The 67,295-nt window shown below is 43.6% G+C and overlaps 2 protein-coding genes across 2 annotated transcripts; one reads left to right on the top strand and one right to left on the bottom strand.

Moving 5' to 3' along the window:
• The first annotated feature begins 4,801 nt into the window (after positions 1–4,801).
• lurap1 (leucine rich adaptor protein 1) lies at positions 4,802–20,951 on the top strand. The gene is made up of 2 exons (XM_033965205.2): positions 4,802–5,075; positions 18,448–20,951. The coding sequence occupies exons 1-2, from the start codon at positions 4,857–4,859 to the stop codon at positions 19,213–19,215; spliced, it is 987 nt and encodes a 328-aa protein (XP_033821096.1). The 5' UTR covers positions 4,802–4,856; the 3' UTR covers positions 19,216–20,951.
• A 12,794-nt stretch (positions 20,952–33,745) lies between these two features.
• On the bottom strand, positions 33,746–66,146 carry lepr (leptin receptor). Its single transcript, XM_055221026.1, has 21 exons — positions 65,947–66,146; positions 62,495–62,544; positions 61,417–61,469; positions 60,009–60,209; positions 58,007–58,184; positions 57,432–57,601; positions 55,053–55,201; positions 53,886–54,027; positions 46,940–47,100; positions 45,995–46,094; positions 45,490–45,589; positions 44,603–44,805; positions 43,458–43,609; positions 41,938–42,091; positions 41,642–41,724; positions 41,075–41,288; positions 39,747–39,938; positions 39,267–39,350; positions 38,278–38,371; positions 37,902–37,977; positions 33,746–36,877 (listed from the first exon to the last, which is right to left on the bottom strand). Coding segments are annotated over exons 2-21 (3,276 nt in total). The 5' UTR covers positions 62,497–62,544; positions 65,947–66,146; the 3' UTR covers positions 33,746–36,109.
• Between the last annotated feature and the right edge of the window lie 1,149 nt (positions 66,147–67,295).

Below are 67,295 nucleotides of genomic sequence, written 5' to 3'. Positions count from 1 at the left end.
TATTGACCAAATACTTATTTTCCACCATAATTTGCAAACAAATGCTTTAAAAATCATACAATGTGATTTCCTGGATTCTTTCCCCCCAATCTGTCTCTCATTGTTGAAGTGAACCTATGATGGAAACCAGGCGTCTTTCATCTTTTTAAGTGGGAGAACTTGCACAATTGGTGGCTGAATAAATACTTTTTTGCCCCACTGTACATATGGGTGCTTTGTGAAAGGTCATGGTGCACCTGTATGCTGTGTCAGCTGTTTGAATGTTACCCCCACAGTTTATGTTATGTTTTGGGTCTTTTTACTCAAAAATTTTACATTTTAAAATTAAAAGAAAAAATGGCATAGCTAACTTCACTGGCTCAAAATGGCATTTTTCCATGAAGCAGCTTTTTCTTCTTCTCCTGTTTTTCTTCTGTCCTTCGCCTGGTCTTCTCCTGTTCGTCTTCTTCTCCTGTTCTTCTTCTCCTGTCCCTCTCCCACACATGTATTCTCTGTTGCGACGTGGGTGTGCTGAAAGCCTCTTAAAGCCTCTTGTTCTGTTACTCTTGTGAATGTCTTGTATATAATGCAGACTGAATGAAGTGAATAAGATGGAGAACTCTCACCCCACTTAAGTGTGGAGTGACAGGAGCACAGGGGGATTATGGGCCCTCATCAGACAAAAGGTCAAAGGTTACATGGACACATAGGGACACTCTTTCAAACCCTATTACATAATCTTCTTCTGGTATTTTAAAGGACATTGTGAATTGAGTGGGTGTGAATTACACAGAGGCTTCAAACTAATACAAGAATACAGTAAAAACGATTCACCCAATAATTTTTAGATTTATGTTTATATCATATAAATATGATACTGCTACTACTACTACACCAAAAACCTGCACATTAAAGCTGTCCTCCATTTGAAGTGCACGTGGGCCTTTAGCGAGACCTTCTGTCTCATTGGTGTTTCTCTTTTATGTTTTTCGTGGATGTCATTAGTTTTTCATGTATGTGTTTCTCGTAGATGTTTCTCATCATTTTTTCTTGACGCCATCTCTCATCAGCATTTCTTGTCAGTGTTTCTTGTCAATGTTTCTCATCGCCGTTTCTCATCAATGTTGCCCTTAGGTGTTTCTCGTTGGTTTTGCTTGTAGATGTTTCTTGTTGGTGTTTCTCAATGTTTTTTCTTGTCGCCATTTCTTGTCAGCATTTTTCGTCAGTGTTTTTTGTTGGTGTTTCTTATTGGCTTTTCTTGTAGATGTTTCTCGTCTGTGTTTCTAGTCTGTTTTTCTTATCCCTGTTTCTCATCAGTGTTTCTTATTGCCGTTTCTTGTCAACGTTTCTTGTCGCCATTTCTCTTCATTGTTGCTCATAGGTGTTTCTCGTTGTTTTTTCTCGTAGATGTTTCACATTGGTGTTTCTTGTTTCTTTTTTCTCATTTTTTTTTTGTTGCCGTTTCTTGTCAGCATTTCTCATCAGTGTTTTTTGTCAGTGTTTCTTGTTGGCTTTTCTTGTAGATGTTTCTCATCTGTTTTTCTTGTCGCCATTTCTCGTCGGCATTTCTCGTCAGTGTTTCTCGTTGTTGTTTCTCATCGGTGTTTCTCGTCTGTGTTTCTCATCTGTGTTTCTCGTCTGTGTTTCTCGTCTGTGTTTCTCGTCTGTGTTTCTCGTCTGTGTTTCTCGTCTGTGTTTCTCGTCTGTGTTTCTCGTTGGTGTTTCTTGTTGGTGTTTCTTGTTGGTGTTTCCTCTTGGTGTTTCCTGTCTTACTCTCTTTTATCTGACAGTCAGATAAAAGAGATAAAAGAGGTCAGATTACAGTGTGGAGTTGACCAGCTCATTTACATCTAGTCCTTCTACTTAAACACAACACAAATAAATGAAATAAATGCATATTAATCTTTGTAAATATGTGTATAATTGAATGAACTGTCTGTTAGAGAGGATATATGTTTTAGCAGCAGACCTGTCCTAACTCCTCTGTACTGTTTAGGGTTAGGGTTACAGCGCCCCCTGGTTTGACTGGAGGTTAGGGTGAAGGTTAGAGTTATGGCACCCCCTGGAGGTATAGGCGGGGACAGTGTCATGTACAAGTGTCAGGACACATTTCACTAATGAGATTCTTCAAACATTTAACCCAAGAACGAACTCTGGAAAATCCATCAGCTACAGACAAATGGATCTGAACAGTAATCCCACTGTTTTTAAATTAAATGTATTAAATGTGTAATTAAAAGTACTTAATATGGCTCAATAATCCAAATCTGAAAGTTGCTATGATGACCTTGGTGATGGAGGTCGTTCTGTTCCCACACCAGTTTCCTGAATGAGCATGTGTGTAATGAGAGGAGACACCAGCAGAAAGATAGACTTTTACACTCCTCCCTCTCATAGGCGGAGGAGTGTAAAAGGAGAGCGCTCTGAAATGTGCAGATACAGGTTTTTATTGACTTAATGTGAATAAAACTCTTTTGTCTTTTATCAATGTTGTACTGGAGTTCTTAAAGTATGTTACTGTAGTAGTTGTTGTAATGGCAATCGCTCTCTCGTCATTCAAGTTTTATTTCAGTGAGTCATGCTTGAGTAACCCTTTGATAAATCCTTATTCTTCTGTATTTGAGTTTTGACCTCTGACCTCAGTCTACAGCCCTGTATAAAGTAACATCTCCTTAGACATATTCAATATATTCCGATGTTAATTTTTGTTTATGTCCACAGGCAATTAGAAGAATACTTTAAAAATGTATTTAGTTACAGAATACTGAATACTCAGCTTAAAATATGATGTGTAAAATATTTTGCCACATAGTGCAATCAGAGTACTGTGTTATGAATACTTACAATACCATGACATTGCATCACATTTAAATTGTAAAGATGCAACATAGGATTAAAAACAGCTTCTTGCTTGTTTCACTGTTTGCCCTGTGTTTCCTGAAAATCTCACCTGATTTACCACAAAAGCTGAGTTTTAAATTTTTTGCTCAGATTTTGTGCAGTTTGAAACCTAAAAGTACTGTAGTGTATTCCTTTAATTTTATAAAAGTAACTGCACTCTGAATACCTGTGTTTTCACACACTGTTGCTGGTAGCTTGGCCCATTCCTCCAAGCAGATCTCCTCAAGAGCAGTATTGTTTTGGGGCTGTCGCTGGGCTGAAAGACCCAGCTACGTTTCATCTTAAATGCCCTTGCTGATGGAAGGAGGTTTTCACTGGAAATCTCACTATACATGGCCCCATTCAGTCTTTCCTTTACACGGATCAGTCGTCCTGGTCCCTTTGCAGAAAATAGCCCCAAAGCATGATGTTTCCACCCCCATGCTTCACAGTAGGTGTGGTGTTCTTTGGATGCAACTCAGCTTCGTTACTTTGGTCCCAGCTCTCTGCAGGTCATTCACTAGGTCCCCCATTGTGGTTCTGGGACTTTTGCTCACCGTTCTTGTGATCATGACCACACAGGATGAGATCTTGCGTGGAGCCCCAGATCAAGGGAGATTATCAGTGCTATTGTATGTCTTCCATTTTCAAATAATTGCTCCAACAGTTTATATCTTCACACCATGTTGCTTACATATTGCAGACTCAGTCTTCCCAGCCTGATGCAGGTCTTCAATTTTTGTTTCTGGTGTCCTTTGGCAGCTCTTTGTTCTTAGCCATAGTGGTGTCTTTTATACTGACAACGTGTTCAAACAGGTGCCATTAATACAGGCAATGAGTGGAGGACAGAGGAGCTTCTCAAAGAAGAAGTTACAGACCAGAAATCTTGCTTGTTTGTAGATGGCCAAATACTTATTTTACTGAGGAATTTACCAGTTAATTCATAAAAGAATTCTACAATGTGATTTCGTGGATATATATATATATATATATATATATATATATATATATATATATATATATATATATATATATATATATATATATATATATATATATATATATATATATATATATATATATATGATACATATATAGGGCCTATACATAGAACCCATGTATATTACCCATATATAGTATCCATATACAATCCATATATAATATCCATATATAGGACCGATACAAATCTGGTTGTAAATTATCTGCTTATCTGCTTTATCTTCAAATCAAAGAAATACAAATGAGCCGATTATGTCTCAGCAGCGCCTCCTGTCACAGCCGCAGATCGTAGACTATGGATCATAGTTTTACTTTTTAAAACGGCCTGTTCCTCTGTGATGGAGTTTTATGACACAAGCCCGTCGCATTTCACATTAGAGACTCTATTGTTTTATTTTGACATTTCCTTATTCCCCCTTTCGTAGCTTTATTGTGAAAGGACCCGGGTCTATCTCGGTGTGTTTTATGTGAGCGCGTGGACTTTACGCATTGGTCCCACTCTGCGGCTGTCATCATGCAGGTGGAATCTGCGCAATGTGACGGCTGCTGTTAGAAGACCCTGAGCTCGCACGGGACGAGCCCAGCAGACCCGGGACTGTCTGGACCCACCCGGAACTGTCTGGACATCTCTCTTTACATTCATGTGTCTGGACTTATGTAGAAACCGTCTTTTGGTGGATTGCTCTTCTGTTCACGTGATGAGCTGTAGTTTTGTCCCGCGTTTACAGGATTCACGCAGATTTAACGCGGTTTTCTGGTGATAATGGTTTAAAGGGATGTTTGTCCTGTGTTTCGTGTCGGTACGCTCTGCTGATGCTGTCAGATTGTTTATCTCTTGGCGCAGTCCACCTCAGCTGGAGTCGCAGAGGATGTACTCCGCACGCGCCTGTAGGAAGTGACTGTGACATCAACAACATCAGCAACATTTATCCAGAGACGTGAGGACATAACTTGTGTCTGTTTTTACGCATGAGACTCTGACACAGACTCTGATTGAGATGGAGGAGCACAGCACAGTCAGTGAGAACGCCCCGGACCTCAGAGACATCGAGGTGAAACTCGGATTGAAAACCCCTGAGGGGCTGCTCCGGGGGATGAGAGAAGAGGCCGCGTGTCTCCGCGGAGACGCGAAAAAGACGCCCGTTACGCACGAGCCGAACGTGGACACGGACATGCGGAGTTTGGACGAGAAGATCCGGAAACTCAGGACAGAGATGGTGAGAGCGGAGCGTGTGTGTGTGTGTGTGTGTGGGGAGAGACAGACAGACAGAGAGAGAGACAGACTCTGTAGATGTGCGTTATACTGATACAGCAAAGAGCCTGTGGTTATTAAGCCATAAGTGTCAGAGCCATAATGAGACACAATCACCATCCTCCTCTGCAGATGCTTTTAGAGAGCTGAAAATGAAAATAGACTTTTTAAAACATCCCGTTTTATACCTTCTTATATCTTAATTTAGTTAGTGAACATTTGCTTGATTATTATTTCTTTAAATTTATACTAAATTAACAGATGATCAGAGTTAGTTATTTCACAGATGGTATTTGGCTCACACCATTCAGTCCTTTTTGCATTAAAACTGCCCCCTGTATAATTATGTTTTATTTTGAAAATAACTAAAGCCTTTAACAGTACAGAAGCTGTAACTATAGCAACAGTTCTAAAATAAAAGCAGTAATAAGACACCGGCTTGAATCAGCTCTATTTTTCACACAGTGTAAATATTCAAACCTTAAGTCTGAGCGTTATGTCATTGATGGAGGTGTAACAGTGATATGTATATATGTATACATATGTGTATATATATGTATACATATATGTATGTATGTGTATATATGTTTACATATGTGTATGTACATGCATATATGTATACATATATGTATGTGTGTGTATATATTTATACATATATGTATGGATGTATACTGACAGCAGAGGGAGGTCTGACGGCCTCATTGAGCATTTGCTGACAGACAGAGATGATGGTTTGTCCCAGAGCATCCCCCGTAGAGACTCTGCTGGAGCCGTTTCCTGTGTGGAAATACTTAATGCATAGTCTGCACTAAGGCCACACGTGCATTTGAAAATAACAGTGATCACACAAACAGCTGCTCTACACGTGATGCCTCCTCATTAAAGCAGATGTTTAAATGCTTCTGTGCATAAATATTCCTAATTCCTGTGTTTGTAGATGTGAAAGACCCTGTGCCGTTCATCTGCAGTAGTTGTTCTGTTTACTTGGTCATGAGCGTTGTACATAAATCCTGGAGCCTTATTATTGTGAGGTGAAAGTATCAGACTCAGCCATAGCTTCATCCAGTCCATGTGCTGGTCAAGCATCTATTGATGGTGCAGATTGACAGCTACGTTTCCATTTGCCTTTTCCTTTATTAGTCCCACAGTGGGGAAATTCCAATCTTGCACCGCACAGTTAAAGAACAGAAGGAAAATGGTACATGCAATAAAACAAGATAATAGATAAATAGCTTAAAATTATTTAAAAAATAGACTTAAAAAATAAACTAAAAATAGACTCTAATGTAACATCTCCGTAACGTGACTTGAGTATTGCACATAGGTATGGATGAATGACACATGTTCAGTATTAACAGTGTTCATTGTACAGTCTGACAGCAGCAGGAAAGACCTGTGAAACCTCTCCTTCACACAGCGAGGGTGAGTCAGTCTGTCACTGAAGCTGCTCTCCAGGACAGACAGAGCGTCCTGCAGGGGGTGAGACTCATGGCCCAGCATAGGAAAGACCTTAGTTCACTGAGGGGGCAGTAGAGTGGCGTCTGTGGAAGTCCACCACCATCTCTTTGGTCTTCCCTGCATTAATGATGAAGTCTGCCCCAGGACAGCTGTGGCTAAAGTGACTTAAAAACACTTATTATGAGTGAAATTGTAAAACAACTTTGTGCTGAACTATTATCACTTCAATCACATTTATACTCAAATCTAATGGAGCTGGAATATTAGGGTCCATGATTTCGGACAGTGGCCTCTGGTTGACTGGTCTGATGGTGTAGTATTATCTCTAGCCTGAACCATAGAGACGGGTCCTGGAGCATTCTGTAACTCTCCTTCATGCTCTCACCATCAGCTGTCGGCATAGCAACCGCGTCACCAGGGTTGCTAGGATATGAGCCACGCAAACAGTACATCCCTGTCTCCCACGGATGAATACGTTCGCTGTGTGGCAGATTTAGTTAATCAATACATGTCAGATTTCCTCCTACACTCGGGGCGTTAGCACGAGCGCCTCTGAAGTACAGCAAACTCAACAGTGAAACAATGCAACAAACTGCTGTGTTTTATAACAGAGTAAGGTCAGTACAATAAAAAACATCCAAAATGAAAGAAAGATGTTTTTATTTTGTTGTTTATATTTTATGGCTAAAAGTTTCACACTGTGGCTTTAATACAAACTAAATTAATTTTCTAAAATAAACCAGTGGAACCAGGCAAATTCTCATCTAAGTCGCCTCGCCTCACCTGAGGCGGGTGGTCCAGCAGAACTGAGGCCTGTGTCGTGTTTAGTTTAAATGGGTCAAAGTTGTGTCTTACGACCTTTGACCTTCAGCTTCCAGTAGATTTACATTTTATGCAAACCGATCTGACGAGTCTGTAGAGCACTGCTGGCATTTCAGCTGAAAGAAACCATACCAATGACAGAGGACTGGTTGAGTGAGGCAGTGAAGAGGAGAAGGACATGCTGAGGTGGTTGGTGGTTTTGCTGCTGTGTTGAAGTCGGAAGCAGAGGAGGATTGCAGAATGCAGAAAGAGTGCATTTATAGTGTGTGTGAATACATGGAGATGTAATGTGACAGGATTTTGTATGTTGCCAAAGGACACAACAACAGTATGAAGTGAGTGTGGAGATTCAACCATCAGCAGAACTACAGCTGCCCTGCATTTTTCTCTCAAATGTTTGTATCTTGACTTTTAAGTTTTAAAGGTGCACTGTGTAACTTCTCTGGCAGCCGCCTACGTGCTTATCTTCATAGAGATATTATTACTTTGCATAGAATGTTCCGCAGTGTTCTACAGTATAGCAGCTCCATGTGTGGTCTGGTATCTCCAGCAGGTGACACCACCAGGCCAAGTTACTGGTCAGATCTTTGGAGAGGCAAGCCCACTCACAATACAACGCATGTTTTCCAAGTTTTTTTTAACAATAAAACCTGTAATATAATGAAAATGACAGGTTTAATACACAGACTGTAATAGAAGTGGACCGAGTGACTGAGTTACTATTGTGTCTGATTTACAGGCACAATAGTGAAATAAAAAAAACAGGATCACATAGAGCTGGTTAATGCGAACATTTAAAAAACCAAAATGACGAGTCTGACAGCAGCAGTTACAGAGAGAGGGGACACAGTTTTTACATAAAAAGTAAATTGGAGCCAGAGTTGACCATGCTGACCTCCTGTTTGGAACGTGGAGGCTAGCAGGTTAGCTATGTCCATTTATATCTACAGCAGGGGTCACCAACATTTTTTAAACTGAGAGCTACTTCATGGGTAGTGAGTCATATGAAGGGCGACCAGTTTGATACGCTCTTCTGAAATAACAAATTTGCTCAGTTTGCCTTTAGTTATACATTATTAATAATGATTAATGATAACACTGGTCAACACCAAATTTATTGTTTAAGTTTTTTTTAGCTGATTTAGGATAATTTTGATGTGCTGAATCCAAAAATCACATACACTTACAATTTTTTTTTTTTTTTACCCAGTGTAATCATCTATGTGAAGACACTGATCACGTTCATCAATATTCAGCACTTTAACTTTATTAATTTTAGCAATTGTTAAATTTTCAGATGACACTTACATCACTACATCTCATAGGAAAATGTCCTATTTTCACCAGCCACTGACAAACCTTTTTAACAAAACATGTTGCACCACATTTCAAAAAGTTATCAATTATGTAATGTTAAAGAAAAATCAGCTTACATATTTCTAAATAAATCTCGTTTGCTTTTTGTGACTTTTTCGTTGGTCTCGTGAAAAAAGACTGTTGCTTACGCAAACCTGCTTTTAGTTGCCCATAGTGTACTTCCTGGTGGGTAGTTAGCATGGAGCTTTTGTGACACATAGTGAAGTGTCCCTCCACATTGTGCCACTTTGCCGTCGCCACAGTTGCCCCACACAGTCTTTTACAGTTGCAAAACTACATTCAGCGTGCATCTTCACAGCGCTCGCTAGCTGAGCACTGGTTTTGTCACGCATGCACAATATTTACCTTTGAACTGAGTAGGTCAGAGTTCACCTTAACTTATCTAAACTTCATATATAATGAACATATTTTTAAGATATTGTCATTTTAAAATATATATAAATGCAAGGGAAATTAAAAAATAGTAGCTATCGTAACGGCAGGTGCAGGAGCGGACCAAGGAATGCAGACTCTGTAGTGTTATGTAGAATCAGGAACGAGTGGTTAAAAGGTCTTGTAGGCTTTTAATGCTGAACATAACACTTAGCACTCACATTGCGCTGTTACCTTATTCTAGCCATGCTACAGGAAGATGTAGATACATTCTATATTCGGCGATTCACAGTTGTAATATTAATACACATAAAATAGTGCCATTACATTACATCACCCTTTCTTTGTCTTTTAAGACTTAGTAGTAGGTTAGTACATATACAGTGCTTCAGTATGCATAAGTGCAAAATTTATGCCATAACTTGCTCTGAACCATGGAGACTAACACAAAATGCATTTACCTTAGTGCAACTTCTTTCGATAAACATCATATAGGCTCAACTGCAAACACTTGGAACAATAGTCTAGCAGCATATTTTACATAACATAGTCTGCATATTTGCTAGGTGGTTTTACAACTCTACCACTGGAAGTTTTATGGACTGGAGTCCCAAGTGAACTATACTTCTTTGGATCAGATAGATCAGTTGTTGGATCCAGTGATGAAGGAGATGAGTGTGGCTCTCCATCACTATCGACCGGTTGTTGTCCCTCTTTCGCAGGTGTGGCTGGGATACCAAAGATGGGTTTTAGATGACGGCGGTTCCTCCTCAGTACTCCTCCCTCTGTTTGAACCAAGTATGATCTCAGTGAATCACACTGCTGCAGGACAGTAGCTGGTTTCATCCATCCTTTTTCACCGTCCAGTTTCACTGCAACACCGAGCCCTGGTTGAAGTTCTGGTCATGGTTTGGTACCATGCCTGTTGTTGTAGGTGCTTTTGTAGTTCTCTTTCATTCTCACATCAGTCTGTCTTACAAGCTGAAAGTCAGGCTTGGAGCTTTGTTTCCAAGGTCGGGATTGTCGTTCTGATCTGTCTGCCTAACATGAGTTGAGCTGGGCTCACTCCAGTGACTTGTATGGGAGTCGACCTATAGATCATGAGCGCCAAAAAGGGATCAGACTGTCTCAAAATGCGTTTAGCTGTCTGTACAGCTCTCTCGGCCTCACCATTAGCCTGTGGGTAGTGAGGGCTAGTTGTAATATGCTTTATATCATAGTCCTTGACAAACTGTAGAAAGGTTCTCCCTGAAAACTGGGGACCATTGTCAGTAACAAGTTCATTTGGACATCCCCATCTCGCACAGATGTTTTTGAGGTTTGCAATCGTGGTTGTTTTTCAGGTGGGCCAGTTCTATGTAGCGGGAAAAATAGTCAACAACCACTAAGTAGTTCTGCTTGTTTAGTTCACAAATGTCCGCTGCTACTCTTTCCCATGGACAACTAGGTAGCACTGTAGTGAGTAAAGGTTCTCTTTTCTGGCTAGGTTTGGATTCTTGGCAATGCACACAAGTATTGACCATCTGCCTGATCTCGGTGCTTAGTCCTGGCCACCACACACTACACTTTGCTCTTTCTCTGCACTTCACGATACCTTGATGTCCGTCATGAATGCGCTGCAAAATCTCTGGCCTTAACTGTTGTGGCACAACTATTCTGTCATTGTACAACACCAAGCCGTTTGACACTGTGAGGGAATGTCTGTTAGTGTAGTAAGGTTTTACCTTTGGTGGAACTTTAGCTATATACTGGGGCCAACCTGCCTGGATGAAGTTCTGTATAGTTTGAAGTTCTGCATCTAGTAGGGTCATTTGTTTGACCAAATCCAACTTTGTTGAAGAAATGGGCCATACGGTCTGCATCTCGTTTTCATGTGCCTCTATTTCCTCTAACAGTTCAGCTATTTCATGTGTTACAGCTGCTTGGGGATGACGTGAAAGAGTATCTGCAACCACTAGTTCTTTGCCAGGTACATACACAGCTGTGGGGTTGTACCTCATCATTCTCAACAACAGTCTTTGACACCTTAGTGGCACAGAATCAAGATCTTTGCTGTTTATTAGTGGTATCAATGGCTTGTGATCACTCTGAAGAATAAAGGAGTCTAAATCATAAAGGTATCTGCTGAATTTCTCGCATGCCCAGACTGCCGCAAGACACTCCTTTTCGATTTGAGCGTAACGTCGCTCTGCCTCGGTGAGTGTTCTGGAACAAAAACTCACTGGTTTCAACTGTCCATTGTGATCTTGGAGCAACACACCACCTAACCCATTACTGCTAGCGTCTGCACTGACGACAGTTGGCTTAGTTATATCAAAGAATGTTAGTACAGGAGAATTTGTGACAAGCTCTTTCACTCTGCTGAACGCATTTTCTTGAGCGGCATCCCAAGTCCACGTCACCTCATATTTGAGTAGGTCATTAAGTGGTTTATTGACTTCAGAAAGGTTTGGTAGGTATCTGCCTAGATAGTGAATCATTCCAAGGACCCGCCTCAACTCCGAAACATTCTTTGGTGTCTCGAAGTCAGTGACTTCTTTCACTTTTGCTTTGTCCGGTCTGATGCCATAATCATCAATACAATGTCCAAGGTAGTTGAGTTGGTGTTGCTGCAAAAGGCATTTTTCATGGTTAAGCTTTAGCCCCGCATCTTTAAGAGTTTTTAGAGTCTTTTGTAACCTCACCTCATGTTTCTCGGGTGTGTTTGAGTAGACTAAAATGTCATCCATGTAGACTGCTACTCCATCATGCCCTTTCAAAAGTTCTGTCATCTCTCGTTGAAAGATTTCTGGAGCGCTGGTGATCCCGAATGGTAATCTGTTAAAGTAGTACCTACCAAAGGGGGTTATAAAGGTAGTCAACTTTGCGCTGTCTGGATCAAGTGGTATTTGCCAGAAACCACTTGCAGCATCTAGCAGGGAAAACACTTTGGAACCTGCTAGTTTTGGCAAAATGTCATCAACAGTGGGTAAGACATATTTCTCTCTTTTTACTGCTTTGTTGAGCATTTTGAGGTCTACACAGATTCTTAGTTGTTCTTTGTTCGTCTTTGGTACAGGAACCATTGGTGCACACCACTCCGTAGGTTCCGATATAGGCTGAATCACCCCACAGTCCACCATATGATCCAACTCCCTTTTCACTTTAGGCAGCATGGGCACCGACACTCTCCTAGCGGTTGTCACACTGTAGGGAACTGCATTTTGATAGGCTTTATTTTCAATTTGCCAACATCACTGGGACAAGAGTCATTGTTTCGTGCAGAAGCTTTTATCTCTTCCATGCGCTTTATCAGGCCCATAGCAACTGCGACATTGCGACTTAATAGGTGGCTGCTTTGTGGACCCCTGATCACGTTAACTTTGAATCTGAATGTTTTCTCGTTTCTCATTGTTGTGGCTATGAAATAACCTAAACAGTTCAAACTGCCTCCAGGACTTTCCTACTTGTTTGTTAGCTTTCTCAGTTTTGGCTTGTAAGCAAGTTCGTTAAATGTCTTTTACTGGTATAACACTTGTGTCTGCCCCTGAGTCAATCTTCAAAATTACCTATGTACCTTGGATTGGCAACTTTACAGTCCATGCCTTTGTGGAATCTTCTATCTCTGTGATTCCTCCCAGGAAGTAATTTGGACTGCTCTCATTTGTTTGTTTGGGTGCAGTAACCTCATTGACCACACTGGAGCGACAAACTACTGCAAAGTGTCTGAGTTTCATACAACTTCTACATTCTGCACTGCGTGCTGGGCACTTGTCGTTCTTTTGATGCATACAGCCACATCTTGTACATCTGGGCCCTTTGCTCTCATGTAGATGTGATTTTGTTTTTATGTGCTGTGCTTTACTCACATGGCTCTCACTTTGCCTTTGTTTGTCTCTGTATGACTGGCGTTTGGATACTTAGATGCACATAGATACACATACACATACACATAGATGCGCACTAGCATTAACGCCTTGTTCGCTAACGTGTTGTTTCACTTGCTCCGACTGCCTCACGAGTTCCACTGTTTGTTGAGGGTTAAGTCAGGCATCATTTGTAGCTTCTCAGACAGTTCTTTATCTTGGATTCCTATGACCAATCTGTCGCAGATGTTTTCCTCTTTTACCTCACCAAATGCACAGGTGTTTGCCAACTCGTGTAGTGTTCGGATGTATTCCTCCGCCGTTTCTCCAGTTCTTTGAATGCGTTGATGAAAACGAGCTCTTTCGTGAATTGTGTTTACTTTAGGGACAAAATAGTTGTCTAGTTTCTCTAAGACGATCTCATATTCATCCTCATCTTCCCCTTCCTCAAAGGTGAATGTCTTGTACACTTGTTCCGCTTCCTTTCCGAGCGAGTACAGCAGTGTACAGACCTGGACATCTCCGTCCTCAAGGTTGAGCTTCGTTGCTGTTCAGTAGCGCTGAAATCGCTGCCGCCACTCTGACCAATACTCCGGCCGCGAAAAATCAAAAGTTTCTGGAGGTGGGAATTTCGCCATCTTCCGACGTCTTCTGACACCATGTAGTGTTATGTAGAATCAGGAACGAGTGGTTAAAAGGTCTTGTAGGCTTTTAGTGCTGAACATAACACTTAGCACTCACATTGCGCTGTTACCTTATTCTAGCCATGCTACAGGAAGATGTAGATCCATTCTATATCCGGCGATTCACAGTTGTAGTATTAATACACATAAAATAGTGCCATTACATTACAGACTCGGGGCAATTTTACAGTGTTTATTTACAGTTTGTGAAATAACAAGAGTCAATAGTTCAAACACACGGGAGGCAAACCAGGTGGGCGTAGTGGTGAGCAGGAACAGGGAAAACCAGGAACGGGCGAGAACAGGATCGGGCACGGGACCAGAGCAAGCCAAGTGGGGGTAGTCCAGAGCGGACACAGAGACAACCAGGGCTGGAGCAAGACAGGACCGGAGACGAGACCAGGGAGGGCCGAGCAGGAGTAATTCAGAGAGTGGGAACCAGGGCAGGAGACGGGAAGTAAGCCGGAGACCAAGACAGGGCAGGAGACAAAGACAAGGGATGGACTGTACCGGAGCTGGAGCGCAGGGTCAGGAGCAGGAACGAGCGAGAGAGCAGGAATCTGGGAAGCAGCAAAATCCGGTAAGACACGAGTAGGCAGGCAACAAGATACAAACTTGAACAGGAACATTCACGTTTACACGCGGGCGGTCTGGCTCCGAGTGCCTTCTGCCGAGCCCTCATATACTCGACAGCAGATGGTGATGACTGCGCTAATGCGCTCCAGGTGCGCACGGGAGGAGTAGGAACTCCTCCCAGCTCCAGATTCAGACAGGTAGGGGAGGGGGAGAGCACACAGGGAGACAGAAAATGCAGGCATCATGACAGTAGCATAATAAAATTCAATTTTAGATTAAGCTCATTAGTGAGTTATACTATTATTGCGGGTGCCTCATGTAGTCCTTGAGTCAAACTAACCTGTCTCACGAACCAGCTCACGTTCCCCATTAGTGGGTGAACAATCCAACACTTGGTAAATTCTGCTTCACAATGATAGGAAGAGCCGACATCGAAGGATCATCGAAGGGCACCGTGTTGTAACCCCTGATTTACAGTCTGATGGTTTGATACCACACTGGACAAATTCAAGTCAAAGGTCTTAAAATGTTCGTCTTAACCCACTGTACATGATCCTGGGGTTTTTATTTCACTATTGTGTCTGTAAATCAACATATGAACATTAATGAAAGACAAATCAGGTGATTTCTTTCCCCGAGGTCACTCCTGCTAGCATTAGCAGCAGGGTTGATTGACAGTATTGCTAAGCGCACGCTCCCTGCTAAACCAGCGGTGTAGGCAGAAAGGGGTATTACTTTCAACAACCTTGCCCCTGATTGGCTCTTTGGTTGCTATGATACTCGTGGTTGGAATTCCAAATGTGGAACTCTGCTCCAAATTCACCCCTATAACTGCTCCAGCCTCGATGAGCTTCATTTGGAGCCGAACACTGTGGTGACGTCACACTCAGTCACTTCTTTATACTTCTTCTGTAGTTTAAATTCAAAATTATTATTATTTGTGTAAATGAGCTGACTGGTGTCAGCATGACTTGGATCCAGATATTACATACGTTGAAAGCCACACTGTGAAACATTTCAAGGTTCATGTAGACAGGTTTGTGTGTGTGTGTGTGTGTGTGTGTGTGTGTGTGTGTGGGGGTGTGTGTGTGTGTGTGTGTGTGTGTGTGTGTGTACTAGTCTGTGTGTCTTATATTTGTGAAAGATGCAGCTCAACATCATTATAAACAGATTCAGGAAAGGGTCATTTCTGTCAATGGGACTTTTTTTTAATATCGATACCTGTGAAAAATGAGAATCTAGTTTCGCTATTAGTTTTAGTATTGATTAGTTTCAGATTTTTGATACTTTGGACAGCTCTTGACTTTGGACATCCCTTGACACAATTGATTAGAGGTGAATTGGTAGATCTAACAAGCTCAGACAGAAAGTTAAGATTGAGCAGTTATAGTTTAAATACTCTGTGTCTTAGAGTACTCTGTACTTTGTATGTCTTAGAGTATTATGTACTCTGTAATAATTGCTGTATAGATGCCATCTAATTCTAATAGGTCACTGTCCTGCCCAAGGGAACACTGACAATAATAAGTCTCAAAGTGAAAATTGAACCACCAGTCCTAAGTTTTAAAGTTTTAAGTGCATGTAAACCATAGACTGCATATATAAATGGACATAGCTAACCGACTAGCCACACTGTGGGCTGCTGTGGGCCTGCACTGATGTTTACATCAGGCAGTAGGACAGTCATCACTATCTCCACATCCACAGTTGTTCTAAAGTGTGTCAGGTTAAATGCATTAGTTCTATATTCATTTGGTTCATTCTTCAGTTCTGATCTAATTTAAGGCAATTGAAATCTCATTGGCTTTGTTTGTGCAGTGGTTTTAAACGAGATTGAGGCTGGTTTGATTTGGCACAATGCTGTTCCGATGGCTTTTCCAGACTCCTGTGGCTTCACCCTGAGCACAAACATAAAATCCACCTCCGTTCTGAAATAAAATGTGATGGATGAGATTTCAGACAAATGTGAAGTTGGATGCTTCATTGGGGACTGTGGTCTGAGACTCTGATCTAACACCCTGATCTAACACTCTAGTCTAACACTGATTTAGTGCGGGGTTAGCACTAAAATCTAACCCCCACACTAACCCCACATTATCCCACAGTAAAGCCCACACTAACCCCACACTAAACCCACACTAAACCCCACACTAACCCCACACTAACACCACACTAAATTCCATTGCTTTATGGTTTGAAGGAGTTTCGCTGAATCAATCAATAATTCCATCTCACTTATTGAAAGTGACCTGGAGGTCAGAGGTCACCAGGACTTCATCAAAAAGAGGAGATGAACAAAGGTCAGAGGTCAATGGCTACAGAAGCTTAATGAACCCTGTAGTGCTGGTCGCTCATTTGAAAAATGCCAGATGTACAGTTTTTGTGTAATACTGTTTCTCAACTTTACCTGAATAATATAAAAAACAAAACAATATTAAAGTAATTAAATAATATCCACATTAATATTGAAATGATGTTTATGTAGTTAGACATTTTACAATCCATCAATATAAAGACAGTAAAGATGGACAGAGATTTTTTTTTTTCATGGACGATATCACTGTTTAGAATCCAAAGCAGCCACCGGGCATAAGCTTTGTCGATATTTTTGAAAATTTACGTAAACTATGTAATTTAAATTCATAGGTACGCTTCTGGCTCCAATTCACTTTCTGTGTAAAAACTGTGACTCCTCTCTCTGTAACTGCTGCTGTCAGACTCGTCATTTTGGTCTTAAATGTTCGTATTAACCCGCTCTACATGATACTGGGTTTTTATTTCACTATTGTGTCTGTAAATCAAGATGTGGACATTAATAACACCCAAAGGACAAAACCCCGAGCCATAAACAAAGTAATGGTTGGTGGTCTACTCCATTCAGTGTAGTGAAGAGTGCAGTGAGCTTTACACTGGAGAAACTAAACAGTCCAACACGTCATAAGAGAATGTTCAACACCGTTGAGAGAGCTCCTCTGGACCCCAGTCAGCTGTAAATGTTCATCTTAAAGATTCATCTTAAACCACTCCTTTGAAGATAGTGAGGTACAGATCTTAGCCAGGGAAAAATAAATGGTTTGAGAGGGGAGTTAAAGAAGCTATTTTTGTTAGGAAAGACAATCCTTCCTTAAACATGTGTGGGCCTTAGCCATAATCTCTCCCACATCTATAACTCCACCCCCAGACCCCCCAAAAATCAAGGAAAACCAAGGAAATGATAGTGCTAGCCAGGATGCTAATAGGTATAAAATCACTCATTGGGGGCTTGAATGACTATGCTAAGTAAGACTCAGGCAGAGTGCATCTTTAGGGTAGTGCAATAGATGTTTTTAGTTTCAGTGTAGTTAGCTCCACCTTTCAGACAGATATAAGGCAGTGTCCAGCAGTAATCTGAACAGAACTGAAGAAGCAACTTGGATGAGCAGCCAAATGTCTTCACTCCTCCCCTATTTGTCCAGTGACAGATTTTATTTTTCTTTTGCTTTGGATCAGACCTGGATGACTGAGGGATTATACAGTCCCACAGATAAAGAGCTGTCATTTCTTTATAGCTTCATTATAGCTTTATTTAACTGCACCAACAAAAACTATCAGCAAATACATATTAAAAGTGCACTCTGTAACTTTTTCATCTTGTCTCCATGGAGATGTTAATGCTTGGTAAGTGACCCCACAAGGCCAAGTTCCAGGTCAGATCTGTGGAACGGCAGCCCCGCTCTCTGAAGAGTAAATGTAATGCTGTATACTGTGGAACATTCCAGGCAAAACAATAACATCTCCATGGAGACAAGCAGGTAGTACCCAGAAAAGTTACATGGTGCATCTTTAAGCTTGTTCATGTTGCATAAATGATATAATTAAAGGAGCATTACCACATCCCTGGCTCTGTCTCTGTTCCTTTTGGACACAGGCCTTTGACAGTCTGTGCTCTATTATCACACCTCAGTTGTTTTGGTCTCTTCTTGTTCTGCTCTGGCAGCATCTCCTCGTCCAGCTTGGGTCACTGTGAAGTTTGTGAAGGAATAAAGGTGTTTGTGCTTCAAACAGCAGAGTGTTTAAATTTTACATTTTTGAACCAAAGTAAGTTCACAGTTAGCTTCGAGGTTTTAGACGCAGACAACCATGTGATGTATTAAAACTTCTGTTTGTTCGTTCAAAACTTTGACATGAATCTCTTCTTCTGTCATTTCTTATTCTCTGATTTCAGGCATACTTGCGCTCAGCAGATGTCAAGATTCTGCAGCAGCTGTTGGCAGTGCACGAGGGCATCGAGGCTGTGAAGTGGCTCCTGGAGGAGAGGAGCACGCTGACCAGCCGTTGCAGCAGTCTGACCAGCAGTCAGTACAGCCTGGGCGAGGGGCCGGATACCTCCTGGAGAGGTTCCTGGACCAGCCTCCAAGACCCCAATGACAAACTGGACAACATCTCCATCGGAAGCTATCTAGACACGCTCGCTGACGACATGGATGAATACTGCCCCTCCAGCTCTGATCAGTCCTTATTATGCTCGTCAACGCCGCAAGCTTCTGAGGTAACTGTGGCAGGAAGGACATTGCAGAAAAGTGGTCTGAAAGCTAGCGAAAATGGGAGTGGCGTTAGCGTAGCAACTCTAAAACCTACGGCTACAATCAGACCCAGAATGGACAGTCCCAAGCGTGTAAGCTCGCCCCCAGCCTGGCAGAGGAAGACCCCAGAATCTTCAGCCAAAAACAGCCCAGTAAAACTGCAATCGCAGCTCAACAAAGCTAACGGTGTGCTAGCGGACAAGAGCGGAACTGCTACTGCTAACACCGGAGCTACTGGTGTACATACGGGGAGTCCTCGGCACAGTAACCAAAGTCCGAACCACAAACCTTTCCCCAATGGAAAGATAGACACAGATGATTCCTGCAAACTCAACGGTAAAAACATCCATCTGGAGTATGATGCACACTGGCGCTGGGTCCAGTCCCAAGAAGACGTGACATTTTTGTGAAAAATTAAACAATAATCAGGGCTGAAGCCGACGAGACTTTAGGGTCAGAGACTAAAGCTGATGAGGCTTTGGCATCAGAGACTCCAGAGACAAACTGAACCTGCTGTTTGAAATATACAGAGAAATATATCAGTTTATGAATGAAAAGCCTTTTTGTGTCACTGCACTAACTCAAACATGATGTCACAAATAAAGCTGCACTACGCACTTTTCAGGTGGAGAGTTCACCACCTGCTTGTCCCCATGGAGATGTTATTGCATTGCCTGAAATGTTCCAGAATATGGCATTTAACCAACCCAAGCTAAGTTATGATATATTTGTTTGTTAATAAAAACACCAGTTATTGCAAAAAAATGTGAGGTACAGAAGTGTAATGCCGTACTGTGGAGCATTTTAGGAAATAATATCTTCATCAGACAAGCAGGTGGCACCCCTTTATCAGAGAAGTTACATACTGCACCTTTAAACCAGATGCACATGACCCTAACCCCTGACCCTAACCTAACCCATAGACTGTATATAAATGGACATAGCTAACCTGCTAGCCCGCGCGTTCCAAATACAAAGTGGTCATTGGCGCATGATCCATCGACTCTGGCTCCAATTCACTTTACATTGAAAAACTGTGTCCCCTCTCTGTTGCTGTCAGACTCATCATTTTGGTCTTAAAATGTTCGTATTAACCTGCTCTACATGATCCTGGGTTATTTCACTATTGTGTCTGTAAATCTAAATATGAACAGTAGTAAGAGACAAATCCGGCGCATTTTTTGACCTCCCCGAGGTCTAGCATTAGCAACAGGTTTGATTCAAAGCATTGCTAAGCTCCGCTCTCTGCTAAGCCAGCAGTGCGGATGCGAAGGGTCATTACCTTCATCAGCCTCGCTCCTGATTGGCTCTTTGGTTGCTATGATACTCTCAGTCAGAATCCCAAAGATGGAACTGGGGTCCACATTAGCTTCATTTGACTGGAGCCGAACTCTGGGTGACGTCACACTCACTTAGTCCACTTCTTTATACAGTTTGTGCCCTAACCCTGACCTTACCCCTGACCCCTAACGCTGATCCTAACCATGACCCCTAACCCTGACCCTAACCCTAATACTGAGCCTAACCCTGACCCAAACCTGCACAGTCTAATCTACAGAAATACTTTTAAAGGTCTATGTCACAGTTTTCTCAGGGTGCTGTAACATTCCCTGATATTTATTTACTTTGTTCCCAGAGGAGGAGAAGCAGATGGGATAGGTGACTTTTGACCTTTGTTTCTCTGTAGTGACATATATGCCCCTTATGCATGAGGTCACTATGCTCTATGTAAAAGCAAATGGAAAAATCATAAACATTGTCCTTCGTGATTGGATTAAGTCCCACAGTTAATTTTTACACAAATGGTGGCACAGCTTTTAGAAATATGCTTTCATAATCAACATTTTATTATCTAGAACAAAAAAATCTCAGTTTGAAAAATCCTACAACACAGATGTGTTGTCACCGGAGCAAGTCTAATCTGACGTATATTTGTATAAACATATTGAGATGTATCCAGACCAAGACCTGACGAATGCTGTAGATGAGAAATATTATCTCCACAGTTTCTTAAGCTGCAGTAGAACCAATAGAAGCAAATGCAACTCCAGCATTGAAGTGTGATGTGCCTCTGGTGCAGTGCCTTCAGGGGTCAGTCTGCAGTTTTGTATTTGCTCTATAGAAATAAATCTCCTCCACTGAGTTTAAATGAGCGAGTGTCATGTCGTTATAAATGAGAGAGAGTGTTTTATTATTACATGGAATGAAGAAGTGGCCAATCAGCTTCACCCACAGACATAAATAAATGGATGAAGCTAACCTGCTAGCAGCCGCGCTCCAAACAGGAAGTGATCATGGGGTGCACTTCCGGCTCCACGGACTAAAAACTGCGTCCCCTCTCTCTGTAATTGCTGCTGTCAGACTCATCATTTTGGTCTTAAATGTTCAAATTAACCTGCTTTACGTGATCCTGTTTTTTAATTTCACTATTGTGTCTGTAAATCAAGATATGAACATTAATGAAACAAATCAGGCACCTTCTTTCTTTCTAGATTTCTGTGGGCAGGAAGGGGCGTTACCTTCCACAGCATCGCTCTGGATTGGCTGTTTGGTTGCTATGATACTCATGGTCAGAATTTCAAATATGGAACTGGGCTCCAGATTGGCCGCTATAACTGCTCTTGATGAGCTTTTTTTGGAGCTGAACGCTGCGGTGACATCACACTTACTCACTTCTTTACACAGTCGGTGGCTTCAACCCAAAACCCGCTCGTTTGATAAAAGGGGAGGACTGTTTGGCCAAATTCAGACTATTTTATCATTAAATTCAAATCAACCCCTTTGACTCTGTGTGTTTGGATATCCAGAGTCTCATAAGGAAGGGCATCTAACATAAAGAGACAGATGAGTCGCTATGGAAGAACTTACATTTGTATGATTTTCAATATGTTTTTTATCACGTCCACCAGTCTCAAGGGCAGCTGTGTGTCTTAAATTTGCATGATCCTATGATCCTCGTGGACATAATGTAAATCAGGAGCTGCGTTTGGAACCTGCCCTCAAATCTAATCTCTTACTTTTCACGTAAATGTTGTAACTGATTTGGAGCTGCTGCCGCTCTGCTGTCCAAGTGTCTTTGTAACTGGCTGAGTATTTGAACCTTTGTAGCTTCTTCTAAATGGCAGATGGTCCTGTTCTGCGTATGCTCTGCCTGTGCCCCTCCCACACAGACCTGTTGTAATGATGAGCTCAACTTATTTTTGCCTATAAATGGCTCTAGTACCAGACCATACATGTGTTTTGTTTTATTGGCCAAACTATGCAAAGGACGTCTGTGTGTTTGCTCAAGGGTTTGATGACATAAGCAGAAGAAACAGCTCATGTCGTCTGGTTTGGTCGTCTGTTTGTGGAACCTCATTTAAAGGTGCTGTGCCAGATTCTTTCCATGTGTTTGAGCTAAATGTGTCTCACCCCACTACAGATGTATGCATAAGGTCTTCAGATCAAAATAAGCCAGTTGCGTACTGCATCTAATTAGAAAGCGTTTTATTGTCCAATAATCAGGAAGTCCATATTACCATGCTAGTTGTTTTTAGCTTTACCACCACAGCAAAACTCCGGTCTCTGAGAGTTGTGAAAAGTGCTTATAAACTCATCATGGTGCATCATTAGGATGGTCTGAAAGCATAAGGTCTGACACAGAGAGGAGTAACTTTGGACCACTGCAAACTGCTTAAAATTTACTTTCACGTTTTAAATTGGGCACAGCCCTAAATGGGTCAAAGGTCTCACTGTCTGCAAGAAGAAGCAATCCTTGTCCTAGCCTTTGATTATGTAAGCAGAAGAAACAGCTAATAATAATATCTCTACGGTGTAAATTGCACAGAGGTATCACCCCTCTGCGTGCGCACAGAGGTATCACTCGTCTGTGTGCGGCAGTCAGCACAGAGGTATCACTCCTCTGCGTGCGCACAGAGGTATCACTCCTCTGCGTGCGCACACAGGTATCACTCCTCTGCGTGCGCACAGAGGTATCACTCCTCTGCGTGTGCACAGAGGTATCACTCCTCTGCGTGTGCACAGAGGTATCACTCCTCTGCGTGCGCACACAGGTATCACTCCTCTGCGTGCGCACAGAGGTATCACTCCTCTGTGTGCTGCAGAGTCAGTCCTTTTGTTTTAGTTTGACTGGCTCCAGCTATGGACTTGGTATTTTAAATAAATCGTGGTTTATGATAATTAAAAATAGATATTTTTGTTGTAGACGACATTCAAGTTTCATCTCAAACTGTTCCTTTTGCATCAGGAACAATCAGCTCTCTATTGTGTAACAGTGTTCTTTAACTGGACACTGATCAGACACTGTAAGGATATGGGACAGTGATTCTGAAACGTTTCACAACAAGTAGCACCTAAGGAAACCTGCTTTCTGAGTACCTCTATGAGGTCTAAACTAAGCTAAACCATGGAACTGGACTAAGGGAGTTCTAAGAAGTTCTAAACAAGGTCTGAAAAATATGAATAATATTCAGTCCAAATTTAAGCAGAGAGTTGGCAGAGGAGCCACTGAACTTTGGAAAGAGCTTCAGCAGTTTGAGAAACACTGATATGGAACATTTTAACAGAAGGTTTAACACTCTTCTCCAGAGCTGCTAGTTCAGATCCACTACAGAAAACATCAGTCTGAACTGGAAATCATTCTGTGCTCAACCCTGTGTAATGATCTGTATAATAAACCTACAGTATATAAATGACTCACAGACGCCACATGAAGCTCCTCACACGTTCAGAGCAGATTTCAAAACATCTGGGGAAGTATTTAAGCCTTCTCCTCATCATGTGCGTTAAGAGAACACTCATATCGCAGTGAGACCGTCTGCTTTGCTAGTTTGTGGTTTTCTTTCCAAATGAGCTGAGCCCTGTGGAGGACAGGAGTGCACCAGTGTGGAAGGAGGGCTGTAGCTCCTATGGCACACTATAGCACAACATAGTGCATGTCCAGTTTGTGTGAACAGTTTATTTTTAGCTTTATTTTAAATGTCAGTGCTTTATGTGATGAACAGTTTTATATAAACAGGAGGAGTTCATCTGATTTCCCTGATCTCTCTGTTTTATACCGATGGATTTCAGTCTGGTCCCTCGTCCTCTGTTGCGTCTCAAGCACAGTCAAACAGGATCGTCCAATCAGATCTGTTTATTTCAGTGACAGGTGTGAAATGAAGGAGCTCATTGGTCGCCTGTGATTAAAAAATAAAATCACATTTCTCTCCCCTCATATTCACAGAGTTCATGCTTCGCTTTTTGATTCTGCAGAAATCCTCCATGTTTTTCAGCTCCTGTGATGTTTTGGGGTTTTTTGCCTTTATTTTTCCAATATGGGACCATGCCTGTTTCTGATGGGCTAATCCAAAAAGTGACCGGCTTTGAGCATGTGATGACCCCTGTCGTGAAGATCATAAATGACATCCACACCAAAGCGAAACAGCACAGGACGTTCAGGTGCTATTGGAGGAGCTGTCAGTTAAAGTATGACTTTAAACTCAGTGGAGGAGTTTTGCAACGTTTTTTGTCACTTTTGGGTGAAATCTACCCTCCTCCTCTGCCCCCTCCTCTCTGTTGCCCTTCTCCTTTCAGTTGCCCTCTTCCTCTGCCCCCTCCTTTCTGTTGCACCCTCCTCTCTGTTTCCCTCTGTCTCTGTTTTTGTTATTCTAAATACAGGCTCTGGTTGTTTGTCCCAGAGGCAGTGCAGAGATAAAGAGACAAAACAGAAATCTAAAGGAGCTTCCTCTCCCTCTGAGGATCTGCCCCAGGACCTACCCCAGGATCTGCCCCAGGACCTTCTCCAGGACCTGCCCCAAGATCTGCCCCAGGACCTACCCCAGGACCTGCCCCAGGACCTGCCCCAGTGCTCTCCTGGGGCAGTCCTCTCCCCCAGGAGAGTCTCAGGAGAGCACTGCCCCAGGAGAGCACTGGGGCAGGTCCCGGGGCAGTCCTCTCCCCAGTGCCTGTGTCCACTGGCGTATGAATGGGTGTTTGTGAGAGTGTTTCCTGTTCACCTCAGAGACCAAAAAGATACAATATAATGAGATGGACCTTGTGCTTAATCATATCGAGGGACCTGTTTCACTGCTCAAAAAGTGAATATGTGTAAACTACATGTTTCTAAAAACTTGCACGATGAGGCGGAGAAGACTGGACGGGTTTGGGACATCCACAGGAACAATCCCAGTTTGTCTGACTCTAGCCCTAAGGAACATGATAGTTTAGAATTTAGTGCTTTCAAAAGAGTGCATTATGTAACCTTTAGTCTGTATACTTCAGATCTGTGGAGAAAGGAGCCCCAGTGATTGACAGGTGGCATATTTCAGTTTTTGAATCTGCCGATGTAATGTGTCTCCTTTACCCCAATTGTTCATAACATTCGGGTCTTTGTGTTCTCATCTTTTGCTGTTCCCGTCACAGCCACAGCTCTACAGCTCTCTGCTCAAGTTGTATTGATTCTCAATGTAGACAGTGTGTTGTCTGCTAATGCTAACTCACTCTGCGCTAACGCACTCTGAGCTAATGGAAGCTGAGTGTGGCATGTGTCCGAGCCTGTGTCAGCAAAGTGTATGCTTTTACAGCTGACGGCAACAAGACCGGACAAGAACAAGACCAAGACAAGAACAAGACAAGAACAAGACCTGGATAAGAACAAGACCCAGACAATAACAAGCCTTCAGACAAGACCCAGACAAAACCCAGACAAAACCCAGACAAGACCCAGACAAGACCCAGACAAGACCCGGACAAGACCCAGACAAGACCCGGGCAAGACCCAGACAAGACCCGGGCAAGACCCAGACAAGACCGGGACAAGACTCCAACAAGAACAAGACCTTGACAAGAACAAGACCCACAAGACCCTGACAAGAACAAGACCCAGACAAGACTCAGGGGAGCACTGAGGCTGCGAGGTACAGCTCAGGTCTTACTACTTGTCCGAATGAGCCTGAGTTAAAACCTGCTCTGACAGTAATAAATGCAAAATGATCCTGGTGTTGACTGTTGTAAAAGCTGCACTTTGTGACAAAACCCTTCAGAATGGGTTAATGCATTTGACCCATCCTTCAGTGTCTCTGGGTTAAACCTTCATTTGACCCATCCTTCAGTGTCTCTGGGTTAAACCTGTCAGGAGCAGTGGACCCATTTGCAGATCTTGAGCTAGTTTTGTTCAGGACTATCTTAGCTGAGCTTCCAGAATTTGACCCATTATCAAACCTATAATCTTGGGGTGAGAGTACTGACCGCTGTGCCACCACGATACTGTGCATTTGATGAGTAAATAAAACAAGGAGTTCCAGATCACTGTTTAAATATCCACCCTCCACTTTCACAATTTAAAAGTCAGGTATAGTTCTTTGCATGGACACCGCAAACCTGTAGGACCAGCTCCTGCTTGGTGGAGTGATAATGGAGTGATAGATTTCAGAATCCAGTTCAAACAAAAGTGAGTTACTCCCACATCAGTATTCAGTGTAACACAGTCTCCCAAACTCTTCTCTCCATAAACAGTTTGTTCAGTTCCCAGACTGACAGGAATGCGCCTGATTCACATCCCCAGCGCTGGTAACTTCTGTGGGCTGTTTTTACTCCAGGCGTCCCACTCTAGACTGGACCTCCAGAGAAATAAACAAAGGGGCAGGACCAGGCCGTGATGTTCCCACAGAGTGACGTCATTCAGGGGTCACCGGGCGCCAGCCAGGCCTGGACACACACACAGTTTGAGAGTTACACGGGCTTGGGTGCTTTCCAGGATCAGAGGATATAAGGCAGGTTAATGTCAGCACATCTTTTAATTGTATTTATGTTGTTGAGCTCACACTCCCACACTCCCACACTGACACAGTCTCACACTCCCACACTGACACAGTCTCACACTGACACACTCCCACACTCCCACACTGACACAGTCTCACACTCCCACACTGACACAGTCTCACACTGACACACTCCCACACTCCCACACTGACACAGTCTCACACTGACACAGTCTCACACTGACAGTCTCACACTCCCACACTGACACAGTCTCACACTGACAGTCTCACACTCCCACACTGACACAGTCTCACACTGACACAGTCTCACACTGACAGTCTCACACTCCCACACTGACACAGTCTCATACTGACACACTCCCACACTGACACACTCCCAAACTGACACGCCCACACTGACACACTCTCACACTCCCACACTCTCACACTGACACACTCCCACACTGACACACTCTCACACTGACACACTCCCACACTTACACACTTGCACACTAATACACCCCAACACTGACACACGCTCCCACATTTGCACACTAATACACTCACACACTGATACACTCACACATTGATACACTCACACACTGATACACTCACACACTGATACACTCACACATTGATACACTCACACATTGATACACTCACACACTGATACACTCACACACTGATACACTCACACACTGATACACTCACACATTGATACACTCACACACTGATACACTCACACATTGATACACTCACACACTGATACACTCACACATTGATACACTCACACACTGATACACTCACACACTGATACACTCACACACTGATACACTCACACACTGATACACTCACACATTGATACACTCACACACTGATACACTCACACACTGATACACTCACACACTGATACACTCACACTGATACACTCACACACTGATACACTCACACACTGATACACTCACACACTGATACACTCACACGCTGATACACTCACACGCTGATACACTCACACCCTGATACACTCACACACTGATACACTCACACACTGATACACTCACACACTGATACACTCACACACTGATACACTCACACACTGATACACTCACACGCTGATACACTCACACGCTGATACACTCACACACTGATACACTCACACACTCATACACTCACACACTGATACACTCACACACTGATACACTCACACACTGAGCGCTCCCATTGAGCTCAGTGTAAAGCAGAGTGCATTCTTTCCACACTGATCGGTGCAGTGGTCTCCGGAGAACATTTCAGTTTCTTTAGTCATGGTTTAAAGGCGGCGTTGACACAGCTCATGTACTAGGCACGCTCAGACGCTCTGTGGTCATTTATATCTGCACCTTTGACTCTACTGCCCAGTTCTCCGGCTTCAGCTGCATTGACCTGTAAAACAGCAGTGAGAGATGACTCCAAACAGCCTGTGTTCACACTGAGTTTTCTGTAAATGTCATTTGCTCTGTCCTTGACAAATCAGAAAGAGTTTTATATTCACACAAACACAATCTGCTCCAGTTATTTTATCAACACTTTCTTTTTGTACTTTCCTGAAAACCTTTAACAGAGACTTAAAAGTCCTGTGATTTTTACTTTTAAAAACGTCAAAACAGAAGCAGTACATTTGAAATTGCGGTGGTTCAGTTACTCCTCATTGACCTTATCAAAGCATCCTATTTATTCACCATGATGAATTTATAAGCACATGACTCTGCGACCAGAGTGGAGTTTTGAGCTCTGTGACGGTAAAGCTAACAACTAGCATGGTAACGCACTCTTCCTAATTATCAGACAACAAAACACTTAAAAATTAGATGCAGAGAGCACACAGCGGACTTAATTTGACTTCAAGAGCTCTTTATAGAATAAAAATAAATAAATAAAATAATAGTAATAATAATAATAATAATAATAATAATAATAATAATAACAGTACTGGGACAGGACACATTGTGCTAAAAAACAAAACAAAAAAAATAGCTGTGTACTAACACATTTGGCATTTTAATATAAACGTGTTTATTATTTTTAGATATTCTACACTGAAGCTCGAAATGCTTCAGCTCTGTTTTAGTTCTTTTACAGATGCTGTGGGGATCCCAGATGAAAATGTATTTTTAAAAGAAAATATTTTTGTTTGTTTGTTTGTTCGTTTATTTGTTCGTTTGTTGGTTGGTTTGTTGGTTTGTTTGCTTGTATGATTCGCCTACAGAATTTACACATCTCATGAATCACATCTGAAATCCAAAAGTGCAGGTCTTATTCTCATGACAAAATGAATCCTTGAAGTGAACCTGGCCCTGACCCAACTGTGATCCAAACAGTGGAGGTCCAGTGAGGAGCACATTGTCTCTGGGCCTGGGGTGACCTGCCGCCTCAGGCCTCCACAGAACTCTGCCCCAATTACACCCAAATAGAGTTTCCAGTGAAAGATGCCCATTGAGTGCACCACTTTCACATCACTAACCAGGAACAAACGTGCATTCTAACACACAGACTCAGGGCATTTTAAGCACTCAACCAGAGACAACTGACGAGGGCAGAAGAGGGACATTTTTAACCCTCAAACATGTTCATAAAGGGGCTGTAGTTCATAGAAGACAAGGGGAAGCGAGACAAGTACAAGTACAAGTATTTAATGAGGTTTGAGCAGTGGAGAGAAGAAGACCGCGTTAAGCCCAAGTGACCTGGTTTGACTGGACTAAAGAGCATGAATGGACTCATCATAAAGAAGAATCTAGGACAAGTATGTGCTCAGTGTTTCACAGAGATGTGCTGCCCTAACAATAGATAAAATTATATACAAAATATGTTTTTTTATTCTTTTATTCACACAGAAAAATAATAATACTGAGCAGAACAGTAAAGAAAAAAGATTGAAATTTTAGGTTTTGTAAAATAACACAAATAGCCAGTAGAGGGCAGCAGATCCAGTGTTAAACCCAAGTATCTGTGAAAGTGGTTTATATTTGCACCTTTACAAAAGTCTGCAGTTCTTCAGGTGCATCCTGGGACAATTTACAGATTTTCATGTGTTTTTAATGGTTGGCTGCAGAGGTGGAGCTCGGAGAGGTGAGCCGAGGCCTTTGAGGACACAAATACGGTTAAACCATAAGCTACAGTGAATTAAAAGTGAACTCTGTGTCATGGCGCCATCTGGAGTTTATAATGTGTAAATGCACCAAAATAAGGCTGATATTAGAGAGCAAAACCCGCTCTACAGATCCAGGTTAAATGGACAGGGTCAGGACAGGGTCAGGACAGGGTCAGGACAGGGTCAGGACAGTATCTTCTGGAGACTTATCTCATTATGTTTGTTTAGTTAATGTGAGCTGAACATCATTGATTTGTTATATTTTCAATTTTTCATAATTTAACTGAGCCTTTGTTGAGCCTCAGGATGTAAACTTAGACATAGAGAAATAAAGTCATGTAAATAACGGGAGATTTCTCCAAATGACATCACAAACATCATTAAAGCCGCAAGCGGCGATGATGGCCCTCGCCCCCCGCGCGACCGCCCCCCCATGCGACCGCCCCCCCATGCGACCGCCCCCCCATGCGACCGATCCCCCATGCGACCGCCCCCACATGCGACCGACCCCCCAGGCGACCGCCCGGGGCCGGCCACTGCCCCCACGCACCATTTTCCCCGCCCGGCCACCCCATGGCCACAATCCGCCCCCCTTCACTCAGTTTCTATATAAATATGGGTGACCAACACATTACAATGGCTGTGCAAGGCATTAAACCGGCAACCGCGTACATAATACAGGTATGGTGTAATTTACTTTTTTGCCCCTTTTAATGCCCAAAATTATCTCCCCAAGTTTCATGCCAATCGGACAAAGTTGAGTATTTCACCAATACTGTAGGGGGCGCTATAGTGTTCATTTAGATAACAATTAATAGTGCATTTTATTAATACCCTGATATCACATTTGTGATGAGAATTTCAGCTGTCTAGAACAATGTATGTGCGTGTAAGACATTTTTTAATGATTTTTTTTTTTGTGTGTTTGCACCCCTGGTGGCCAAATGTGGAAAATGACTCATGGCCATAATGTAATTTTTTGTTTCTTCTGATGCCGTCGATTTATTCCCCGAATTTCGAAGGAATCCGATAATGTTGGTGTTTCCCCCCTATGGTAGGGGGCGCTATAGTGTTCATTTTTATTACAATTAATATTCCATTTTATTAATACCCTCATATTACACGTGTGATGTGAATTTGAGCTGTGTAGACCAATGCATGTGTGTGTCAGACATTTTTAAATGATTTTATTTGGAGTCTTTGCGCCCCTGGTGGCCAAGTGTGAAAAATGACCTATGCCCGTAATATTATTTTTTGGTCCACGTCATGCCCCCAATTTATTCCCCGAATTTCGTAGGAATCCGATAATGTTTGCGTTTCACCCCTATGGTAGGGGGCGCTATAGTGTTCATTTTTATTAAAATTAATATTGCATTCCATTCATGCCCCAATCTCGCATATGTGATGTGAATGTGAGCTCTGTAGGGCAATGCCTGTGGTCGTGAGAGGACATCGAAAAAACAGGAAACGAAGGCGTATTTCGGTGGCGGCGTACGGGCGAACCGTGTGGAATTTGGAGAAAACGTGGATAAGTTCTGAAAACCCATGTGTCTGGATGTGGCATGTGAAATCTGAGCTCATTTGGACCAAAAACCTGAGACTAGTAGCGTTTTGAAAATACGCAACGAAAAAGTTGGCGAATTTTTGATTCAATATAGCCGACTTCCTGTCCGTCCTAGGGCCGCACTATGATTGGCTTTTTTGCTTGTCTCCATGAGCTCTATCACTGGTGTGAATTTCGTCAAGCTAGGGCGAAAAATGCGTGTCGGCTCCCAATTCATTTTAAAATTTTGAATTTTCTAGGTGGCGCTGTCGAGCCGGTTTGCTTCGGACATTGTCGCGATGCCAATTTTATGAAATTTTTCACCGAGCCGGTCGATCCTATACCTATATGTGGGACTTTTCGTCGACGTTCAGGGGGTGAAAACTGCGATTGTTTTGGCGGAAAAACGAAGAACAATGTTAATATGCAGTGTGGGCCTGGGCTGTGTGGCCCTGACTCTATATGAGAGGGGTCTGTGGCTTTGCACCGGCAACGACGTACATAATACAGGTATGGTGTAATGGACTTTTTTGCCCCATTTAATGCCAACAATTATCTCCCCAAGTTTCATGCCAATCGGACAAAGTTGTGTATTTTACCAATACTGTAGGGGGCGCTATAGTGTTCATTTACATAACAATTAATAGTGCATTCTATTAATACCCTGATATCACATGTGTGATGAGAATTTCAGCTGTCTAGAACCATGTATGTGCGTGTAAGAAATTTTTTAATGATTTTTTTTTTAGTATTTGCGCCCCTGGTGGCCAACCGTGGAAAATGACTCATGGCCATAATGTAATTTTTTGTTTCTTCTGATGCCACTGATTTATTCCCCGAATTTCGTAGGAATCCGATAATGTTGGCGTTTCACCCCTATGGTAGGGGGCGCTATAGTGTTCATTTTGATTACAATTAATAATCCATTTTATTAATACCCCCATATCACACGGGTGATGTGAATTTGAGCTGTGTAGACCAATGCATGTGCGTGGCAGACATTTTTAAATGATTTTATTTGGAGTCTTTGCGCCTCTGGTGGCCAAGTGTGAAAAATGACCTATGCCCGTAATATTATTTTTTGGTCCACGTCATACCCCCAATTTATTTCCCGAATTTCGTAGGAATCCGATAATGTTTGCGTTTCACCCCTATGGTAGGGGGCGCTATAGTGTTCATTTTTATTAAAATTAATATTGCATTCCATTCATGCCCCAATCTCGCATATGTGATGTGAATGTGAGCTCTGTAGGGCAATGCCTGTGGTCGTGAGAGGACATCGAAAAAACAGGAAACGAAGGCGTATTTCGGTGGCGGCGTACGGGCGAACCGTGTGGAATTTGGAGAAAACGTGGATAAGTTATGAAAACCCATGTGTCTGGATGTGGCATGTGAAATCTGAGCTCATTTGGACCAAAAACCTGAGACTAGTAGCGTTTTGAAAACACGCAGCGAAAAAGTTGGCGAATTTTTGATTCAATATAGCTGACTTCCTGTCCGTCCTAGGGCCGCACTATGATTGGCTTTTTTGCTTGTCTCCATGAGCTCTATCACTGGTGTGAATTTCGTCAGGCTAGGGCGAAAAATGCGTGTCGGCTCCCAATTCATTTTAAAATTTTGAATTTTGTAGGTGGCGCTGTCGAGCCGGTGTGCTTCGGACATTGTCGCGATGCCAATTTTATGAAATTTTTCGCCGAGCCGGTCGATCCTATACCTATATGTGGGACTTTTCGTCGACGTTCAGGGGGTGAAAACTGCGATCCTTTTGGCGGAAAAATAAGAAGAAGAAGAAGAAACCCAGGAAGAACAATGCCCCTCGCCATCACTTCGTGAGTGGCGAGGGCCAATAAAATAAACAAGTTTCATCTTGTAAAAATAATCCTGGGACACTTAAGAGTCCTGTTCTCTTCTACATGAGAAGAAAACAGGACTCTGAAGTGTCCCAGGATCCTATCCTGTTTTTGATAACCACAAGAGGGCAGCACACCATACTATTCTCTTTGTGTAATTAGCTACAAGTTACAAGTCATCACCACAAGCAGATTCACAATAAATACTTTATTTTCAACATTAAAAATACAATCTCATTTTATAATAAACTTTGTATATTTTTGTCCTTTACATTCGTCCGTAGAGCCGTCTGCACTGTTTACACCAGAACACAAGTCAAAAAACACAACATGAAGTATTTCATAAATATTTTAACAGGACACTGAACATACAGCACAGATGACACATTCTCTGGGTCATGCAGATGAAGCTTGACCTACAAAAGCTACAAAAACATACAAACAAAGCTCAAGCATCCCTGTTTACCCACTGTGCAAATCGTCTGCAGCAGAGTCTTTCATAAAGACGTAAACAAAGGTAAAAAATACATTTAAAAACTCCTGATTCCGTCACTGGTCTAACAGCTCAACACTAGCACTTGCTCTATTGTAAATTTGAAACATTTCTCAGATCACATTCATGTTACAGCTGTAGAGCCTCGTCTATAGGTGCACAGGTGTACTACACCGTGCACAGGTGTACTACACCGTGCACAGGTGTACTACACCGTGCACAGGTGTACTACACCGTGCACAGGTGTACTACCTCGTGCACAGGTGTACTACACCGTGCACAGGTGTACTACACCGTGCACAGGTGTACTACACCGTGCACAGGTGTACTACACCGTGCACAGGTGTACTACACCGTGCACAGGTGTACTACCTCGTGTACAGGTGTACTACCTCATATACAGGTGTAAAGAAAATTGTAAAGCAACACTGAGGATCTTCCATGTTGGTGCTGCCCTTTTGAATTCACATCTGGATTTCACAGTTAAACAGGAAACTTCACAATAGAAATGTGACCCATCCAGCTTCACTTTAAACTATAGGCATTTTACAACCTGACGTAGATGCATGAACACAACTTTTAACCCTTAACCCTTAACCTTTAACGTTTAACCTTTAACCCCTAACCCCCTAACCTTTAACCCATAACCCTTAACATTTAACCCATAACCCCTGACCCTTGGCACACTCACATGAGCTTTGTTGCACATTGTACTTTAAGCAATACTGCGCAGTCATTTTGCAAAGAAAATCCCAGGAAAAACAGTAACATCTCCATGGAGATGAGTAGGCAATGCCACCAGGCGGTGCTACAGGTTTGCTCTATAGAAAGCATGTATTTAAAGCATTCTTTAGTCCAGTGGTTCTTAACCTTTTTGGAGGTATTGAACCCCACCACTTTCATATGCACATTCACTGAACCCTTCTTTATTGAAAAAATAAAATATGTTTTTTTTCAAACTCAAGACACCTGTATGTTTTACTGGTGCACAAAATGAACCGTGCATTAACATCACTGTGTTCAAAGAATAAAACCAATACAATGCATGAACTCACAACAAATTACATACATACCTTTTCACAAAGACATGACCTTTTTTAATACTACCACACTGAAATGATTTTAATTTTTAATCTTATGTATTCCAATAATGAACTTATTGTATTTATGCAATTTATTATTTTTAACATTTTAACACACACCCATCACCTAATTTCGGCAATGTGCTTCCGTGGTCCCTCAAAGATGTCCAATCAGAGCGCAGTTGTCGCCGGGATCCTCCCAGTCAATGCTGGGGCATCACTCTGGCCGTGTCTCATGCCATGTCTCAATTCAAGTGCCCTTAAATGCCCTTAAATGCCCTTAAATGCCCTTAAATGCGCCATTGTGCCATTAAATTAAGTCGGGCAGGTACTTCAATAGGCATATTGAAGGGTGCATTTGTTGAATTGGGACACAGCCAGCGTCTGTGTTTTGACCTCCGCCGAACCCCTGAGACTGACTCACCGAACCCCTAGGATTCGATCGAACCCAGGTTAAGAACCACTGCTTTAGTCATAACACTACTGAAACTCACAGAAGTTTAAAGCCATATTGGGGAACATTCCAGGCAAAGAAATAACATCTCCATGGAGACAAGCAGGTGGTGACTTTCAACCCATAAATTAAAACTTTTGTATCAAGTAATTTGAAAATCACTCAATGGAAAAAATGCCTCAAAATGAGCCATGTCCCTCATTTCAAACACAAAATAGAGCTGATGAAAGTGTCAGAACACGTCAGAACACGTCAGAACACGTCAGAACACGCCAGAACACGCCAGGACACGCCAGGACACGCCAGGACACGCCAGGACACAGCAGAACGCGTTGGAGCACGTCAGAGCACGTCGGGACACATCAGAGCAGGTTAGAACGTGTCAGACCATGGCAGGACACGTCGGAACATGTCAAGACACATCAGAGCATGTCAGAGCATGTCGGGACACGTAAGAAATACGTCAGAACACATGACACAGAGACACGTCGGAAAAAGTCAGAACACATCGAGACACGTCGGGACATGTCAGCGCACTTTGAGACATGTTGGGACACGTCGGGACACGTCAGAAGTCGTCATCAGAGGTATGGTTTTTCATTCACTTTTCATGGAAAATGTGCTTTGATAAAAGTTCAACTACACAATGTATTTTGATAGTACAAAGATCATTTGTACGCATTCAGAGGTCACTCAGAGGTCATATGTACGCAGTCAGAAGTCGCTCACAGGTCATATGGACGGAGTCAGAGGTCGCTCAGAGGTCATTTGCACGCGTTCAGAGGCCACTCTTACGCATTCAGAGATCTTTGAGAGGTCGTTCTGAGGTCGCTCGTATGTGTTCAGAGGTTCCTCGTATGTGTTCATAGGTCGTTCAGATGTTGTTCACATGAGTTTGGAGGATGCTCTTACACGTTCCGAGGTCGTTCAGAGGTCACTAGTATGCGTTCATAGGTCGTTCAGAGGTTGTTCAAAGGTCACTCTTACACGTTCACAGCTGGGGCTTATTTGTGATTTCAGGGAGCAGTCCTGAACTGTGGCAGATAGAGCGGAGAAAAGCCACCAGGGGCAGCAGAAAGCAGCTCAGTTTTCTCGTCCGAGTCATCTTCAACATTGAGCAAAGGCAAGGAACAGTTTTCTTTACTTAAAATTAGCCTTTTTAAGAGGTCATGTTTATGTCCCTCCTCCCTGCTGTCCTCACCGGTCAAAGTCAAATAGTACAAGTCTATTTCTTGTTTATTCTCGTCTTCTTGATCAGAAGATTTGGACATTTCCTCCACTGAGTTATAAGAGCCGGAATGGCGTTGGTCTACGTCCGAATCTCCGGTTTTACTGCTCTCCAGTTCCCACAATGCACCATGGGAAGAATCCGATATATCTGAATTATTAGCGGAGAAATTACCTTCATCACAAGAGCTGCACCCACCGCTATCTTGAAAATGCTGGTTTAGTTTAGGGTCAGACAGCACCACAGTCGCATAGGTGACTGAACAGGAGGCAGAGTCATTTTTAGTCGGGTCCAGTATTTGGGACAAAAGGAAAGTTGTCGTGTCTGGGTTTGAAACATCTGTATTATCCGCTGCAGCTTCAGTCAGGAGCTTCTCGTTGTCTTGGGAATCAAAATCACAAATGTAGAGGACGGGAGGGTCCAGTGGAGGCTGGACCAGCACTGGGGGGTCAGTCTTGTCCATAATGACCACAGTAGAGATGGTTTCACCGGCCAGAAGCAGTGGCCAGGCTGGGAGCACCTCTGGAGCTCTCAGGAGATGGTCAAAAGTGTCCATCTAGAACAATAACAGACGTTAGCTAGTTCTGACTCTGTTCCCTGATAAAGTCTATATGACCAGACTCTAAACTGACTCTTTTGTTCAGTTTAAAGTGTATGCGCTTTTCATGTGTTTATTTCTGACTCAGTTTAGTGGATTGTCCCTTTCATAAATATTTATCACCTCAGGTCAGTGGGGGGTTGGGGTCATTTATCACAGTTTTACCTCATGTCAGTGAGAGTTTGTGGAAAGTTCACACGACACATTTTCCTGTCAGTTTAAACCTTCATATAAATAAATACATGTTTTGTTCAAACTATAAATACTGTGTAATTTAGATGAGTTTCTCCTTTGTTTACATTACAGTTGTTTACATTACAGTTGTTTACACTACGGTTGCTTGGTAACAGTTATGGAATTACCTCTGCCTATGTCATATCTGTCGCCCACGATCAACCAGGAAATAAAACTATGAACTTCACACACATTTAAAAACTAGAAAAAAAATAGTTTGTGTTTGAAATAAGTTGAACAATCTGCAGTTTAAAGTTTAAAGGGACCATATGATTCTCATCACAAACAGGCCTGGATTGTGTTTTGTTTCATTCACACATGTTTAACACACAAACCTGCAGATTTAGGCTGAGTTCTTCTCTCAGACTGAAAACACTCTGTTCCACCTTGTGATGTCGTCATGTGGAAATACAGGAAGTGCTCCACTGTGTTTTTAAACTCCATACACCTTCACTAGAATCATTTGGATCATTTCAGCTCTGGAATTGCCAGTCTCTATTGAACTAAAGGTAAAAGGAGCTGGTAACTTGAAAACTGCCACTTCATGACATCATAAGGTGGAACAGAGCATTTTGAGCTTTGGAGATGTAGACAGACTAATAATAAACTGGTACACAAAGTGAAACAAAACACACCTCTAGGTCTGTTTTTGTGTAATACATGACCTTTAAATAGAGACGTAAAAATAAAAACAAAATATAAACATTCTTGTTCATCTTTTATTGTTTTATACATAAACAAAATGTACCTTTCTAAAGTCGACACCTTGGGCCCAGGAGCACTTGTTTGGGTTGGGAACATCCTTCCACACGATTTTCTTCATTCTGTGATAAAAATAGAGGTTAATCTGATACATTCACTGCATTTTACTGCCATTCACATAGTGCCCCCATCAGTCACATCGGTGTAATTACACACTCGTGACCTGTTAAATGTCACCACGAACGTTTAAGACGCCAAGAGATTAACTCTATTAATCATGTTCTATAAGTCACAGGAAGAACACAAGGCAGAAATGAGAAAGCAAAATATACATATACACACACAAACTGAAATAAGTAAAACTGAAATTCTAAACAGACAGATAATTCATCTGTCCAAAATTAAAATAAAAAAAAACTCACTGGTTTTGAGAAAGGACCAAAGTGACGAGCAGCACAATGGACAGAAAGGAGACGATGATGAGGAGGATGAAGGCCCCGGCCTCCCTCCTCACAGCTGCAACAATAATGCACATGTTAAGGAGAATCTTATTCACAAAAATCATGTAAGCCAGATGCCCTGTCACAACCAGTACTTCATGATGTGACCAGATTAGGGGCATGTGCTTCTCTTTATTTTGATCAACACATAAAAAAGTTCATTACCATGAAACAGACATTAAATTATTGTCTTTTAACACAAAAAAGTGACAGACAGAAAAGTGTTTCTAGACCGCTGCATGAAAAAGACCCTCTGACCCTGATCAATGATCGTCTGAAACCACGAGGCCTTATCCATCAAATGTAAAAGATAGAAATAGATTTTTTTTGGGGTCAATATTTATTGTTACTTTTTCTTTTCTACGGGGACATTTTTGTTTATTTTTTGACTAAATGATCAGATTTAAGCTGTAAAAGTTTGAATAAATAACTCGTCTAACTTGTTGCAGACTCAAACTATTGACTAAAGTGTTTCATTCTGCTGTTTATTTCTTGCAGCTCATTATTTGTATAATATTGTAGATTTATAATAGTTTTTGTAGTTTAAATCTGCTCTTTTTGAGTCAGTGGCAGAAATTTGTTTCAATATTATCGTTTATCGTCTGTATTTACTTCAGTGATGTATCCAACTTCAGAATGTGTTCGGGACAGGCCTAGAAATGACTGGAACTTTAATAGATTGAAATTGCACGTCCCCAGAGTGTGCCATGAATATAAAGTGTTTTGCTTAGAGACACAACATCAGAATGCACTCTCACTGAGCTGACGTTTGTGACAGTTATAAGTTTGCTGTTTCAGCATTTTCATGTGGAGAAGTTATGTGACTAAGCAAAAAGTCGTGTGTGTGTGTGTGTGTTTTTGTCTTGACATGTAGTGACCTTGTGTGTGTGTGTCTGTATGTGTGTACTGACCTCGCGTGTGGACGTTCTGTCCCTCGCCGTCCGCAAACACAGGGAACAAATAAAAGTCGTGTTCCTCTGAACCAAAGAAGTCTCCTGCAGAAGGACAGAGTCAGAATCATCAGGAGCAGATCTAATAAAACAGATAAATGTTCTGCTGCTCTAGTGCTGTCAAGACCCTTGATTTAGATACTAAGGAATAGGCACAGTACTCGCCTCGTTCTGTTCCCATGTGTCTTATATCTGTGTAATCCCTCAGTGTCCAGTAGGGTCCATAGTGGTCCGTGGGTGTGTGCATGGGGGTGTGTGTGTCTGTGTGTGTGTGCGTGCGTGTATGTATGCGCACGCGCGTGTGTGTGTACTAATCTATGTGTCAAGATTCAGCTCAACATCATTATAAACATATTCAGGAAAGGTTAATTTCTGTAAATGTGACTTGTTTAGTGTCGGTGACTCTTACCTCTGACGTGCACAGGTGTCGGTGACTCTTACCTCTGACGTGTACAGGTGGGTCGGTGTAGCGCAGCCTCCTCCATGTGGTTGTGCTTTTGTGGCTCTCCTGATGTGAGTGATTCCACTGTAGAACCAGAGACTGAGGCACAGAGCTGCTGTCCACGAGAGACCAGGACAGAGACACACAGGAGCTATTCACCAGGAACACATGGAATGAACGCACAGTGCGACCTGCAGGGGGAGTAGGGGAGTCAAATGGGTTAGAGCATAAACATAGCTAATGTGCTAGCCACTGTGTTCCAAACAGGAAGTGAGTGTTGGCGCACTTCCGGCTCCATTGGCTCTGACTCACTTTCGATGTAAAAACTGTGTCCCCTCTCACTGTCACTGCTGCTGTCAGACTCGTCATTTTGGTCTTTAAATGTCCATATTAACTCGCTCTACATGATCCTGGGGATTTTATTTCACTATTGTTTCTGTTATTAATGTTCATATCTTGATTTACAGACAAATCAGGTCACAAGGTCACTCCTGCTAGCGTTAGCAACAGGTTTGATTGACAATGTTGCTAAGCATGATATTGTCAACAACAGCAACATGCCATGTTAGCAGGTTAGCATGTTAGCATGCTAGAATGCTGTCATGTTTATGAGGTGAACTCTGAACAGATCTGACTTTTTAAACATGATATTTCAAATTTAACCAGAATCTCAACAGAAAAATCAAACATTATGTTTCAGAATGGTGCGGCCTACTCGACTTTTGATGCAAATGCTGCTGTTATTCTTTTTACAACACAAAATATCATCAAGTAAGTTAAAGTCTTATATTACACAAAGCTTCATATGAGCTTTAATCCATGTTTTAATGTTGTTCCTCCTCCTCAAAACTTACTCCTCAAAAACAGACCTGGAGTTGTGTTTTGTTTCATTCACACGTTTGAGTGAAACTTTTTTTTATCAGTCTGTACATCTCCAAAGCTCAAAATGCTCTGTTCTACCTTGTGATGTCATGAAGTGGTAGTTTTCAGTAGTTTTATTAAATAAATGTTCCTGATGTTTTGATTTGTTGTATTGTGATTTTAATGTCTTTCTTTGAATTACTTTGTGCATGAATTTTGCTGTACAAATGCCTTCAGCATTCAGTCACTTATTCAAATATGTTACAAAACAAACAGTAAAGAGTTTAACGCATATGACAAGTTCATTTTGACCTTTGCAGAAGTCGACTTAGATTATGTCTCTGGAGGAGGCGCGCAGAGCCTCGTCGTTCAGGCTGTTTCTGTCATGGCTCAAGTCGCTTTTTTAAACTGAGTCTCAGAATAACTGAACAAACCATTATCGTTATACAAGTTTAAAAACACTCACGTTTCATTTGCTCGTTCAAGATGAGGTTGAAGTTCTTTGCAGATCGTCCAAGGCTGTTGTAGGTTGCCACGGTAAGAGTTTGTACGCCATGGTCCCATTCAAAACTATGAGACGTCTTTAGGCCCGTTCTCTCCTCTGAGGCCGAGCCGTTCAGAGGTTGGTGTGTGATTATGAGGCCGTCCACACAGTAAGGCAGGCCTGAAGTCTGAACACGCTACGGAAACAACAACACACATCCATGTTAAAGAATCATAGAAATATAATGTCAGACGATATAAAGAAGTGACTAAGGCAGTGTGACGTCACCCACAGCGTAGACGACAACTCTCCATAAATATATAAAAACATGATACAAAACAATATACTACAGCTTCACAAACCTGATGTGATGTGCAGTAGTTTCATTAATGCTGATTGTAATGTGATAGAGCTGTGAATACTCCATAGAGGTAATGGCCCATAGAAGTAACTACTCCCTCTTTAAAATACCCCCTCTTTAATACCCCATAGAGGTAAATACCCCCTCTTGAGAAAAACTGAGTGATATCTGCAGTATAATCTTTGTACCTCAAAAAGGAGCGTTACTGTTGTTCGGTTTCCATTTGCATCATGGGAAAATTCTCTCCAGAAATCAGGCCCACGCTCCGGTGCTGCGGGAACGATGACATCACAGAGTGTTATTTAACAAGAGCAGCACAACGCTGAAACAGAGAGGTAAGTGTGTGTCTGTGTGTGTTTGTGTGTGTATGTGTGTGTCTCTTTACCTTGGCTGTTCTGAGGGGTAGAGTAAAGGGTCTTGATCCAGTCGTGCGTTTGTTTGTGTGTATTTGTCCATGTGTGTGTGTATGTGTGTGTCTCTTTACCTTGGCTGTTCTGAGGGGCAGAGTAAACAGTCTTGCTCCAGTCACTCCAGTATCTGAAGCCGTGCGTGGGCTGGCAGCGCACTTGTACTGCATATGACACACAGACGTCTGAGATGTTCACCTTGTCTCCAGGGGGCAATACAGGAGGCTGGACCTGCACCGTTTACATAGAGTTAGAACACAATACGGAACGAAGCCACCACTTTATCTGTCGTCTAAAAATTGAAAGAGCACTGAAAACATAAAAACATTTGGGTCAGATCAGATTTTTGTTTGATCCATTTATATAAATGGACGGAGCTAACCTGCTAGCCGCCACATTCCAAACAGGAAGTGATCATGGTCACACTTCTGGCTCCATCGACTCTGGCTCCAGTTCACTTAACATTGAAAAACTGTGGCTCCTCTCTCTGTAACTTCTGCTGTCAGACTCATCATTTTGGTCTTACAATGTTCATATTAACCCGCTCTACATGATCCTGGGGTTTTTATTTCACTATTGTTTTACCTACTCATTACACAGTCTGTGGTTCTCACTGGGAGTGGAGTCCCCTCTCCACAGATGTGACCTGTAATTAGGCCTGGTGACACTTTGACATAAAAAAAACACTATGAAAAGTTACATAGTGCAACTTTAAATTTCAGTCCTGATTTTGATCCTGAGGAAAAGACTTGATGCTCGATGTCTCTGTTCTAATTGTTCTGATCGAAACTAAAGCTCAGATATTTTTTTATGTGATGTTTGTCCAGCACCAAGTCAGATCTGGGTTTCTAGATGCAGCCTCAGTCCTTCTTTAAGGATCATGTTTTTCAGCGTTCTTGGTCTAAAGTCCGTCATTAATTCTTTTTCTTTGATTTAAAAATGAAATAAAAATAGCTATTCTCTTTCACATCTCCGATCACATCTGCACATTCAAACTGAAGGTCCGAGGTCAGAGCAGTTGGGGCCAGGGGCAGGGCGGGGCAGGGCGGGGCAGGGCGGGGCAGGGCGGGGCAGGGCGGGGCAGGGCGGGGCAGGGCGGGGCAGGGCGGGGGATCTGAACCTTTTTGGTCTTTTCAATTATACAAGGGAACAAATGTAATATTATTTTTCATATTATTTTTTTGAACAAAATAAAACATTTTCAAGTTTAACAACACTGTCAATCAAACCTTGAGATATGAACACTGTTGATGCTAAGGCTAACATAGCCTTAAAAACAACAATGTTCATATAGTGACACAATAGTTAAATAAAACCCCAGGATCATGTAAAGTGGGTTAATACAAACATTTAAGACCAAAATGATGAGTCTGACAGCAGCAGTAACAAAGAGAGGAGACACAGTTTTTAGTCGATGGAGCGACCCCATGATCACTTCCTGTTTGGAACGCGGCAGCTAGCAGGTTATCTATGTGCATTTATATAAACAGGCTATGGTGAGAACACATGTTTTTCAAGGCTAAAACAAGTGTAATGGAATAATTACATATAAATGTTGAAATCTGCACAACCTCTCCAAAAGATCTGAGACACTCACGTTCCACTCAGGCTGGCCCATGGTGGACGGGGCATGGTATCTGAACTGGCACTGCACCCCCTCAACGGGCAGAGAAGGAGGGTCCCATGTGACTGACAGGAGCCCAGAACTGAGAGTCACAGCGAGCACGTGAGACGCCGGGTCTGGCTTCACTGTAGGGACCAAAGAACAGGGGATTATGCACTCGTCCTTTTAATGTTCATTTATGATGATTTACAGTGGGTATGGAAAGAATTCAGACCCCCTTAAATTTTTCACTCTTTGTTATATTATATATATTGCTTTCATGTGTCTTGCACTGAAGAGAGGCTTCTGTTGGGCCACTCTGCCATAAAGCCCCGATGGAGGAGGGCTGCAGTGATGGTTGACTTTCTAGAACTTAGAACCTGACTCCAATGAAGGTGTAGAACCATCTCAAGAGTGATCAGAAGAAATGGACAACACCCAAGTTAAATATATGAGGGACACAGCAAAGGGTCTGAATAATTATGGCTGTGTGATATTTCAGTCCTTCTTTTTTAATAAATCTGCAAAAGTTTCAACAATTTCATTTTTCTCTGTCAATATGGGGTGCTGTGTGTACATTAATGAGAAAAAAAAGGAAAATTATTTTAGCAAATGGCTGCAATATAACAAAGACTGAAACATTTAAGGGGGTCTGAATACTTTCCGTACCCACTGTATGTTTTGATTTGTTGTATTGTGATTTTAATATCTTTCTTCTTCAGTAAAGCACTTTGAATGACTTTGTGGACCATTTGTGCTACAAATAAACTCACCTTGCCTAATCTGATTTTTACAGGTTTTTTTTAATGTAAATGTGTAAATGTTATGTAACGCGGCGGCTAGCAGGTTGGCTATGTCCATTTATATAAACAGTCTATGGGTTGGACTGGTCAACAGCGTTCTTCCTCAGAGTGGTCATGTGACCTGAGGAGGCCTTTAAGACAGAAGTCAGACTGAGGAAGAGCATTAGTGAGCAGTCCAAACAAACCCTTAGTCTGAAAAAAGAATCTATTCAAATAAAAATATATAAATATAAAATACAGTAAATAAAACATTGGTGGTTAAAACTGTGACCTGAAGCACACAGTTTCTGTCTGGTTCTCGTGTCTTGTCCCACACAGCTGCTTCATGCTCCTCACCGTGGTCCACAGGAGACACATAGATGGGTTTGGAGGTGATGGGGCCGAGCGGGGAGTCTATCTCCAGCCACAGCCTGTAGCAGGTCATGCGGAGGGGGCGGAGTCTGCAGGACTTCTGGTGGAGACACGTTGGTCCTGGTGATCCAAGCTCCTCCCCCTCCCTCTCTCTTTGCTCCATCTCGTCACACAGCAGATCAGCCCACCTAAACCAAACACTGCGTTTTAAAGTATTATCACATCAGATACACAATGATCAATAATCACTATTTCATCTCATCAACCATGAAAGACACAAGTGAGCCTCTAGTTAGCAATGGGTTAGTTATGAATTACATTCCTATTGTTAAAGGCCCAGATGACTCTGTGTTCTAATGTTTCCTCATCACAAACAGGCCTAGAGTTATCTTTCGTTTCATTCACACATTAACACACAAACCCTACAGATTTAGGCCGAGTTCTTCTCTCAGACGGAAAACACTCTGTTCCACCTTGTGATGTCATCATGTGGTAATACAGGAAGTGCCCCACTGTGTTTTTAAACTCTATACACCTTCACTAGAATCATTTGGATAATTTCAGCTCTGGAATTGCCAATCTCTACTGAACTAAAGGTAAAAGGAGCTATTGACTTGAAAACTACCGCTTCATGACATCACAAGGTGGAACAGAGCATTTTGAGCTTTGGAGATGTAGACAGACTGTTAATAGAGTGTCAAACGTGTGTGAATGAAACAAAACACAACTCAAGGTCTGTTTTTGAGGAGGTAACAGCTTTAGAACATGGATTAAAGCACACATGAGTCCATTTTGTGTGATACAGGAGCTTTAACGTTAAAACTGTTCTGATAAAATGTCCTCATTAAATATTAAAGTGACACGTCTTTGACCTGGACTTAAACGTGTGGTCCGTCCACTCTTCACTCTTCCAAGTACATTCCATCTCGTTCATGCTCCCGTCTGTTTGGCAGGTTATATTAATGGCAGCCCCTGGAACAATATAAAACGAGTATAAACAAAAATGTCCCGTGTCACTTCCTGTGTTTGTGCGTCGCTTCCTGTGGCTCCTTCTGAAACAGCAGCAGCACAATATTTTAAGACAATGAGACATTTTACTGGTCGAGTATAAATCCAGGAAACTGTGACAATGATTATGATTAGGGTTAAAATAAATTAATCTAAATTTCTAGTCCCTCCTTCCTTTGCTTTCTGTGCTAAGTCATTTTCCCCTTCAGAATGACATCACGTTGCAATCGCTGTGCGTCTCACTAATGAAATTACTGCACACCGCATCAGGTTTGTGAAGTTGTAGAGTATTGTTTTGTACCTGTTAAGGCATGTTTTTGGTGGAGAAACATGATAACATGGATCAAAAAATCCTTCGACGACACAAACCTTGAACAAAGATGTGGCTGTACGAGATGACGTACTCCTGCGTGCACTGCAGCAACTCGTACATGCGTTTATCTGACGGCCTCACTGTTATCTGACTCACCTGAAAAAAATGAAAAAAATGTGAATATGTGAAAACAACCAAACAATGAACCGAACAGTCAAATCTACCACTTAGATTTGGAAATGTACAAACAAGTATATTATTTGTAATTTATGTTTACATATGACTGAAATACACAAGTGACACAACAGAACAGGTCTGTAGAAGTTCACACTCTCACCTACAGGGGACACTATTTAGTGAAGTGAGGGGTCAGATGCGGTGGAGTGAGGGGTCAGAGGTGGTGGAGTGAGGGGTCAGGGGCTGTGGAGTGAGGGGTCAGGGGCTGTGGAGTGAGGGGTCAGAGGCGGTGGAGTGAGGGGTCAGAGGCGGTGGAGTGAGGGGTCAGAGGTGGTGGAGTGAGGGGTCAGAGGCGGTGGAGTGAGGGGTCAGAGGCGGTGGAGTGAGGGGTCAGAGGCGGTGGAGTGAGGGGTCAGGGGTGGTGGAGTGAGGGGTCAGGGGCTGTGGAGTGAGGGGTCAGGGGCTGTGGAGTGAGGGGTCGGAGGCGGTGGAGTGAGTGAGGGGTTATTGTGGGGACATTCAGACACAGCCTAGGTACAGAGTTAGCTAGTTTGTCCATAAAAATAGGATGGATATTCCACTAAGAATCTTAAAGTCACACTATGTAACTTTTCTGGGTCAGATCTGTGAAGAGGTGATCCCTCTCTCAATAAGAATTCATGTTTTTCAAGGTATTTTTGAACAGTAAAAATAAACGTGATATAGATAAGTTTAATTCCACACTGTGAAACTTTCCTGCCAGGGGAGTCATGTCTCCATGGAAACACGCAGATAGCTAGCCTTCCACCAGAAAAGTCCCATAGTGCAGCTTTAACAGGACGTACCCGTTGGTTGACGGGGTGGTACAGGCGGCGTGGTAGCGGGTGCTCGTAGTTCAGGGTCCATTGAGCTGAGCTGGATTTTAAATGAGGATCATTAAACACACAGAAGACTGTGACGGCTTCATCTGGACGCGCCTTCACGATCTCTGGAACGTAGCTCACAACTAGAACAAAAAACAGAACTTAAAATGAGTCAGTTTGTTATGGAGAAAAAACTCTGTGGAACAATACCACCACCCAACAATGCTGCGTTAGTCATGTCTATTCACAACTTTTACAAGGATTTTAAAACTTTCAAACTGCCTTTATCCAGTTCTATGAACAAAGATTCTGGTGTCGTCCTGAAATATCAAAGCTCTCAGTCAAAAACAAAACAAACAGATGCAATAGACAGTAAACAAAAGTGAAAAATGAGCCGAAGAAGCCTCTCGAATGAGCCACAGAGTGTCTACAGTGACGGAGCGTCCACATCGCTGCATTTAACGCCAAATTCAGTGGACTTGTTTCTTTTATGAAATCGTTGTAGATGAATTTTGCCATTTCACAAACATAGTGGAGCTGATTAAAACCTGATGAACATGACATTTGTGGAACATTTGAAATTATGACTTGACCAAATTCTCAAAATGTGAATCTGTAAATCCCGATTCTTTCACTGCGGCTCTTTTGTGAATGTGCCGTATTTTCAATGTTTAGAGCTGAGAACTCAAGAGTGATTCACGACTATTGATGTTTAGATGAGCTCTTTATAATGGCCTGGGCTAATTAGCAGCCGCACGCTAACGCTAACATAAATCTGCAGGAGGGTAACGGCTCATGAAGGTCACACAGGACCTCACTGCAGAAGACGCAGGACTGACGCATAGACAGAGCGAGGATTTTTAAATTCAGAACCTTTGTGTTCGACTTCAGCTAAAGGCTGACATATCCATGGAGGGTAACTTCTTGTAACCAAGGATAGGTCATCCTTTTCCTTGGAATGTTTTTTTTTTCTTAAGGCAAGGCAAGTTTATTTCTATAGCACAATTCATACACAAAGTAATTCAAACTGCTTTACAGAATAAGAAAGACATTAAAATCACACAAATGAAAATATAAATAATCTCAAATAATCATCATAAAATTAACATTAAAACAGAAGAGTGCAGAATAAAAACCTTTATAAAAAACCTTTAAACGTGTGCCGCTAAAAATAACGCCTGTGTCATGATGTCAGTTTCCCTGTCCTCCCGTGCTCTCTCCCCCTCCCCTACCTGTGTGTCTGGAGCTGGGTGGAGTGCCTGACTCCTCCCGTGCACACCTGGGGTGCATCAGCCTAATCACCACCACCTGCTGCTGAGTACAAGAAGGCTTGGCAGTCTACACTCGGTGCCAGACCGTCCGCGTGTAAAACGTGAATGTTTCTAGCTAAGCTTTGTTATTTGGTACTCTCCTGCAAATGCTCATTTGGATTTATGCACCCTCCAGATTCCTGCCTCCACTCGCCCAGCTCCTGCCGTCACGTTCCAGTCCCGGTATCGCCTCCTGCTCGTCTCGTCTCCGGCTCGTCTCGTCTCCTGCTCGTCTCGTCTCCTGCTCGTCTCGTCTCCTGCTCGTCTCGTCTCCTGTCCGGTCCTGGTCTCTGGTTTGTCACCCGCTCCCCGCTCTGGTCTTCGTCTGCTCCGCCCGCCCTGGTACCGCACCTGCTTCTATCCCCGTCCTGGTCCTGTCCTGCCCGCCTCTACCTGCACCGCACCCGCCTGACCCGTCTCCCGCTCCCCGGTTCCTGTACCTGCTCTTGTGACCTGTTTAAAGACTGCATTTTCACCGCTGTAAATAAACACTGTTAAAACTGCTCTGGTCTGCATCCTTTGGTCCTATCCGCACCGTTACGACAGAACGGTCTGGCCACTATGGACCAAGCAGGCTCAGATCCGGACCAGACGCGCCGCCTCACGCACTCTCACCCCGAGGCGGTGCTGGGTCAGCATGAACAATCCATTCGGACTCTATTGGAGCTAAATCAGACATTGTCCCAGCAGGTGGCACAGCTTAACCACCAGGTGGCCGCGCTCCTCGTCACCCCGCCTGCTGCAGCCGGAGCGCCGCCACGCCTCCCGGAGCCGAGAGGCACGGATCCGGAGCCGTATGCTGGACAACCTCACCTCTGTCGCGGATTCCTGTTCCAGTGCGAGTTCATGTTCCAGCAATGCCCTTCTCGTTTCAGCTCGGGGGCCACCAAGATCCGATATATATGTGGATTACTCCGGGGCAGAGCTCTCCAGTGGGCAGAGGCGCGCCTAATGAAGACGTCTGTGGATAGCCTGGATTTTAATGAATTTGTGTCCACGTTTAAGCTGGTGTTTGACCACCCGCACTACCAGGACAATGCTGCCTCCCGGTTATTGACTCTCAGCCAGGGCTCCAGGACGGTAGCGGATTATTCCATTGAATTCTGGACACATGCGGCGGAGCTGGACTGGACGGACAGCGCGCTGCGGGCTGTGTTTGTGCGGGGCCTGAACGAGACTTTGAAAGATGAATTGGTTTCCCGGGACGAACCCCCCGACCTGCGGACCCTCATCTCCCTCACTCACCGTATAGACAACCGCCTACGGGCTCGTCGCCGAGAGAGACGCCGGTCACCGGTCCCGCCGGAGCCACGCGCTGCCCCGCCCCCGCCGGATGAGCCCATGCAACTCGACAGGACCCTTGTGTCGGCCGAGGAGCGTCAACGGAGGCGTCGTCTGGCCGGGGCTTGCCTCTACTGCGGTGAGCGCGGACATTATGTGGTCACTTGCCCAGTTCGGCCAAAAGGGGGGGCCCACCAGTAGCACTGGGAGTACTGGTGGGCGAGCAACACATCCTGGACTCTTCTAATAGACTGCGGCTCAGCGCCACCCTGTGCGTTCGCACAGAGACCTTATGCGTTTCCGCCCTTATCGACTCCGGGGCTGAGAGGGACTTTATTGATGCCCAAGTCGCGGAGCAGCTCGGGGTCTACCTGGAGCCCCTCGAACGCCCCTTAAATGCCCAGGGGCTCAATGGACGTTTTCTGGGGCACATCACTCACATCACAGAACCTGTCACCGTGATTCTGTCCGGCAACCACCAAGAGAACCGTCAGTTTCATGTCCTGTCCTCCTCCGCTTCTCCTCTGGTCCTTGGTTACCCCTGGCTACGCGCCCACAACCCTGTTTTCGATTGGGCCAGGGGCGGAGTTTCGGGCTGGAGTCCCGATTGCCACGCCAAGTGCCTTCGGTCCGCCCTCCCTCCGGCCGGGAGGTCCGTTCCTGTCGCTGATCCGTCCCCAGACACCCCCAATCTGTCCTCGGTGCCTGCTGAATATCACGACCTGGGGGAGGTTTTTAGCAAGAGCAAGGCCCTCTCTTTGCCGCCCCACCGTCCATATGACTGCGCCATTGACCTCCTGCCGGGTGCCCCACTACCATCTAGCAGGCTATATAACCTGTCTAAACCTGAACGCGAGTCAATGGAGGACTATATCCGTGGGTCCCTGGCTGCCGGAATCATCCGCCCGTCCACTTCACCCGTGGGAGCGGGGTTCTTCTTTGTGGCTAAGAAGGACAAATCCCTGCGGCCTTGCATTGATTACCGGGGTCTGAACAATATAACTGTAAAGAATAAATACCCGCTTCCCTTACTGGACTCGGCATTTACGCCCCTCCACGGTGCGACCATCTTCTCAAAGTTGGATTTGCGGAATGCGTACCACCTGGTGCGCATCAGGGAGGGAGACGAATGGAAGACGGCCTTCAAGACACCCCTGGGACATTTCGAATACTTGGTTATGCCCTTCGGTCTCACCAACGCCCCTGCCGTATTCCAAGCCCTCATCAACGATGTGCTCCGTGATTTCCTTAACCGATTCGTCTTTGTTTACTTGGATGACATCTTGATTTTCTCGCGGTCCCCCCAGGAGCATCATCAGCACGTTCGCCAGGTTCTCCAGCGCCTCCTCGAGAATAAACTGTTCGTGAAAGCTGAGAAATGCGAGTTTCACGCAGAGGAGGTCAGCTTTTTGGGCTTCATTGTGGGGCGGGGCCAAGTAAGAGCTGACCCTGAAAAGATCCAGGCTGTCACTGAGTGGCCCGTTCCTACCAGCCGGAGACAGCTCCAGAGATTTATCGGCTTTGCCAATTTTTATAGACGTTTCATCCGGGATTTTAGTAGGGTTATCTCGCCCTTAACTAAACTCACCTCTCCTGCTTTGCCGTTTGCCTGGTCTCCTGAGGCGCAGACAGCCTTCGAGAAGCTTAAGAGACTATTTACCTCCGCTCCCATCCTGCACCAGCCCGACCCTTCACGGCAATTCATCGTGGAGGTCGACGCCTCCGACTCGGGAGTGGGGGCCGTGCTTTCGCAGAGGTTCGACCCCCACAACCGCCTCTGTCCCTGCGCCTTCTTTTCCCGGCGATTGTCCTCGGCCGAGGTCAATTATGACGTGGGGGATCGGGAGCTCCTTGCCGTAAAGCTGGCCTTGGAGGAGTGGCGCCACTGGCTCGAAGGGGCGGAGCAACCATTCATCGTCTGGACCGACCATAAAAACTTGGAGTACATCCAGTCCGCCAGGCGCCTCAATCCCCGTCAAGCTCGTTGGTCCCTCTTCTTCAGCCGCTTCAACTTTCTCCTCACCTACCGCCCCGGATCTCGGAACGTCAAACCCGATGCCCTCTCCCGCCAGTTCGCCCTGGAGGATAGCCCGGTCACCGCAGAAACAATTATTCCCTCCTCGTGTGTGGTGGCCGCGGTCCATTGGGATATCGAGGACACCGTCCGAGAGGCCCAGACCAACGACCCCGACCCAGGTAACGGCCCTCCAGGTAAACTGTTTGTTCCCGATTCTGTCCGGTCTCAGGTGCTCCAGTGGGTCCATGCCTCCCGTTTCGCCTGCCATCCTGGTGCCGGTCGCTCTCTCTCCCTCCTCAGGAGACGCTTCTGGTGGCCCACGATGGACACAGACACCCGGGCTTATGTCGCCGCCTGCCAGGTATGTGCTCGGGCCAAGGCCTCCCACTCACCCCCTTCTGGTCTCTTGCATCCTCTCCCAGTTCCTCGTCGCCCTTGGTCCCACATCGCCTTGGACTTCGTGACGGGCCTTCCCCCTTCCCAGGGGAACACGGTGGTTCTCACCATTGTGGACCGCTTCTCCAAGGCCGCCCATTTCGTTGCCCTGCCTAAGCTCCCCACAGCCAAAGAAACTGCCGACCAGCTGACCAGTCATGTCTTCCGACTCCACGGCATCCCGGTGGACATCGTGTCCGACAGAGGGACCCAATTCACCTCTCAGGTATGGCGGTCTTTCTGCGACGGTTTGGGGGCCACGGTTAGCCTCACGTCCGGGTTCCATCCACAATCTAATGGGCAGACGGAGCGGGCCAACCAAGACCTGGAGTCGGCCCTACGGTGCACAGCCTCCGCCAACCCCGCGACCTGGAGTACTCACCTGCCCTGGATAGAGTATGCTCACAACTCCCTCGTGAGTTCCGCCACTGGTATGTCCCCCTTCGAGGCATCGCTGGGATATCAACCCCCTCTCTTTCCCACGGAGGAGAGGGACCTCGCCGTCCCGTCTGTTCAGCGCCATCTCCAGCGCTGTCGCCGGATCTGGAAGAAGGCCAGGGCGGCCCTTCTTCGGGCTGGAGCGCGCACTAAGGCGACGGCCGATCGCCACCGTGTCCCGGCGCCCGTATACCAACCTGGCCAGATGGTTTGGCTCTCCGCCAAGACGGTCCCGCTGAAGACGGACTCCCGTAAGCTGTCCCCCCGATTCCTGGGACCGTTTAAGATCATGAGGATCATAAATCCATCGGCGGTGCGCCTCCAGTTACCCCCGTCTCTCCGGATTCATCCGACCTTTCACGTCTCCCAGGTTAAACCAGTCCGGACCAGCGACCTGTGCCCTCCGGCCGATCCCCCACCGCCCGCCCGAGTCATTGACGGCCACCCGGCGTTCACCGTCCGCCGCCTGATTGACGTTCGTCGCCGTGGTAGGGGCCTCCAGTACCTCGTCGATTGGGAGGGTTACGGTCCGGAGGAGCGATCCTGGGTGCCCAGGGCACGCATTCTGGACCCCGACATGGTGAGAGACTTTCACCGCGCTCATCCTGACAAGCCTGGGGGTCCACCAGGAGGTGGACCTTAGGGGGGGGGTACTGTCATGATGTCAGTTTCCCTGTCCTCCCGTGCTCTCTCCCCCTCCCCTACCTGTGTGTCTGGAGCTGGGTGGAGTGCCTGACTCCTCCCGTGCACACCTGGGGTGCATCAGCCTAATCACCACCACCTGCTGCTGAGTACAAGAAGGCTTGGCAGTCTACACTCGGTGCCAGACCGTCCGCGTGTAAAACGTGAATGTTTCTAGCTAAGCTTTGTTATTTGGTACTCTCCTGCAAATGCTCATTTGGATTTATGCACCCTCCAGATTCCTGCCTCCACTCGCCCAGCTCCTGCCGTCACGTTCCAGTCCCGGTATCGCCTCCTGCTCGTCTCGTCTCCGGCTCGTCTCGTCTCCTGCTCGTCTCGTCTCCTGCTCGTCTCGTCTCCTGCTCGTCTCGTCTCCTGTCCGGTCCTGGTCTCTGGTTTGTCACCCGCTCCCCGCTCTGGTCTTCGTCTGCTCCGCCCGCCCTGGTACCGCACCTGCTTCTATCCCCGTCCTGGTCCTGTCCTGCCCGCCTCTACCTGCACCGCACCCGCCTGACCCGTCTCCCGCTCCCCGGTTCCTGTACCTGCTCTTGTGACCTGTTTAAAGACTGCATTTTCACCGCTGTAAATAAACACTGTTAAAACTGCTCTGGTCTGCATCCTTTGGTCCTATCCGCACCGTTACGACAGCCTGTCCATAGATATGACCTGTAATTTGGCCTGGTGGCGTCATCATCGTCATCATCAGTATTATTATTATTATTATTACTATCATTTTATAACAGTAAAATGTAAGCAGATTTCTTACTGTCCAGACTGATGTGGTGGGCTTTGCTCCAGTCGCTCCACACTGGGGGGTCCACAGGGGCTGAACAGCGAACCTGAAGGCTGTAGTTTATATTGACCTCCAAGTCTAAAAACATTCTAAGCTCTAGAGACGTCTGCAAAACCTGGAAAAGAAAACACATCAACAACTCAATTCGTGCAAGACTGTTACATCAGCCCTAACGTGTCTGTCTTTATAATCTGACCCCCATGGACCACTGTTATAATTTACACTTTTTAAATCCCAATATTCATCTAAATATTCATCTAACACGACTTACTAAAAGAAACAACTCAGTAAACATCATCACAACAACGCGCTGCATGCCGTCAGCACCTCCTAGGGACAGTTGCACGTCACACGAGCGAGTGGGTGAGTTTTACACTAGCCAAGAATCTGTATTTCCTCTTCGTAAAACTCATCCTTCATAATTACACTGAACTATTTCCTCTTCTATATGAGTGTCTATCTGTGTTTCCCTCGTCACAGGTCTCAGGTGAGCTGTTGGAAACACCACTTCACCTGTCTAAACTCACAATATTAAAGCTCATTTTCAACTGTGTCAGAAACTGCTTCTAAAACAGTGACACTGAGTTAGTCATGGCCATGATGGCCTCCCTGGCGCACATGAGGAGATGTCGCCCTGGCTCACATGAGGAGACATGAGGAGACATTATAGAGACATTAAGGACATTCAGAGATGAGCTCGAGGGTTTTGAGAGAAAACACTCAGATCTGATATTCATATCTGAAGTTTGATGTCACTCCTGTCCTGTCTGACTCACTCTGTGGGACTGAACACTGACGCTCTGTTAGCGTGTTAGTCGAGGTTAGCATGCAGCTAAACTATAATTGACTATTTTGCAGATCTACCTTTTAACCTCCACCGGTACACACCCACTGTGAGGTACACACTGTGACGTACACACTGTGACGTACACACTGTGACGTACACACTGTGACGTACACACTGTGACGTACGCACTTCCTTCTCCAGTTTTATTTTTTGGTGATACTCGTAGGATTCCGCAGTGTCGCATGGTCATTTTGGTATTGATTGTACAACTGATTGAACTCCATTTGCGTGCGCACACACACACACACACACACACGGCTCTGTCTGGCCCTGGACTCCGACTCAGGACGTACCTCCTGGGTGGAGTGTGTCTCGTTGGAGGAGCGTTGGAGGACCTCGTATCTCAGCTGGCCCGACTCGCCTGGGGGAGGGTCCCAATTCAGAACCAGCTCTGCGTTGATGGTCTGGTGATGGGAGAGGTTCACTGGAGCTCCAGGTTTAACTAGAAAAACACATGCTTCATTAAGGTGTTTTAGAATTATAAGTGACTCCAGGTTTAACACCGAACTAAAACAGTCAGGAAGTAAACAACTGATATTTGGTTTGACTCTGAATACTGCTGAATTAAAGGGCTGCCATGTAAACACACCTGTAAGAGTGCACATTAGCTATGAAACACACCTGTAAGAGTGCACATTAGCTATGAAACATACCTGTAAGAGTGTACGTTAGCTATAAAACATCTGTAAGAGTGTACTTTAGCTATAAAACACATGTAAGAGTGTATGTTAACTATAAAACACACCTGTAAGAGTGCACATTAGCTATGAAACAGCTGTAAGAGTGTACGTTAGCTATGAAACAGCTGTAAGAGTGTACGTTAGCTATAAAACATCTGTAAGAGTGTACTTTAGCTATAAAACACATGTAAGAGTGTATGTTAACTATAAAACACACCTGTAAGAGTGCACATTAGCTATGAAACAGCTGTAAGAGTGTACGTTAGCTATGAAACAGCTGTAAGAGTGTACGTTAGCTATAAAACATCTGTAAGAGTGTACTTTAGCTATAAAACACATGTAAGAGTGTATGTTAACTATAAAACACACCTGTAAGAGTGCACATTAGCTATGAAACAGCTGTAAGAGTGCACATTAGCTATGAAACAGCTGTAAGAGTGTACGTTAGCTATAAAACATCTGTAAGAGTGCACATTAGTCATAAAACACCTGTAAGAGTGTATGTTAGCTATAAAACACACCTGTAAGAGTGTATGTTAGCTATAAAACACACCTGTAAGAGTGTATGTTAGCTATAAAACACACTTGTAAGAGTGTATGTTAGCTATAAAACACTTGTAAGAGTGTATGTTAGCTAAACACACCTGTAATAGTGTATGTTAGCTTTAAAACACACCTGTAAGAGTGTATGTTAGCTATAAAACACACCTGTAAGAGTGTATGTTAGCTATAAAACACACCTGTAAGAGTGTACATTAGCTAAAAAACAGCTGTAAGAGTGTATGTTAGCTATAAAACACACCTGTAAGAGTGTACATTAGCTAAAAAACAGCTGTAAGAGTGTACGTTAGCTATAAAACACACCTGTAAGAGTGCACATTAGCTATGAAACATACCTGTAAGAGTGTACATTAGCTAAAAAACAGCTGTAAGAGTGTACGTTAGCTATAAAACATCTGTAAGAGTGCACATTAGTCATAAAACACCTGTAAGAGTGTATGTTAGCTATAAAACACACCTGTAAGAGTGTATGTTAGCTATAAAACACACCTGTAAGAGTGTATGTTAGCTATAAAACACACTTGTAAGAGTGTATGTTAGCTATAAAACACTTGTAAGAGTGTATGTTAGCTAAACACACCTGTAATAGTGTATGTTAGCTTTAAAACACACCTGTAAGAGTGTATGTTAGCTATAAAACACACCTGTAAGAGTGTATGTTAGCTATAAAACACACCTGTAAGAGTGTATGTTAGCTAAACACACCTGTAAGAGAGTATGTTAGCTATAAAACACACTTGTAAGAGTGTATGTTAGCTAAACACACCTGTAAGAGAGTATGTTAGCTATAAAACACACTTGTAAGAGTGTATGTTAGCTAAACACACCTGTAAGAGTGCACGTTAGCTATAAAACACACCTGTAAGAGTGTATGTTAGCTAAACACACCTGTAAGAGTGCACGTTAGCTATAAAACACACCTGTAAGAGTGTATGTTAGCTAAACACAACTATAAGAGTGTACGTTAGCTGTCAAATTTATTCCAGTCCCTGAAGCCCTTTAGCTTCAGCACATGGTGTCCAGATTAATAACACAGATACAGGAGGATTTCAGGGTCAGTGTGAACACAGCGACAGTATATGATCTATGGAACTTAAAATAATCATGATCAAAAGCTTGAAATTCCACTTTCTTCCAGAGGGCAGCGCTAATAAATCAAAAAATGAATACAAAGTTCTATTATTAAAGGTGCATTATAAACTTTGTGTATGGGAGCTTAATGCCATAGAACATTCCAGATAAATCGGTGCACTCTCCATGGAAACAAGGACCTGTGTGTCTCCATGGAGCCTCTAGCAGAAAAGTTACATAGTGTTCCTTTAAGCATCTGGTTCTTCAGGTTTGTGACAAGGAGTTCCGATGTTTGATGATCTCCACGTGTCTGAATCAAAAATACTTTTTACACAAGAATAATTCAAATCATTTTCTTACCAGGTTTTGCGGGAGCTTTGAGGTGAGCAGGTGAAGAAGTGACGTTAGCAACAGTGATGGTTACTACAACGTCAGAACTTAGAGCATCAAGAACCACGGAACATGTGAGAGAACTGTTCCCTTCACAGATAACAGGCCATGCAGGCCGACGAATCCCTGCGGAGCCGGATCTGGAGCCAGAAAAATGGGAAAAACATCTTAGTTTTATAACGGAATTATCTTACAGGAAACCTTTGTTACAAATGTGTTTTTAAAGCTTCATTTCTCTCAAGGAAGAAACAGTTTGGACTCAAACTTTTGAGCTCTAATCTTTGAATTGGATGAGCAAATGCTTCAGAGATGAGAGTCAAAGTTTTACTTTTAAAATCATAACTGCACAAAGGCTCTGATGGAGATAAACACAGACCAGACCCCACAAAGCCCACTGGCCCCACCAAGCCCACCACCCTCACAGAGCCCACCGCCCCCACCAAGTCCACCACCCTCACAGAGCCCACCACCCCTTAAAAGTTCACCGCCCCCACAGAGCCCACCACTGCTGCCACCGAGCCCACCACCCCGCAGTGTTTACTCACACAGGCTGCAGGCTGATGGTTGTGGGAGTCGTGCTGAATGCCGATTGGTCAGAGTGCAGCTCACAGGTGAAGGTGCTCCTGTCACCCCCGCTCCTGTCGTCCACGCTCCCGTCGTCCACGCTCCCGTCGTCCACGCTCCCGTCATATCTGACCCTGCAGATCACCTCCACACAGAGACCTGCATCAGATCAGCACATAAACATGAGCTAAAGAGCCAATGATGTCATACTAACGTGATCAAACAGGAGCGATATCGGGGCGTCGCTATATCTGCTGTATCAATATCTACTGTGTCGATATACAGCGGTCCCTCGTTTATCACGAGGGTTACGTTCTAAAAATAATCCGCAATAGGCGAAATCCGCAAAGTAGTCAGCTTTATTATATATGTTTTAAGGCTTAACCCCTCACCACACACTTTATACACTTTTTTCTCAGACGAGAAGGAAGGAGAGAGAGGAATTAACATTTTCTCACATTTCTCTCTTGCTTAATTAATTAATAGCGACTCACGTGTATTTTTCAGTTCTTCTGACCGTGCCTCTTTGTCCTGGCACCACTCGATCAAACACTTATGTAAATTTGTCTGATGGACAATGGTCTACAGTCCCTCAGCCAATCAGGATGCAAAACACAACGCACGTTCATACGCTGTAAAGCATGCAAAATTGCACCCAAAAAAATCTGTGAAACAGCAAGACTGGTAAAGGTGAATCTCGATATAGTGAGGGACAACTGTATCTAAAAATCGTCATATAAAAATATGAAGAAATAATATTTGGCTCTTTTTTTAATGAGCAGCAGTGGAACAACATGACGCCTCTAATGACCTTTAATGTCACTCACCTCCTCTATGTCACTATGTCTCCTCCTCTATGTCACTATGTCACCTCCTCTATGTCACTATGTCTCCTCCTCTATGTCACTATCTCTCCTCCTCTATGTCACTATGTCTCCTCCTCTATGTCACTATGTCTCCTCCTCTATGTCACTATCTCTCCTCCTCTATCTCACTATCTCTCCTCCTCTATGTCACTATCTCTCCTCCTCTATCTCACTATCTCTCCTCCTCTATCTCACTATCTGTCCTGTGCTCCTGCTCCTTTAATCACCATTCATTTGAATGTGTCACTGCACCTTTCCAATCGATGCAAACAAATTCTCCTCCTCTCCTCCTAATGTCACTATCCCTCCTCCTCTCCTCCTTTACGTTACAATCCCTCCTCCTCTCCTCCTTTACGTCACTATCCCTCCTCCTCTCCTCCTTTACATTACAATCCCTCCTCCTCTCCTCCTTTACGTCACTATCCCTCCTCCTCTCCTCCTTTACGTTACAATCCCTCCTCCTCTCCTCCTTTACGTCACTATCCCTCCTCCTCTCCTCCTTTACGTCACTATCCCTCCTCCTCTCCTCCTTTACGTCACTATCCCTCCTCCTCTCCTCCTTTACGTCACTATCCCTCCTCTTCCTCCTTTACGTCACTATCCCTCCTCCTCTCCTCCTTTACGTCACTATCCCTCCTCTTCCTCCTTTACGTCACTATCCCTCCTCCTCTCCTCCTTTACGTTACAATCCCTCCTCTTCCTCCTTTATGTCACTATCCCTCCTCCTCTCCTCCTTTACGTCACTATCCCTCCTCCTCTCCTCCTTCACCATGCCATAGAAATATAAAGATGATGATTGACAGGACATAGGTGCAGGTTGTGGTCACGTGAAAGTGTTTGTGTTTGTGTTTGTGCTTGTGTTTATTTGTGTGTTTGTGCGATGAAGCCGGTGCACAGACACACTCCTGTGTGCTCATGTGAAACACAGATGTTTGAACTGCAGATAACAAGACAGAAACACATTTCATAAACCGGAACTGATCTATTAGAGTCATTACTCTGTGAATAAAAGGAGACTTTCAAGTGTAAAACTTGAAGCAGCCATTTTGAGATAACGACTCACTGGACCCGTTTCACTGAATCGTTTGAAGTGTGTGAAGTGTGTCAGAGCTCTTACCCCCGGAGGAGTTGTGATGATGTTCACTTCTGAAGTTACACTGGGTAAACAGCAGGGGGCGTGATTTATTGCTGCTCTCATGTTCTGGGGGCTTCTCCTCTGCAGTGGTGTGGGGTGAGTCACAGCACAGCTCATCGTGCCATGGGAGGTTCAAGGCCCCTCCCCCTCTCGATGAGGAGCCGCTCTTTAAAGTGTGAACTCCTGCAAGGTTCAGACACACAAGCGTCATATTCACATGTGGGATTTACACAGGAACGGGCGCTCGAGTAAGAGTAACGTTACTTCAAAATAATATTACTCAAGTAGAAGTACAAAGTAGTTGTGCAATGGTTGACTCAAGAGTAAAAAAGTATTTGTAAAAAGTACTACTTGAGTAAAAGTAATTTAAAACAAGCAAGTCACAAAATGTGGTATTTTCAAAGAGCCACAAAAATGAGATAAATACACTCTTTTCCAGTACTTTTTTCTGTATAAATTGTTTGTTTTTTTCATCGTATTTTTTCATGGTGAGTCCAGTTTGGGTCAGTTACACAAAGATAGTAATAATTTTGAGAGCTTTTGTCATGCCCCCTTTTTAGTCAACCACTCTGTGGGCAGCACATGTCTTTAGAGAAAGTTATTTAAGTTATTTAAATACATTTTTGACAAGAAAGCTGTAAATTCACCCAGTTTACACTAAAATTACACTAAAATTGACCAAAAAAAGCCCCATGAGCAGTGGGCCCTGCTGTTCAAACACCACAGTTTAGTGGATGTGGATTTAGTGTTTAATTCAACTTTAAAACATTCAAAACATTATAACATATATAGATTTATATTTTTAGTGAACCCAGAGAACAGACATCTATACAAAAGCAGTTTTAAAACATGTGCTGGTTTTTGAGGTTTCATCTCCCCAGAGCTGTGGAAAAACACTCTGAAGCACAAACACACAACTCCAATACTACAGTACACAACAGTACTGTACTGTACAGTACACTACACTACAGTACATCAAACAGTACAGAGCAGTAGTTACAGTACTGTACAGTAGAGTACAGTACATCAAATAGTACAGTACACTACAGTAATCAAACAGTACAGTACTGTACAATATAGCACAGTACTGTACACTACAGTACAGTACATCAAATAGTACAGAGCAGTAGTGTACTGTACAGTACAGTACATCAAATAGTACACTACACTACAGTACTGTACACTACAATACAGTACATCAAATAGTACAGAGCAGTAGTGTACTGTACAGTACAGTACATCAAATAGTACACTACACTACAGTACTGTACACTACAATACAGTGTAGTACACTACAGTAATCAAACTGTACAATACAGTACTGTAGTGTACAGTACAGTACATCAAACAGTACAGAGCAGTAGTGTACAGTACATTTGGAGTAACTCACCGTTGGACACCAGCAAAACAAACACCCAAAAAGACCCCAATTGTCTCCAGGCCCTGAAGAAAAAACACAATTAGAACTGAACAAGCTCCAAGGTCATTTAAAGTCCTGTACACACATGTAAAGGCCCAGGACACATGTAAAGGCCCTGTACACATGTGTAAAAGCCCCCCACACACACGTAAACACCCTGTACACACATGTAAAGGCCCTGTACACATGTGTAAAAGCCCCCCACACACACATAAACACCCTGTACACACATGTAAAGGCCCTGCACTCATATGTAATGAGCTAATCATAATAAGACAATAATCTTATATATACATGTACTTTAAAATACATGTAAAACAGATAAAACACATCGAGGACGTTGGGACGTGGCCGGAGTGAACGTCTATAATAATTTTGTGGAAGATCTGAAGATGTTTGAAGTGAGTCCTAAACACGCCTCTGAACACCTCTGGTTTAAAAGACTAAAATGAACGTTTCAGTTTAATACAACAGTTCAGTTTGAGTTTGTAGAGTTCCATCTCAGATATCAGTGTTTACAGAGTCTGGTCACAATCATCATTATATCGACTTTACAACATAACACACATGGAACTTTTTTGGGCTTTTGTAGTTTTGAGATTTTTTGTCATTTTTGTTGATACGATCAGATTTGAGATGGAGACGTTTGAATACGTCTGTTCTGTGGAAGTACAGGTTCATTTTGTTGTTTATTTATTGCAGCTCAGGCCTTTTAATGATTTAAAAAGGTTCACTGGAATGATCCTTATCCTCCTTTATTTTAATTGTATCAGTGACTAAAGCAGCTTCAGTATTATTGTTTATCGCAATATTTCTCTGTAACAAAATATCGTGGTTCAAACTGTGATGGTGACAGGCCTGTGGTGGCGATAGTGACTAAGATTTAAGGTCAAATTAAACATAATTTATCTTTATTTGAGGTTTATTCAGTTGCTGTTCGGAAATGTAATCTTATTTTTTCAGCTTTCTATAAGGTTTAGATTCTACTTTGTCCCTTTGTGTTTTCTGTGGCTGCTGTGGTGCATGTCCCAGTGTTTGCAGAACTCACATCTTCAGAGCGATGACATGGCCTGGCTCAAAGTTGAATGGAGTGAAACACTGGAAGAAGAAAAGGAACAGAAGTTAGGCAAGTCGTTTGATCTTTCACATTAATATTTGAAGCTCACTGTGACTGGAATAAATATATTTAAGTCTTCAGATCTTCAACACGTTTTACAGACGAGGTTTTGTGATAATTTAAGGCAATGATCTTTAAACATATACTTGCATTTGTTCAAACACTCTTTCATAAGCTTAAAACATACATTTTTACTATAAGGACGCCTCCCCACAGATCGGACCTGTAACTTGGCCTAGTGATGGTTGTCTCCATGGAGATAGTGAAGGTTAATGCCATACTGTGGAACATTCCAGGCAAAGCAAGAACATCTTCATGGAGCTTATCAGAAAAGTTACAGAGTGCGCTTTTAAAGGGGCCAAAACAAACCACAAAGATGGATCAGAGTGAAGCCTTTGCATTTGTGTCAACAGATTCAGAACGTCGCCTCTGAATCGTGCCTTTGAAAATCAGGCGGTGACACATCTGAAAACAAACCGGTCCAAAACAAACATGATTGACACAGAGAGGCTTTCATAGTGAACAAACAGCCGACCTGTGGCACAGGGAGGGCATCTGACACTGTACAAAACCTAGAAGCCTATATCAAAACGACGGAGCGTTGAACTGCCACTTAAACTGTGTTTTCAGATCAGTGGATAATGACTCTGATTCAGTGAATCAGATTCAATATCCAGGTGTCATAAAGTGGAGATGTGTCTACGGAGGGTTAGGGTTTAGGGTTATGGTTGGGGTTGGCTTGGGTTTAGGCAGTGGCGGGCCGTGCGTTTCACCCTTGGGCCTTCAGTGACGTCCCACTTACACATTACAACATCAACTATATAGGCTCGTCAAGCAACACTTCCTTTCAGGAGAATGTAAACCAATAAGCAGCATTGCATTCACAATTAAGAGTAGGAGACTAAGTTCACAGATATTATCAAAAATAAAAAATAAAAATGCAATGTAAAGATCCTAAACAAAATGTCACCAAAATGACTATGACTATGTGAGCTTAAACAAGCCTGTCCAATAAACTGCGCAATGTCGCTGTTTCATATAAGACACCAACCAGACAATAACAAAACAAACTATTCTTTGAAAATAAAGTAAACAGGTCATTTGCATTTTTTTGACAAGAGGCTACAGCAAATAACTGAAAATGTGGTGCAGCTGAGATTAAACAAACTTTGGTGCAGTTTTAACTGAGGTGACTTCAATGCGTCACGTTATTATTAACATTATGAACTCACTTTTTTATTGTGGAGCTCAATCTCCCTGCATGCTCCTTCAAGTGTCTTCTGAACGCACTGTAGCTTCTAAGTGCCCAGCCTTACAACAACGGTACAATCTGCAGTGTTTCTCAGAAGCTGTGAGCCATGGGTTCTGTTCATAGTTGCTTGTTTGGAAATGATGGACAAACTCTTTTCCTTGCTGCGACAGGTTAGCTAGTGCAGGGGTTGGCTGACCACTTCTCATAATGTCCAGCTTTTCGTGAAAGGCCCGTCTTGAAAATGGTGTGAAAAGTATATCGGCAACCAGATCAATCGCTTCTCCTCCTTCGGCCATTATGGGTTAAAAATACTGCAATAGCTGTTGGATCTCCAGGTTTAGTTCAACATTCTGCAAACTGCCGCCTTTCACACTGTAATAGCGCATATGTCCAGTTTGCTTAGGACCTTCTAGCTATCCCTGAAATTCAGAATCGAGATCTGGTTGGCTATTGAAATTGACTGTGTCTGTGTCTACTTATAGTGGATGGGGCCTGCTCTGTTTACTCTGAAGACCCCAAGAAAATGAAATTTGCCTGACAACACAAGCTAGCTGAAATATAATTGGATAAAAACTCTACCACAATAAACAACATTGGAAGTCACTCAACGAAGTGGATATGATATGACATAAACAGAACAGAGATGTAAAGAATATATTTGTTTACATATTTATCAAAATAAAATACAAAAAATTCACTTTTCTGAGCATGTTTAGGCCAGCAGAGAAGGCCTAAACCCAACCCAACCCTGAAGGTTGGGTTTAGGGTTATGGTTGGGTTGGGTTTGGGTATGGGGTTGGGGTTGGGTTTAGGGTTGGTAGGAGTTTTACCTCAAACTGTTGTTTATCTTTGACAAATTTACTCCTGACATTATCAACCCTAAAAGTGTTCTATGAAACTTTTCTGGTCCATCACCGACTTGTCTCCATGGAGTTATTATTGTTTTTCCTGCCAAGTCAGGTGCCACCAGACTGCGTTACAAGTCAGGTCTGCAGAGAGGTGACCCTGCTCACATTAACACATGTATTGTAAGTATTCTGAGTAATTTAATAAATGCTGGGCAGATTTACACCATGTTATAAAACACTGCCAACAATCATCACATCCTCTTCATTCATGTTTCGCCCCTGTTTCAGTCAGATGCCCTTATCGCTCCAAACATCTGAAACATGATGTTATTTTATCTCAAACCAAAAGCACTCTGGCTCAGAACTCCAGCCCAGCGCCACACGCCTTTTTCCTCTCCTTCTTTTGGAAACAATTGTTCTTATCGGGAACCAATTCAAAAGTGTTTCCTCAAGAAGTATTTCCCCGGTGTGCGCATGCGCTCAGCCCCATCCCACTCTGGGACGCTCAGGCTGCAGCTTGTTCCTCGCCCCCGCTTGTTCCCGCGTGACGTGGGAAAAACTCAAGTAAGTCAATAACTTGTCCCTCCAGTCGACATCTGCTCCATCTCCATGGAGACAAGCACGTGACGCCATGAGGCCAATTTACAGTTCAGATCTGTGCAGGGGCGACCATGTTATTCAATATAATCTATAATATAATCTAGTAGTAATGTCTTTAAATCTTGCAAAGCTGGAACTGTTGCATCAATAAAAGATTCATGACGAAACCGTTTGGCTGAAATATGGAAAATAAACTGACAAAAGTTAATTTGAAATGTCACAGACGCGAAATGTGGGCGACGATTTTGCACCTTTATATGAAAACAGTGTGCGAGCCAAACAGAGCCACACAGAGTCAAACATGAGCCAAACGTGAGCCAAACGTGGCAAAACGTGAGCCAAACGTGAGCCACACAAGAGCCACACAAGAGCCACACAAGACCAAACAGAGCCACACAGAGCCAAACAAGAGCCAAAGAGAAACACAAAACCAAACAAGAGCCAAACAAGAGCCAAACAAGAGCCAAAGAGAAACACAAAACCAAACAAGAGCCAAACAAGAGCCAAACAAGAGCCAGAGTTAAACAGAGCCAAACAGACTTAACTCATTTCTACATCATTTAACTCATTTAAACCCGGTCCCGTTCAGCTCATGTCTGTGGGACAGTCCAGGGGGACAGTCCGGGGGGACAGTCCGTCTGAGGGGGACAGTCCTGGGTCACAGTAAAGTCTCTGTTTCTTACGTCTATTCCGCGGTCACTTCTGGTTCTGAGGTGGACGGTCCGCGCGCCGCCGCTGGACTTTAGGCTCCATGTCCGAAACAGGATCCGAAACAAAACAGCGACACTCCGGGAGCTTCTCCCGTAGACTGTCCCGGTGTCACACTCCGGGAGCTTCTCCCGTAGACTGTCCCGGTGTCACACTCACGGAGCTTCTCCCGTAGACTGTCCCGGTGTCACACTCACGGAGCTTCTGCCGTAGACTGTCCCGGTGTCACACTCACGGAGCTTCTCCCGGTACAGTGACTCTCCCGGTGTCACATGTTACAGCCGCTTCTTCCTCCGGTGCGTCCGAGCGGCGCGTCTCACAGATCAACACTGAACCGAGCTCCAGAGAGAGGAGCAGAGGCAGCCCGCACCTCCCCGCACCTCCCCTCAGAGGAGCCGTTTCATGGCGCGTTCACGTGGAGCTCGTTCTTCAGAGTGACACAAATATGTTTGAAATCCTGAGGAAAGAAGAAACTGAACACGATCTGAACATTAATTTAGACTAAATGTGTTCTACAAGAATCTGAGAGAAAAATATAAAACTGCTCATGTGAAGAGACGGAAACACACTCTCAAACACTCAAACAAACACAGAAACACTGAAACACACACTGAAAAAACACTGAGCTGTTTTTCATCCTGTGCCTTTACTCTATAATTTAATGCTATTACATGTAAAAGTATTCAAAATATTTGGTACTCTGTTGTGACCCAGCTCATGAAGGGTCTGGGAAGAAGCAAAAAAACAAAAAAAAACAAAAAAAAAAATGAATGAAAAATGATAAAGGCAGAAGTAATTTAATGAACAGGGTTGTAGAAGGTAAACTAAACAAAATTAATCTAAGATACTTAAACAGAAGGTAACTTGCAAGGTTTAAATAAAAGAAACAAAGGTTAAGTTTCACTAACAAACTAACTTTACAATAACATAACAAAATCTTGACAAACAAAGTCAGCCCTGACAGACAGGGACAGATTCAGAAACACACCAACACAACAGGCAAATAATAACAAATGAAAACAACTTAAGGCCTAGAGCCGTAACACTCTGATTGTCCCATGTGTCAGAATACTTTACAAAATACATTTTAGTTTGTGTCTTCAGTATTCTGTCACTAAATACATTGTCAGTATTTTTCCATCTCTGTCTCTGTCTCTGTCTCTGGTCTCTGTCTCTAGTCTGGTCTGGTCTGTTATCCCTTGTCTCTTGTCTCTTGTCCCTGGTTTGGACTTGGCTCTGTCTCTGGTCTGGTCTCTGGTCTGTGTCTCTGTCTCTGGTCTCTGTCTCTGGTCTCTGTCTCTGGTCTCTGGTCTCGGTCTCTGAT

This window comes from Periophthalmus magnuspinnatus, chromosome 4 (genome assembly GCF_009829125.3).
Source record: "Periophthalmus magnuspinnatus isolate fPerMag1 chromosome 4, fPerMag1.2.pri, whole genome shotgun sequence".
NCBI classification, from domain to species: Eukaryota; Metazoa; Chordata; class Actinopteri; order Gobiiformes; family Gobiidae; genus Periophthalmus; species Periophthalmus magnuspinnatus.
The sequence above is the reverse complement of the archived record's forward strand: the minus strand, read 5'-3'. Positions and strand labels throughout refer to the sequence as shown.

What these genes read in the sequence shown, in the direction of transcription:
- lepr (XM_055221026.1), bottom strand. An exon ending in AGACACACTCCACCCAGGAG is followed by an intron (nt 54,028 to 55,052) that starts GTACGTCCTGAG and finishes TTTCTTTTCCAG; the next exon opens with GTTTTGCAGACGTCTCTAGA. An exon ending in TGGGCCAGCCTGAGTGGAAC is followed by an intron (nt 42,092 to 43,457) that starts GTGAGTGTCTCA and finishes TAAACGGTGCAG; the next exon opens with GTCCAGCCTCCTGTATTGCC.
- lurap1 (XM_033965205.2), top strand. Translation starts at nt 4,857, where the DNA reads ATGGAGGAGCACAGCACAGTCAGTGAGAACGCCCCGGACCTCAGAGAC. An exon ending in GGAAACTCAGGACAGAGATG is followed by an intron (nt 5,076 to 18,447) that starts GTGAGAGCGGAG and finishes CTCTGATTTCAG; the next exon opens with GCATACTTGCGCTCAGCAGA.